This window comes from Sorex araneus, chromosome X, assembly GCF_027595985.1.
Source record: "Sorex araneus isolate mSorAra2 chromosome X, mSorAra2.pri, whole genome shotgun sequence".
In the NCBI taxonomy this organism is placed as follows: Eukaryota; Metazoa; Chordata; class Mammalia; order Eulipotyphla; family Soricidae; genus Sorex; species Sorex araneus.
Window position 1 is genome coordinate 121398217 of NC_073313.1, and position 72089 is coordinate 121470305.

Sequence of the window (72089 nt, forward strand, 5' to 3'; positions counted from 1 at the left end):
ATAAAAGTTTTTATAAAACTATTTCAAAAACTATCAAAATCAATTTCAATGTGTCCAAGTGAATCTATCCAGACAACTACACCCAATCCAGAAAACATTATTAACCTGAGAAGACATATGTATACATACTTTTTGTAGTGTTTAGTGTAGTGGCAAGGACATGGAAACTATCCTAATTCTTAATGACAGTTTATTTTAGAAAAAGTTGTGGTGAAAATAAACAATAAGACACTAGACAGCTATAAGAAAATGTGAAAATTTTTTACAGTTTGCTAAGACATGAATGAAAGTGAAAAATACCAGATCAAAGGAAGTAAGTCCAGGGAAAAAGATAAATTCAGACAATCTCATTCATCTGTGGTACACGGAGAACAGAGCGTCAGGATGGACAGGATCCAGTGACAATGGCCCCTGCATCCTAACCACACTCTGGGGATCCTGAGAGGAGTCGGGTGGGGACTCAGATCACTGGGAAGAAGAGGCCGAGCACAGGGGCCACAGCAGAGTGTGGGGGTCTGTGGGGATTTGGTGCTGGGAGAAGGGCAGGGATTTTGGGATCCACAAGCATCAGTTCTCAGACTATTTCCTCAGTAACAATAACAAAAACAAAAGGGGGTATTTTTTAAAGAATGAAAACAAACATACATTACATAAAAACACAAGCATCTACAGTATACTCTGAGACAAAGAATAAACAAATTTGAAATAGAAGAGAAAGTAATGAATAAAGCTTATATATTGGATAATCGAATTTTCTTTATATATTTCAACAAAAGAGGAAGAAGTGAGCCCTTATAGCCCCTGTCCCCCTGCCCAGAGTTCCTGTAGCAGACCGCCCCCTGGTGGTCACACGCACCCCTGCAGCTCCCTGACTCACTCAGCAGGTTTGTGTCTGGGCTCTCAGAGACGTGGTCTCACTGTGTCTTGCACAATAATACACGGCTGTGTCCTCAGTCACTGAGTTGCTCAGTTTTAGGCAAACTTGGTTCTTGGCGGTGTCCCTGGTGATGCTGACTTGGGACTGAAGACTTGGGTTATAGTATGTGTTTCCGTTAGACCACATAGCATCAATCCAATCCAGCCCGTTTCCAGGGAACTGGCGGACCCAGTTTACATCGTAGCTAGTTAGAGAGAATCCAGAGACCGAGTAAGTGAGAGACAGCGTCTGCGAGGGTTTCACCAGGCTTGGTCCTGACTCCTGCAGCTGTACCTGGGACAGGACACCTGGGGACAGAGACCCACAGTGAGTCACGGGCTCAGAGCCCCCATGCCCACCTTGGAGCCTCTGTCCAGGTGATACTCACATCCAGGAGCTGCCAGCAGAAGAAGGAGGAACCAGCGCTGATGCACGTTCCTGCCCACGAGGTCCATGATCTCAGAAACCGTGTCAGGGGGAGAGGGAGCCCGAGTTGGGGTGAGTGTGAATGTGGTTTTAACCCTGGGCCCTGAGTGCAGATTTGGATGGGGGGCCTCTGTAGAGAAAGGAGGTGACCCGGGGGAGGCTGGTGTATGGACTCCTGGGGAGGAGGTGCTGACTGTGGCTCAGAGAACTAAGGCCTGTCTCTGGGGCCTGTCACAGCCGGGCCTCTTCCTCCAGCACAGGAAATGTGCTGAGGAGCTCTCAGGAAACAGGAATTGCTGAAGGGGAAATAGCAGCTGGGGAGGAGAGTCCCAGTGTCTCAGGTCCCTGATGACCAATTCCAGCCCCCAATGGCCTCTACCCTCTAGACAGGCCCCTGCCCCTCCATATCCCTGTATGGTGGCTCCTGTGGTGGCATTTGAATACACATCCTGGGATCTAACACACAGTGTCATTGTCCCAGTGAAATTGGCACAGAACTGGAACAATCCAAGATTATTCAACTTTCTCAGTATTTTTTGAGTCACTTACCTTGTGAATTAAACTCTGAAATTTAAAGATAGTTATAAGTGTGGATCTGTTCATTGTCACTGATGGGGCTGAAGCAGTGTTGCAGCAAATATTGAAGGAACCCCCTGGTAATGAGTTCTAGGACATAACTCAAAAGCTCTTAAAAAACCCCTGAGGCCTTAGAAGACTTTGATAAGTGCCAGCAGAAACCCTACGGAGAGAAGTCCCAGAGTGAACACAAGCCAGGCAAGGAGTAACAAAGGACGACCAGGAAAGTCTCAGTCTCGCCTTCTTGACAATGACAAGCAACGGTATCATCCCTGGGTGAAAGTTCCATGTGGGGCAGGTAGGGAGGTATTGATATAGGCTAGATGGGACAGGGAAGAGAGCGGGCATGGAGCCAGCCCATTCTACCTGCACACAAGGCGCTCACGTCTCCCCTCTTGAGATGTGACCCTCAGCTCTCTCTGCCTCTCCAGAAGCCCGATTCACTCATGTGTGTGACTCTCTCTTTTTCTCTCTCCCTGTCTCTGACTGTTTGTCTACCTCTATCTCTATCTCTCTGTCTCTCTATCTCTGTCTCTGTCTCTGTCTCTCTCTGTCTTTGTCTCTCTCCTGTCTCTCCCTCCCCTTCCTCAGATTTACTAAATAAAAGTCAATTTGCTTCACTGCTTTTCTCCTATTGAAATTCTTCATTGTGAGAAAGACACAAACCCATAAAGCTCGGGGAAGGTCTAGGACTAGTTTTCCTTCCTGCGAAGAGCAATTATTTCCAGGTCACAGAGATGGACAGGAATGCAGTGGATCGTCCTCCCAGCTGCAGTGCTGTCTCGCTCTTGCTCCACTTCACAATAGTGACCTGGGGACCCCCTCCAGCAACTCATTATTGGGACAAGGTAGACGCTTCTGCCTCTGTGCGTGTTTCCTGCTGTGGGTGGCCTTGTCAAAGGCACATAATTCTGCTCAATTCTGGAGACAGTTCAGAGTCTAGCCGGTTGACTTGAGCCTCAGTACCCTCTTCATGGAGTGAACATGAGAGATCCCGACCCTGCAGAGACTCAGGGCAGAGCTAGTGGAGGGTCTTCAGCTCTCAGTCCATTAGCTTGGGTTCTGGACTCAATGCAGACTCACACTGTACAGGGCCTTTACCTGCTCTCCAGGCCACCAGCACTGATTTCTCACTTCAGTGAACAGGGTTTCCACAGCACCCTGGAGAGACCTGCACGGTTCCTGTCCTGTCCCTCAGAGAGACTGGATGCAGATGGGGGGAGTCAGCATGCAGAGGGGGTGTGTGAGTGACCAGCTGCCCATCCCTGGACACCATGTGGTGGCCCCCTCAACTCTCCCTGTACCATGAGGTGTGGGTTGTTGAGGGCTCCTGGCTCAGCATCCTTGGGTGGTCTCCCTGATCCTGAGTTCCTGTTGCAGGGCCTGTGGGTGAGCAGGGGTGAGGCCTCACAAGCCCACGTGAGAGTCACATGTCTGCGGGTCCATGGGGGAGACACCAGAGATCGACGTTAAAGACAAATTGAGACTCAGCAGGGAGAGTAAGCAGGAATCCAGCCCCTGGGCCTCTGGGTCAGCACAGAGTAGGGGAAAATTTAGAGGAGGGCAGAGTTTGTGTGGGGTGGATTCCACCTCACCTGAGGGACCGGTCACAGGATGGGACAGTGTGGTGGGAGACAACCCTGGGCAGCAGAATTTGGGGAGCTGACCGGCCCTTGTGTCCTCGAGTTCTGTTTGCAGCAGGCCCGGCGTGTGGACAGAAGGGCCAATTTGGGTTCTCTCACACGCACATGCAGCTTTGCACTGTCCAGCGGCCGAGGGTCCTGATGCCAAGAAGCCGTCATTAATACTGTCTTGGCTTCCCTGAGTAGGTAAGTTCTCACAGTCAGAGGTCAGAGGGTGTGTCACAAAAGTTACAAAGCTTTCAGGTTTAAGTCTCAGTCATACAATGACCAAAGACCCATCCCTTCACCAGAGCACATGTTCCACCACCAAGAACCCCAGTATACCTCCCATCCTTCCGCCCCACCTCCACCCCTGTATGGCTGATGATTTTCACTTTACTCTCTTTTTACTTTGATTACATTCAATATTTTGACAGACAACTCACGATTATTAATTGGAATTTCCCCACAACAATCAGACCTGCCAAAAAGACATCATTTGATATATGTTGCCCATTGCTGAGAATGAAGAGCATATGAGGTTGCGCGGCCACTATTGCGGTTGCGCAGTTTGGGAATTCTTGTGTTTAGTAATTAAGTCCAGAGAAATTTTTGCCAGAAGTTGCATGACTGCAAGCTCATACCTCTGTTTAGTGGGTTCTAAGAATGGCGGTCACCATGCCAACCCCGAAAAGAAGGTCGAGAGAGAAAAACCTTTCCCCTCCTGGGGCGGCATGGGACCATAGCTTAGTTCATAGGCTAGAGGCATTTCTGCAAGAAGCCGCTGGTGCCGAAAGTAGTTAGTGGGCCTCTGGGATTATAGTCGCTCAAAAACAGGAGCTGGTCGTGTGTGGCCACTCAGGGTCTCGTCTGGGCAGAAGGTCCCTCTGTGATTTCTAAGGGAAAATATTGCAGACAAAAGGAGACGGCAGAGAAAACTGTGGTGGATACATAGTGATGAAGTGATGAAGAGACGGAGGTGGATGAAGATGACCCGATGCTCTGACCATCAGAAACCTCATTTTTCAGCATGAAGAACAGGTGTCCTCAGCACCGCGGGGACGTCATGTCTTAATCCATCTGTAGTCCTGCGGATCCCAGGAGACTGACATTTGGCTCATTGGAGGGATAAGCATGGAAACTCAAGTGATATAGAAAGAACCCGTCCAATAAAACAAAGGGGGAAATCGATAATTAATGGGCACATTTATCTTGTGATCCCTAAGTTACAATCTTTCTTTGCTATCATCCTGTCAAGTAAACGTGCCTTATCAAATTCGGAGATATCAGTGGAAAGTGCAGTCAGGAACCTAGAAACGTTCCCTGGAGAGGCCTTCAATGAAAGGCAGGAAACCAGTCACTCATCAGCTCCTGCTCCTCTAAGATGTTTCCTCTAGGTTGGGGCTGTAGCTCCCCGTGCTGGCCGTGGCCTCCTGCAGTTCACACTCTCCCAGCAAGGAGGTTTGTGTCTGGGCTCACCCTGACTTCCCCTCACTGTGCCTCTCGCACAATAATACACGGCTGTGTCCTCGGGGATCACAGAGTTCAGCTGCAGGGAGAACTGGTTCTTGGAGGGGTCAGCTGTGATGGAGATGCGCCCCTGAAATGCTGGGTTGTAGAAGGTACCACCAGTCCATTACCCCATCCATTCTAACTCTTTCCCAGGGTGCTGGCGGATCCAATTCCAGTAGTTACTGCTGGTGACAGAGCCCCCAGAGACAGAGCAGGTGAGGGACAGGGTCTGGGAGGGCTTCACCAGGCCTGGGCCTGACTCCTGCTTGGTCAGTGCAGATACAGCACCTGGGGACAAGGGAGAATCAGTCACTGTCAGTCCCTGCAGTCACTTCCTCCCCTAGGCCCTGTCATATCTGGGACACTCACCCAGGAGTGCTGTCACCAGGCAGAACAGAAGACCCCACTGCATCATCTTCTTCTCAATCATAGCTCTGCCTTCCCCAGAGACTCAGCCCTGAGTGAGGAGACAGCTATGAGCACCACAGCCCAGAGAGCATTTGACCCCAGAGCCTGAGAGGGATTTGCATGAGGTGACCCAATCTGTTATTAGGGGAAACTTTCTGACCTTGGATCTCCTTGTCCTATTGGGGCGCTGAACTCACACAGCCTGTCTGATGGATTGAGTACTTGCCAATAAAGCACATGGAAACATGTCATAGACAACCCCTCACTTATTTTAATAATCTCTCTTAACAAGTTAAAATAATCACTATCATTTCAATTTCAAGTTGCTCATGAAAATTGTTTGCATTTTTATGTTCCATGTAAACTTTTTATATAACCACCATTTAGAATGCTTATAGTTATAATCATTCTTAAATTTATTTCATATCTGTGTTTCTATAAAATAATATCCAAATGAAAACTGCTCTACCCAATACTCATTTCTTTCCATAACAAAATTATGACATAGTTGTATCTGATAAATGTTTACAAAGTAATTCATTTGTATCACTTATCATCCCATTACTCACCGATTTGCTCAAGCGGGTACCAGTAACGTCTCCATTTGTCCCTGTGGCGTGCTAGTGCAGCCCAATGGCGTCTACTCACTCCAGGAAAACAAAGAGCCTCAAGACCGTCAGGGTCTTGATGAAGAAGTCTGACCATCTCATAGGTAGATGGCCACGCCTTCATTTGATATCTCGTGGAATCTAGTCGGTAATAACTCTAGTACAGCATTTGTCTCCAAATTTGGAGACAAAGTACATAGTTGATGGAAAATTACTGTTTGAGTTTTATTTTATTTTATTTTATTTTGTTTTATTTTATTTTTGTTTTAGAACCACACTCAGTGATACTTGGTTGTAGCAACTAGCTTTGCATTCAAGAATTACTCCTTGCAATGGCTATTTCATTTGGGGTGACTCAGAGTGGGGTGGGTGAGGCCCTCCCTGCCCCAACGGAGACAGCCCTGGCTGCCGAAAACCTCCAGAACTCAACTGCCACCATGCTCAAGGCCATTCTCCACATGCTTAGACTGGTCTCACCAAGGAGCCAATCTATTCCTGGATATCTGACTCTTTACATCACCAGTAAACCAAGAGTAGCACTCCACATTTGATGGGGTTTAAAGCATAAAATATCTACTTTCAATGATCTTAGTGGAAAATATATTTATACATACATATCTTTATGTGTGCATATATATATAACCACACAAGACTCAACCTTTAACAACATAATTACTAATCTCTTATAGAAGGGCTTAATGGCTCCATTGTTAAATACAACATTATTCACACACTTTCCTCTAAGAAACGGCTTTTTGTCTAATTTTTAGTGGATTATTCATAACAAGCAATATTTTATCTCTGTAGCACTGTAGCGTTGTAGTCCCACTGTTCATTGATTTGCTCAAGCAGGCACCAGTAACGTCTCCAGTGTGAGACTTGTTAGTGATTTTGGCAGATCGAATATGGTACGGGTAGCTTGCCAGGCTCTGCTGTGTGGGCAGAGTAATCTCGCTAGCTTGCTGAGCTCTCTTGAGAAAGACAGCGGAACCGAACCCGGATCAGCTGGTTGCAAGGCACTGTGTGTGCATCTTGTTTCTGCGCCTCATGCCATAGTGAGCACACACACAGTGCTTGAACCCCAACCCTCGATTCCATTTTCGCCTTCTTCCATTCCTCTTCAAGTCCGTTCTTCAGTGCCTTTATTTTAGTTGGAATGATGTTTTTCTTTGTTGATTATTTTTGTTTTGGGGACACACCCAGTTTAGTGTTTAATTCTGGTTCTGTACCCAGGGGAAGGCTTCTGATGGGCTTAGGGACCACATGGGATGACAGAATCAGACCCTGGTCGGCCAGGTGTAAGGGCCAGCACCCTGCCCAGTGTATCATCCCTCCAGGCCTCAAATGATATTTTCATTAACTCATTCATTTCTTCACTGAGAGTTTTGAGTCTTCCTGTTAATGTTTTCTGAGAGTCAGTGACCACTGAGAGAAGTGCTACTCTCAGGTCTCCACAGAGAGCATCAAATGTTCAGATGCTCCTGAGTGTTTACCTGATTCGGTCCCCACCCATTGAATCATAGTATTTCTCTGTTTTTCATTATTCCTGGTGCTTCGTGGGATCTAGTGTTGTAGGTGCTGAGTGATCTGGACATGGATTTTTGCGCTCTGCTCACAATATCTGACCAGTGCTGAGATTCTAGAACTTTGTGACTGTGATGTAATCCCAGTGTGGATTGTTGGGCCTGAGCTAGGTTGGAATGAGCAGGTTTGGGTTCTGGTGCTGATCAGGGCCTCAGTGGTAAACTACGTGTTTGTTATCGGAACATACATAAATGGTCAAACACTGGAATGACATCTGGAGCCCAGAGATAAATCCTTAGAATTTCCACAGTAATTGTTGGCAATCGGCTGCTTGAATGGTCAAGAGAGCAAGGAAAGCGCACAAATAAAGAATAAAATTCAACTGGATCTCTGATTCACATCATCTACAGAATTTTACTGAAGGTTCAATAATTGCTGGAGATTGGCCAAAGTCTTTATGAACATTGAGGAAAATGTAGGCAGAACTCTCCATACTGATCAGAGAGGTATAGTTAATAGTTTGACTCTATTTGGAAATCACATCTAAAAGTTAAATCAAACAAACAAACAACCAAAAGCCCAGTCAGTTTTAAAGAATTTACATGGCAAGGCAAACTACACTAGAAGATAAGAGATGAAAAGGGAGGAAATGTTTATCCATCACACATCATAGTTAAGACCCTAGTATCTAAGATACTGATGGCACTCACAAACATCCTTGGGGACATGGACAGGGACTGTCCTAGGGCGACATCCCCTGGGGCTCTAGGCATAGAAAGTGTTTATCAGCACTTGACTGTGCGGGAAAAGTCCATCAGAAGGACAGTGGTGGATCCTCTCAGCCCAGTGAGAATGGCCGATATCGAGACTGGAAACAACCAGTGTGCTTTGGGCAGTCCCCAACAAGGAATGTAGTTTCTTCTTTTGTTTTTTATTTTTTTTAATTTTATTGAATCGCCGTGAGATAGTTACAAGCTTTCATGTTTGGGTTACAATCTCACAATGATCAAACACTCATCCCTCCACCAGTGCACATTCCCCACCACCAATATCCCGGGTATACCCCCCTTCCCACCCACCCCCACCTCTATGGCAAACAATATTCCCCATACTCTCTCTCTAATTTTGGGCATTATATCTTGCAACACAGGAGGAACGTGATTTCAATGTTGGTTTGGAATGCCAATGTTGAGTTCTAATCATGAAAAATAGTAAGGTGATTTCTCAAAAAAAAAAGTGAACACAAAGTTTCCACAATATGAATAGTTTTGTAACTTTGTGATTAATGTTGATTAAATAAATATCTTAATTAAAACACTTTCTATATGACCAAGTGTTTCCCCCCAGATTACTACACCCAAACCTGAAAACATTAATTTGAGAAAAATATGTGACTATATGCTTGTTGTACTGCTTACATTAATGGCAGAGACATGAAAACTATCCAAATTATTCATAACAGGCTACCTGCTATGGTTCTAACTTGTGGATTGTTGTCTCATTTAATGTCTATGAAAAACCCTAGTACATTTCTATAAAAAAGTGAAAATAGAATTTCCATATAACCCAGTGATTCCACTTTTGGAAACACTGCCCAAATCTGAAAACATCAATTTGAGAAGATATAAGTAAATACAATTTCAGTGCAACATTTGATATATTGGCCAGGACATAAGAATAATCCTAATGCTTAATCACAGTTTCATGGATAAGTTATGATGTATATTCATAGTGTGTACTGTGCAGTTACAGGAAAATACAATGTCACAGATTGCTGCAACATGGATTGAATTGCAAAACACCAGATTAAATGAAGTAAATACAGGGATAAATGCGGATAATCTCATTCATCTGTGGTACACAGAGAACAGAGCGTCAGGATGGACAGGATCCAATGATAACGGCCCCTGCATCCTAACCACACTCTGGGGTTCCTGAGAGGAGTCGGATGGGGGCTCAGACCACTGGGAAGAAGAGGCCGAGCACAGGGGCCACAGCAGAGTGTGGGGGTCTTTGGGGATTTGGGCTGGGAGAAGCGCAGGACTTTGGGGCCCACAAGCATCAGTTCTCAGGCGATTTTCTCAGTTAAAATAACAAAAATGAAAGCAGAAAACTCTCATTTGTTTAAAAGTATTTTTTTAGAAGGAAAATCAGGACACACAAAGAAATCTCGAACCCAAGCAACTTGTGGCAGGGATGGCCCGGGACTTTGCAATAGGCCTTCTCCGCTGGGCCGCTCCAGACGGGGGCAGGTGCTGTCCCACTGCCTGTCCTCCAAGAGCCCCAGCGGTCCCCATTTTATAGAAACTGACAAGAAGCACCAGCTCCCACGTGGCCACAATCGAGAGACACACACAGGAATCTCGGACACGAGCAACCTGTGGCAGCAATTTATTCAGACCTAATTTATTAAAATCTTGGAATTCTTAAAGCAAGAGTGGCCGAGTGACATTGTATTATATCTATAACAAGCAATAAAAAACACATTGTCTAGCAATTGCATTTTCGGCAGGTAGAAGAGCAAGTAGGGCTGGTCTCAAAATATCGAAGGGAACTAAAGCAGAGAAAGGATACCTTGCAAATTGTCTGCCACACAAGCACGTGGACGTATGGAAAGGAGGGGTGGGGAATAAACAGAATTTGGTGGTGGGAAATGTGCACTGGTGAAGGGATGGGTGTTGAATAACCGTATGATCGAAGTGCAAACATGAAATTTTTGTTACTGTATATAAGGGTGAATTAATAAAAAAAAATACAATAAAATAAAAAACCGTTCTTTCAAAAAATAAGAAAAATCAAACATCTTACATAACAACACATGGGTCTCCAGTAGACAATGAGACAGAGAATAAACAATTTTGACCTAGAAGAGAGTGTAATGACTAAAACTTATATATGTGGATATGTAATATTCATTATATATTTAAACAAAAGAGGAAAAAGTGAGCCCTTAAAGCAGCTCTCCTCCTGCAGCCAGTACCGGTAGCAGAGCGGCCCCTGGTGGTCACATGTACCCCTGCGGCTCCCCTGACTCCCTCAGCAGGTTTGTGTCTGGGCTCACAGGGACTTGCCCTCACTGTGTGTCTTGCACAATAATACACGGCTGTGTCCGCAGTTACTGAGTTGCTCAGTTTTAGATAAACTTGGTTTTGGAAGTGTCCCTGGAGATGCTGACTCGGGACTGAAGACTTGGGTTATAGTCTGTGCTTCCACCACTCTATATAATTCCAATCCATTCCAGCCCCTTTCCTATGGCGGACCCAGTGCATATAGTTGTTGGTTAGAGAGAATCCAAAGACCGAGCAGGTGAGGGACGGCGTCTGCGAGGGCCTCACCAGGCTTGATCCCGTCTCCTGCAGCTGTACCTGGGACAGGACACCTGGGGACAGAGACCCACAGTGAGTCACGGGCTCAGAGGCCCCATGCCCAGCTTGGAGCCTCTCCAGGGAATACTCACATCCGGGAGCTGCCACCAGAAAGAGGAGGAACCAGCGCTGATGCACGTTCCTGCCCACGAGGTCCATGATCTCAGAAACCGTGTCAGGGGGAGAGGGAGCCCGAGTTGGGGTGAGTGTGAATGTGGTTTTAACCCTGGGCCCTGAGTGCAGATTTGCATGGCGGAGCCTCTGTAGAGAAAGGAGGGACCTGGGGAGGCTGGTGTGTGGGCTCCCTTGGAGGAGGTGCTGACTGTGTTCAGAGCACTCAGGCCTGTCCCTGGGGCCCTGCCAGACCCTGGCCTCTTCCTCTAGCACAGGAAACTTGCTGAGTAGCTCTCAGGAAACAGGAGTTGCTGAGGGGAAACAGCAGCTGGGGAGGAGAGTCCTGTGTCTCAGGTCCCTGATGACCAAACCCACCCCCCAGGCCTTTATCCTGTAGACAGGCCCCTGTCCCTCTCCTTGTGTGGTGACTCCTGTTCTCCCACTGTGAATGCAAATCCTGGGGCCCAACAGACACTGTGATTGTCCGTGTTAATTCTGAATTGGCTGAATCCAATCCATGTCAATCAGATTTCACAGTGTTTTTTCAGTCATTTTCCTTGAATTAAAATCCCTTTTCCTCCTGCAGCTTCACTCTGAGAGATTCAAGGCAGTTCTTTGGATGGATTTATTCTTTCTCACTGGTGCTGAATCTATTTAGGGACAAGGAAGATGCCTCACCTAGTGACCTTCCTTGTGTGGTTGGATGGCCAGGACCTCCCCAAATCACTCCATCCTTTATGTAAATCAGCACCCAGAAGATGACCATGAACCTCATGATCATCCTATTGGGGTCATCATTTAGGAATCCAAGATCCATCAGGTTCCTAAATAGAGCTCGTGGAAAGTCCTCAACCCACAAACTGTTGTGCCTGAACCTTGTCTTAGTCTCAAACTCACACATTTTACAGAGGCACAAGTGTGTTGGCCCTGAATAGTGGCAGGCACGGCTCTCCACCCCCTCCCAAATGTGTGGAACCTAGACACAGACTGTGACACATATGTGTACCTCCTAATTCCATGGAGCACCTGAGGTTGAGTTAAATCTAAGTGGTCTGAAAATATGCTCTAAATTTGATGTTTAAAAAGTCAAAATTAGACGAGCGCGCACCCACCGCGCCACCGCCTCGTCCCGGATTGTTGGCCGCCCCGTCCGTGCGGCGCGCGCGGCCCGAGACGCCGTGGCCGCGCCGGAGCTCGGGCCGGGGGCCGCCATCGAGGCGGGGGCCGCGCGCGGGCCGGAGCGGAGCGGCAGCGCCGCCACCGCCGCACGCGCAAACTTGGGCTCGCGCTTGCCGGCCCGGCGCGGAGCCCGGGGCGCCCGGAGTCCCGCCATGTCGCGGTCCAACCGGCAGAAGGAGTACAAATGCGGGGACCTGGTGTTCGCCAAGATGAAGGGCTACCCGCACTGGCCGGCCCGGATTGATGAGATGCCGGAGGCCGCAGTGAAGTCAACGGCTAACAAGTACCAAGTCTTCTTCTTTGGGACCCACGAAACGGCGTTCCTGGGCCCCAAAGACCTCTTCCCGTACGAGGAGTCCAAGGAGAAGTTCGGCAAGCCCAACAAGAGGAAAGGGTTCAGCGAGGGGCTGTGGGAGATCGAGAACAACCCGACGGTCAAGGCTTCTGGCTACCAGTCCTCCCAGAAAAAGCGCCTGGTGGCGGAGCCCGAGCCCGAGCCCGAGGCCCTGGAGGGGGATGGCGACAAGAAGGGCAACGCGGAGGGCAGCAGTGACGAGGAGGGAAAGCTGGTCATCGATGAGCCCACCAAGGAGAAGAATGAGAAGGGGGCACTGAAGCGGAGAGCAGGGGACCTGCTGGAGGACTCCCCCAAACGTCCCAAGGAAGCAGCAGAGCCAGAAGGGGAGAAGGAGGTGGGCGCGGTGGAGGTGGAGAGGCCAGTCCCCTCCGAGCCAGAGAAGAACAGCACAGCTGCCACGGAGCCTGGCTCTGGCCGGGGCCCCTCTCAGGAGGATGAGGACGACGAGGAGGACGACGAGGAGGAGTGGGGGGCAACGACCAAGGAAGAGGCCGAGGCCCCTGGCATGAGAGATCATGAGAGCCTGTAGCCACCAATGTTTCAAGAGGAGCCCCCGCCCCGTTCCTGCTGCTGTCTGGGTGCTACTGGGGAAACTGGCCATGGCCTGCAAACTGGGAATCCCTTCCGCCCACCCCAACTCGCTTCCCTCCTCCACTCACTCTCCCTGCTCCAAGCCCAGCCCCTGGAGATTGTTTTCAGGAAGGGGCAGGCCACCTGGGCCCCACCTCTGTGTCCCCACACCTCTGTGCTCTGTCTGGGTCCAAGCCATGTCTTCTGCTCCAGGGTGTGACAGGAGGCCTTTTGTCCCTTCCCTCCAGAGCCACCTACCAGGGTTTTCCTCGTACCAGTGGTTCTGCCTCTGGGCTGGGGCACCCCTTGCCCTTTCCCCCAAGTATTCAGAACCTCTCAGTTGGCGGGAGTCCCAAGTTGAGAGGGAGGGGTAATGGGAGAGGGGTATTTCTCACACTGGGCAGGGTGATGTCTGGAGTCCTGTCCAGTCCCCCTGTACCACTTGGCCCTGCTGTCTGGATTCAGGGGAAATGGGACGGCTTGAGGGGGGCTGGGTGGCTCCCTGCTGATTGATGATTGGCAATATCCATTCTCCTTTTTGTGGGCCCCAGAACTTCTGGGAGTTGTAATTGATTATCAAAAGGTTCCGGGGGCTTCCAAATTGCTTGAGCTTTGGACCCTGGTCAGGACACTTGGCTGCACCCACCTTGGGTGGGGAGTGTGGAGAAAGCATCTGCCCTCCTCTAAATCTCAGGCCAGAGGGGGGCACCTTGCTTGGGGAGACCCCTGGCCCCCCCTGTTTCCCCTCCCTCACAGTACTCAAGGCCAGCCTACAGTCCCACATCACCCAGACATAACGGAAAAAAACACATTTTTTAGGAAATGTTTTTTTTTTTTTTTTTTTGCTTTTTGGGTCACACCCGGCGATGCACAGGGGTCACTCCTGGCTCATGCACTCAGGAATCACCCCTGGCGGTGCTCAGGGGACCATATGGGATGCTGGGATTCGAACCCGGGTCGGCCGCGTGCAAGGCAAACGCCCTACCCGCTGTGCTATCACTCCAGCCCCTAGGAAATGTTTTTAATAAAAGAAAACTACAAAAGAAAAAAAAAGAATTCCCCCCCCCCCACTCCTGGTGTCCTCCCATGACGTTCTTTTTCCCTCACTCTCGCCCCATTCCTGGGGTGCACTTGGAGGCTCCCCTTCTCCTTGGGGCTTGATGGCTTTTCCTTTTGTAGTGGGGGCTTTTGTGTTGCTCTCAGTGACATTTCCCGTTCACACACCCCACCTGATCCCCTCAGCTTTGTCATCAATGTGGTTGTCACGCACTGAGAGGACAGGGGAAATAACGCAAACCCTCCCCCACTTTTGGCGGTTCCCACGCCCTTCATCTCGTCTCACCCCTGTTCCCTCCCCTTGGGCTCTGATGAAAAATTGCTGACTGTAGCTTTGGAAGTGTAGCTCTGAAAACTGTAGACGATTTCAGTTCTAGGGAAATAAAAACCTGTTGATTACTAAAAAAAAAAATAAAAAAATAAAAAGTCAAAATTAAGTGTCACACGTAGTCTACACACTCAGCAGGGTCTACAAAATTCTGCTAGGTTAGACACAGAGACACACAAACACCAACTCAGACAAGGTGAGGAATAAGATTGATGACATCACACCTCAGGTACCAGGTGGCTATAGGATTCATAAGCGCTCTCGTGTATAAGCACGTGACTCACTGTGTCTGTCCCAGAGCTCCTGCAGGCCGGGACAGTGAATCCTCACAGACCGGACCCACCTGCGCTGTCTCTGTACTCTCCACAGTCAGCAGTTTCCAAGGGAGCTGGGCCCCCAGACCTCAGGAAGGATAATGGAGTGCCTGGGGAATGTTGGGAATATTTCCTAAAGCTGCTTCACCAAGACCAACTGGACACTTAATTAAATTTATCCAAAATTTTTGCACACCAATATTATGAATATATCACACACCAAACTTATGAAAGTTTTACACACCAATATTGACTCTAGATTAACAATTTTTGTTTTATTTTCACGTAATTAAATTAAACATGTTTTTTTCCCCCTAACGTTCTTGACGCATTTTCTGGCTATTTCACTCCTTCAGATGTAGAACAATTAGAATATTATGATTTTCAGGGTTTAAGTGATAGTGCAGTGGGTAGGGTGTTTGCCTTGCACGCGACCAACCCAGGTTCAGTTCCCAGCATCCCATATTGTCCCCTGAGCTCTGCCAGGAGTAACTCCTCAGTGCAGAACCAGGAGTAACCCCTGTGCATTTCTTGGTGTGACCAAAAAAAGAGCAAAAAATTATGGTTTATAATTAACTTATAATTATGATTTATAAGGAACTTCGACTTCCCTAAGTAAAGAATTAATGGTGCACTTGTGATTTTAAAGAGGTGACTTTGGAAGGTCGCAGACCAGGAGAACTGCTTCAGGGGGGTCAGCACGTGAGGGGAAAGAGGAACATGGATTCTAAGCCCCAAGTTTCTGTCCTGGGAGGGCAGACCAGAAACTGAGTGGAACCACAATGAGAAAATCATTCAGAGTCACATCTGCAATGGTCTCCATATGGAGCCTCAGTGTAAGGAGGGTCTCTGGGCTCTGAGGTATGGCATATCTGGGGGTGCTGGGAGAGTGGGGGGCTCAGCGAGAGTATCAATGCTCTGGGTCCTGCCTCTTGTCTCACTGTGGAGGGGTCAGTGCTGCCCGTGTCACAGGACCTGGTCTCTCCTCTACAAGGGCTGAGGGGTGGACAGGGGATGGGAAAACCTGAATGTCCACTTAGTGAGTGGATGGGGATGAGAGGTCAGCCCATCTCAGAGCAAGACTCCCAGGTGTAGGGTGACCAGGTAGAGGCTACCTGGGTGCAGGTCAGAAGGTAGAGGTGAGTGGGCACAGAGTGTGTCTGAGAACAGTAGGAAGGAGACATTACACAGCTGAGTTGATGTCAGCATTCCTCTTTCTGACCAAGTGGCTCCTACCAGTAGACCATGATAATGTGTACAGGGCATGTTAATTTCTACAAGGAATAATGTACCCTTCAGGCCCCAGGGGAGTCAAGGATCATGGAAACGTTTCATCAGGAAAAAGAGAGTATGACAAAGTTGTTACTTCGCAGAGTGGGGATGGAGGACTCAGCCACGACCCAAAAGAAGGGTTGGTGTCATCTGAGAGCTGAGGGGTAGGTCAGTCTTGATCTACTCAGAAAGATGATTCATCTGGTCATGAGCAACGTTTCCTCGGGGGCGAGTCCTCAGAGCCTCCTGGGGGCCTGCACCCCTGAAGCTCACCATGCTTCCTCCTGCAGGTGAGAGAGATCCTGACCTTTTCCCTCAAATGAAGCCTGACCTCTGAGCCCCATTCTTTGATTCAGACCCCTGACTCTCTGAGGAGGAAGTCAGGAGGATCAGTGTCCCTGTCGTCTCCTCTCCTGGCACAGCTGCCTCTCCCTCAGTTTTCTGACACACTCAGGATGTGGTTGTCACACTGTGCCTCTTGCACAGTAATACACGGCCGTGTCCTCAGTGCTCAGCCTGCTCAGTTCCATGTAGGCTGTGTCCTTGGACTTGTCTGCAGTGAGTGTGAGTCTGCCCTGGAACTCCTGTGCGTAGCCTGTAGCACCAGTTTTAGGGTATATATATCCCATCCACTCGAGCCCTTGCCCGGGAGCCTGCGGCACCCAGTGCATATCATAGTTGGTGAAGGTGTATCCGGAAGCCTTGCAGGAGATCTTCACTGATGTCCCAGGTTTTCCCACCTCAGCCCCTGACTGCACCAGCTGTACTTGGGAGTTCACACCTGTGGACAGCAGACAGGAGTGGGTGGACTCCACTTGACTGGCCCCGTTCCCTCAGCCCAAGGAATGGGGACGCTTACCTGCAGCCACTGCCACCAGGAAGAGAATTCTCCAGGTCCAGTCCATGGTGAGGTCCATCACTCAGGGCCTCTGAAGGTGTGGGTGTGCCTGCTGTGTGAGGTTGTCAGGACACAGACACATCTGTAATTAACTCAATGTCCTTCGTGTAATTTGCATATTCATGGGAAGGTAGAATTCATAGCTGAAGGCCTGGTCCAACCTGAGAAGAGTCAGGTGGAAGCCACCGGGTCAGTCCTCAAGGGGAGGGAAGAGGTCCATGTTCTGATCCTTGTTTGAGGAGATGAGACCCTGCATGTCCCAGGACTCTGTGCACACAGTGCTCCCCCTCCGGAGGGCCAAGCCCTTTCAGGACCTTCCTCTCAGGCCCCCACATCTGTATGGTCTGAAGACATCTGGATACACCTGGGCTCTGAGGTTATTTCTGGGATCCTGGAACTCCCCTAGGGATACTACAGGGAGACTGCCAAACCATCCTAATGCTCCAGTGGTTTCTGTTAGAGATATTAAGAAGCCCAGAAACACCACCTGCATACAGGTTTTACTGCTTGTCAATATGATAAATGTTCCTCCACAAAATGGTAAGTAGCACTATAACACTGCTATCCCTTGTTCATTGTTTTGCTCGAGTGGGCACCTGTAACGTCTCCATTGTGAGATGGAGAGATGACAGGATACTCTCAGGAGTTGCCGGACTCTCCAAGAAGGATGGAGAAATCAAACGCGGATTGGCTGAGTGCAAGGCAAACACCCTATCGACTGTGCTATAGCTCCAGTGTCTTATACTTATTTTAATTTTGGTTTCATTTCTTTCTTTCTTTCTTTCTTTCTTTCTTTCTTTCTTTCTTTCTTTCTTTCTTTCTTTCTTTCTTTCTTTCTTTCTTTCTTTCTTTCTTTCTTTCTTTCTCTCTCTCTCTCTCTCTCTCTTTCTTTCTTTCTTTCTTTCTTTCTTTCTTTCTTTCTTTCTTTCTTTCTTTCTTTCTTTCTTTCTTTCTTTCTTTCTTTCTCTGTCTCTCTCTTTCTTTCTTTCTTTCTAGAAAAAGCAAAATTTAGTTATATTGAAGAAATCGCATTTCTGTGGAGAATTCTGCATCTCTGCACCTGTATCTACCATCCCTTTTAACCTACACCATCTGACCTACAACTCGGTGCACTTGGTGCTTGGCGCCCCTTGCAGCTAGGTCCCCACTCTGCAGGGAGAGCCTATAGGCTCTCAGGGGCATTGCCCTCTTGGCATCTCTAACACAGGGTTAAATCCTGGGACTTCACTTCAGAAACCTTGTTCACGAGTCATATTCTTTTTTCTTTTTTTGCTTTTTTTGGGTCACACCTGGCTATGCACAGGGGTTACTCCTGGCTCTGCACTCAGGAATCACTCCTGGTGGTACTCAGGGGACCATATGGGATGCCGGGAATTGAACCCGGGTCGGCCGCGTGCAAGGCAAACGCCCTACCCGCTGTGCTATTGCTCCAGCCCCACGAGTCATATTCTTTTATGGCCTTTTATTTTGGTTTTGAGACACACCTGGCAGTTGTGAGGACTTACTCCTGGCTCTGTGCTTGGAATGCTTCTGGTAGATGTATCACAGGAAAATGTTAGCAAATAAAATACTTATATATATATATATAATTAAAAGCTGACACTGAGTGTTTTTTGTTGAGATTATTTAAAAGTGATACAATAAATACATATTCACTCAAATAAAATTAGTAAAAGCTATTAAACTAAAGGAGGATTCTAGTTGTTAAGTAAAGGCTTTAATATAAATGGATACATTTGTTAAATTATTAAAGACTTTTTAAAAAACCAAGTATGAGTCTAACACTGCTTCCAACAAATTTATTACATAACAGTATTTCTAGGACAAATATAAGTAAGTTAGAAATGAAGAAAATACAATTAATAAAGTTTTATGGCACATGTTTTGAACTCTGACTTTTTCAGTGATACACAATAGTATAAAGAAATATACTTAGAGAAATACAAGGGAGAGAAAGAGAGAGCTGTGTTCAGGAGAGCACATGGGCTTCTCCAAGTGGGAAAATCCTTGAGTTCTGATTTCTGGTCAGACATGTTAGAAGTCTGGAAACATTTCCACCTGGCACACGTGAGAACATGAGCAAGTGAAACTCAGAGATTCATTTTCTGTCTCTCTGTGAATACTAGGAAAAGGGAGAAGGAGAGAGAAGCAAAATAGTATTATCTAAAGAAATTTACTTAAAGATGCAAAAAAAGAGAGAGAGAGACAGGGAGAGACAGGGAGAGAGAGCAGCAGAGAGGGAGAAAGAGAAAGAGAGGGAAAATGGTTGTGACAGGAAGGACAGTCCAAACCCAGAAACTGGTCATCATCAAGTGAGTCATCCTTCTCTTTTGTTGATCCCTAGGATCCTGTATGGGGTCTCTCTCTCTCTCCCTCCCTTTCTTCCGTTATCTCTCTTTCTCTCTCTCCCTCCCTCTTTCTGTCTCTTTTTCTCCCTCTCTCTCTCTCCCCCTCACTCTCTCCCTCTCTCTGTCTCTCTCTCCTTCTCCCCACCCCAAGGGGCTGGGCCGACGCCCCTCGGAGACCCCTCAGGGTCGTATCCGGCCTGTGGGCAGCTGCTTCTGGCCGCCACTGCTGGGTCAAGGGTCTCGGGAGGGACCGGGAGGGCTTGAGGTTCTCTGGGAACAGGCCGGACCCTCGGAGGTCGCCGACCTGGGCCTCCGTGCGGGTCACCCAAGGCCAGACCGTCCCTCCAAGGGCAGGTGGTCCCTGGTCAGCACGTCCCTGTTCGCCGTGTCCGCCTCTGACAGACCTGGCTGCTCTCCAGGCGCCCACGGCCAAGCGACGTGTCTCTCCCCCGAGTGTCCCTCAGGGACCCCGGCTGAGATCAGGTCTGGGTGTGACTCAGTTTCCCTCCCCAGTTCTCCTGAGACCGCACGGCCTGTCTACACAGAATTCTGACTTTCCTGGACTCCTCTTAGTTCGGGGTCACCTTGCAGGGCTTGGGGTCACTCCAGGCTCTGCCCTGAGGACCCTCCTGGGGGCTCAGGGGCCACCCTGGGTGCTAGGTGTCAATCCGGGTGGGCTGCATGCAGGGCGAGGCCCGACCGATGCCCCCTTTCCCACTAGATGGCTCTGACAGGGGTAATATATTTCCTTATATTGAGCCTCTCACTTGCCTTGACCCCTGTCCCCGGGGTCTTACATATGGCCTACCGGGGATCGATTCCCAACATTTCATATGGTACCCGTTAGATTGTCAGGAATAATTCCTGAGTGCATGAGCCACCAGTAACCCCTGTGCATCGCCAGGTGTAACCAAAAAGCAAAAAAATAAACGGATGCCAACCAGAAGAAGCACAGACATATGGTGATATTACATATAAGGCATTTATAGCAACTGGATAAGGAAATGCAATGGTGTAAATGGTGGACACCCTAGATCACCCTTGACACAGTGTTTAGGAAGGAGAAGGAAAGGAACAGAGTCAAGGGAGAGGGGAGAGGAGACACATGAGAAGCAACAGAGGCAGGGGCCAAGGGGACTCGGGGACACAGATGGTGTCAAGGAACGATGAGCTGATATCCCAGCCACAGAGTCACAACACAAACCCAGACCTGGGCGTGTCATCCCTCCCCTGCTCTGCCCCTGAGCAAAGAATCTTGTTCCTGTCCTTCAGGGTACACAGAACTGTGTGGAGGGACAGTGGGGTCAGGTCACAGGACAGGAGAGGGTCCCGTGGAAGGTCCGAGAGAAGCACCGGGCTGGGGGCTCACAGGCTCGTGGACTGAGAGTCCTGACTCGCCCCTTCTCACTGCTCTACACCAACGGTCATCAGAAGCGCAGGGGCGGCTACTACAGACATTCACCTGCTAACCTGCCCAGGGAAGCTGTTCCCTGTCAAAGGGTCTCTGTACTGCAGCACTGAGGGGCAAGGTCTCTGAAGTGGGTTTATCTCAGGGGAGTTTCCTCTGGGAAAGAGGAGAGATAAAGCCTCTACAGGACCCTCACCCTCCTCAGCAGCTTTCTGCATTGGCGCTGGCTCACCTCCTAGAAAGTGCAGATCAGCCACATCTTGCCCTTGTCCTTAGTCCTCCTGACTTAAACCTTTGTTCCTCACACAGACCCACATCTCCCTGGGGTGTCTAAGAACACTGGGAAACCATGTCTCCAAGACTGTGACAGGTGGCTACAAGCTATGCTGGGCCCTGTGAGTCCATGCCTTGGGGCTCTGCACCCTGGCGTGGTGGGGGAGGCTTGTATGCAGCCCAGTGTGGGGACACTGAGCCCAGGTCTGATGGAAGCTGCTATCAGATGCCTCTTGTCAAGGTGGCCTCTGAGTCGACCTGGCTTCTCTCAAGCCTTAGGTTGAGGCTCTTTGGGGTGGCAAGGAGGAAGTGTTGGGGTGCCATGTGCTGAGGTGGTTCCCCTAGCTTTCCCAGGTGATGGGGCAGTGATCTGGCAGGGGAGCAAGGGCTGGATAAGGCTCCAGTGGGGGTCTGCAGTCAATTCCACCCTGGTACTGCTGTGGGCAGGAAGTGTGGGGACAGATGCTGCTGGTGGACTGTGTGAGCCTTTGCCAGTCTCTGGGGACACTGTGTACCCTGGTGTGAGTGGATGCAGCAGCCGGGATGTCGGCTCTGCAGGGAGCAGCTGTGGACGGCAGCTGTGGATGGAAAGTGTGGGCTACACGGGACTGACAGGGCCTTGTTGCTGGGAATCTCCTGGGAACACATTCTGTTCTAGTCCAGCAGAGAAATGTATTCATCTACCAATTTTTGTAACTGTTCTACCAATTTTCCCAACTGTTCCGTTGCCCTATTTCCCTTCCCAGCTACGTATGGGTTCTTTGTGACCTTCTGGTCTTTCTGGTCAGCTCTATGATTTATTACCTACACATCCCTGCCCAGATATTAGACAGGCCTCTCAGAGCTCTCACCTGGGGCTGACTCCCAAGTTAAATGGTGTAGGCTACCTGCTTACGTTTCTAACTTTTTGGAATTTTCCAGATTTAATATCTACGCAAAACACTAGATTTCTATAAAAACATTAAAATAAAATAGAGATTCTGCATAAATCATGATCCCAGTTTTGCCAGATCACCCAAATGCAAAAATATCAATTTGAAGAGACATATGTGAACATAATTTCATTGCAACATTTGATATACTGCTAAGGACATAAAATTAATCCAAACACTTAATGAAAGTTTCATGGAGAGGAAGTTGGTGTGTATTGACACAATGGGTACTGTGCAGCTAGAATAACAGAATATCACTGTTTTCTGCAGCATGGATGGAATTGAAAAATACCAGATTAAATGAAGTAATTCCAGGGCGAAGGATAAATTCAGACAAACACGTTCATCTTGTTACACAGAGAACAGAGCATTAGGATGGACAGGATCCAATGATAACGGCCCCTGCATCCTAACCGCACTCTGGGGTTCCCAGGAGGAGTCGGGTGGGGGCTCAGATCACTGTGAAGAAGAGGCCGAGCACAGGGGCAACAGCAGAATGTGGGGGTCTGTGGGGATTTTCTGCTGGAGAAGCTCAGAGAGTTTGTGATCCACCAGAATCAATTCTCAGATTATTTCCTCAGTTAAAATAACAAAGATAGGTTTCCAAGAGGCGACCCTCAATCCAGGCGCCTTGTATACAGGGTCCGCACGCTAGCGAAGGGGCCACGATGAGCGCAGTGACGCAGAACCTGCTGGAGGTGGTCAAGGCCCTGAAGGGGGCCCGCGGCTTTGACCGCCTTTTGGAAAAGGTGACTCTTGATTCTGCTGCTCCTGGGAGGTGGTTTGTGAATGGAAATTAGAAGAGGAGCATGCCAATAAAATGGGGACTCTCCATGGTGGTTTGACAGCCACCTTAGTGGACAACATATCAACTCTGGTCTGCTCTGCACAGACCGGGGATTGCCTGGAGTGTGTGGATATGAACATAACGCACATGTCTCCTGCTAAAATTGGAGAAGGTGTAGTGATTACAGCACATGATCTGAAGCAAGGACGAACACTTGCATTTGCCTCTGTGGATCTGACCAACAAGGCCAATGGGAAATGGGTCACACAAGGAAGACACACAAAGCACCTGGGAAACTGAGACAAACACCTCCAGCACCCAGTGGCCTACAGAAATCCACTGATGAGTGCCAAATTATGCACTTGACTCGAACAGATGTCATTTTTCAAAATAAATCAGGGGAACCAGAAAAAAAATAACAAAGATAACAGGGGGAAACCCTCGTTTGTTTAAAGGTATTTTTTTGAGAACGAAAATCAAACATACTTTACATAAAAACACGAGTTTCCAGTAGACTGAGAGAATAAACAATTTTGAACTAGAAGAGAAAGTAATAAATAAAATTTATATATGTGTATAATGAAATTTTCTTTATATATTTCAAGAAAAGAGGAGTAAGAGAGCCTTCCAGCCCCTCTCCGCCTGCCCTGGAGTGCCAGGAGCAGAGCTTCCCCTGGTGGTCACTCGCACCCCTGCGACTCCCTGTCTCCCTCAGCAGGTTTGTGTCTGGGCTCACAGGGACTTACCCTCACGTGGCTCTTGCACAGTAATACACGGCTGTGTCCGCAGTTACTGAGTTGCTCAGTTTTAGGTAAACTTGGTTCTTGGAGGTGTCCCTGGAGATGCTGAGTCGGACTGAAGACTTGGGTTATAGTATGTGTTTCCATTATATACTATACGACCAATCCAATCCAGCCCCTTTCCAGGGGCCTGGCGGACACAGTGCACAGTATAGTTGGTCAGAGAGAATCCAGAGACTGAGCAGGTGAGGAACAGTGTCTGCAAGGGTGTCACCAGACTTGATCCCGACTCCTGCAGCTGTATCTGGGACAGGATACCTGGGGACAGAGACCCACAGTGAGTCACAGGCTCAGAGGCCTCATGCCTAACTTGGAGGCTCTGTCCAGGGGATACTCACATCCGGGAGCTGCCACCAGAAAGAGAAGGAACCAGCGCTGATGCACGTTCCTGCCCATGAGGTCCATGATCTCAGATGCCGTGTCAGGGGGAGAGGGAGCCCGAGTTGGGGTGAGTGTGAATGTGGTTTTAACCCTTGGTCCCGAGTGCATATTTGCATGGGGGAGCCTCTGTAGAGAAAGGAGGGGACCCGGGGAGGCTGGTGTGTGGGCTCCTGGGAGGAGGTGCTGACTGTGGCTCAGAGCACTCAGGCTTGTCCCTGGGGCCTGTCAGAGCCAGGCCTCTACCTCCAGCACAGGAAACATGCTGAGGAGCTCTCAGGAAACAGGAATTGCTGAGGGGGAAACAGCAGCTAGGGAGGAGAGTCCCCGTGTCTCAAGTACCTGATGACCAAACCCTGTACCCCAGGGCCTCTACCCTGTAGGCAGGCCCCTGCCCCTCTATGTCCCTGTGTGGTGGCTCCTGTTCTCCCACTGTGTGTGAAAAATCCTGGGCACAAGCACATGTGCCATTGTCCCAGTGAATTCTCAGTTGACTGGATCCAATACACGTCAATCACATATGGTCGGGCTTGCAGGGCGGTGTGCAGTAACTCTGTACACTGATCCCATAAACTTTGTCACTTTTTAAACTCTATCACCTGTGTTATATCTAACTTAAAATTTTGTTAGAAATGCCATAAAGTCTGCACATAGATCCTGTTCACAGCACTGGCACTGTACAACCACTGCCACAGAACAGTGTACTGATCACTCACTCCAGGTGCTTTCTGGTGTCCCTGTAATTCCTCTTTCCCACCCAATCCAGCCTCCCACACGCTGTCAGATCATGCATGTAGGTTGATTCACCAGAGAGACCCTGATTCATTGCTGAGGAGGGATCCACTGTACCAACATAGTGAGCTTGTTTCTCCACACACTGACGTGTATCTGGAATTGGCTCAGTGCCTTCCTAGTCATAAAGAAACTTAGCTCACTCTGTAGATTTGAGAAGAGAATACATGTGGATACAGTACGAAAAAAACAGAACAGAAGAGAGTTAGGAAGCAGAGAAGGAAGCAGTATCTCTCACTTCTCAGAGAACTGAAATCATGGTGCCAAAGTCAAAGTAGACATGTGAAAGCTCAGATGCTGTTTTAATGTACCACCATAAAGCCAAAGACTTTGGTGTCTTTGTCCTCTGTCCCTCAGGGTCAGTCTCAAAAGCTGAAACAGACTGTGGCATGTCCTGGTTGCAAGCTAGCCTCAACAGCCTTGACCAAGGAAATAGCCTGGAATGTTTTTTAATTGATTTTTTAAAAATATGGACCATATATGGGGCTGGAGCGATAGCACAGCGGGTAGGGTGTTTGCCTTGCACACGGCCGACCCGTGTTCTATTCCCAGCATCCCATATGGTCCCCTGAGCACCGCCAGGGGTAATTCTTGAGTGCAGAGCCAGGAGTGACCCCTGTGCATCGCCAGGTGTGACCCAAAAAGCAAAAAAAACAGAAAACAAAAAACAAAAAAATATATGGACCATATTGATGATGCTCAGGGCTTATTCCTGATGTTGTGCTCAGAGAATCATTCTTGTGGGGCTCAGGTTTGTGGGGGGGGAGAGGGTGTGTGTGACAGAAGTCATCTCTAGCTTGATCAGGGCAAATGCAAAGCAAGGCCCTGCCCACTGTACTGTCTATGTGGCCCCAGTTTGGATTATAAGGTGAGGGCTGCTGCTGTGTGCCTGTGCATTTGGTGGCCTGGCCCAGAGCCACCTCCCCACCTCCCCAGGCCTCCCCACAAGGGGGCGGGGGGCACAGCCTGATGGTGAAAATGGCCCCTTTAATGCAGAGCTGCTAGCGTAGTTATAGAACATCTGAAGGAGGGTTGAGGTAACGACAAGTGTGATTGATCATTTACATAGATAAACATTTGACAGAGGAAATTCTCTTGGGGAGATTAACTCAAGGAGACACTCTGTCTCCCTGGGACATCTACATTGCTTTTTTAAAATTTATTTTATTTTGTTTATTTATTATTTTATTGAATCACCATGTGTAAAGTTACAAAGCTTTAAGGCTTAAGTCTCAATTACACAATGCTCGAACACCCATCCCTTCACCAGTGGACATATTCCACCACCTTATCTTTCTCTCTAGTTGTATAAGTTATCAATCCTTGCAGTTGTTTGGATAAACACAGTAAGAGACACATTCCAACACTTATTTCTCTAGGCCCTGACAGTAAGCAAGTCTTTTACATAAATCCCAGACTAATTCCTCAGGCCAGTTTAGCTTGTCCTTCCCAGTGGAGGTCCTGTCTCTTAAGCTGTATCAGCTTACATCAAGACCATGCATTTATGCTTTCTAGAATGTTCTGTTTTGATGCCATGGTAGTTTTCCACTTGTCCTGGGTCCATCCCAGTCTCAAGGTGGGTGTTAGTAAATATAGCAACTAAAGCCTGAGTCAAGTAATTATGCCCAGAAGTAGATATATTTCAGATTCAGTCAACTCCAAAATATTAGGAGCATACCATTAATGGTCTTTCTGTGTTTAACCAAAGAACACTGCTCTATAGAAAAATATAAAAAGGCTATAGGGGAAATAGGAAAGCAGGTCCGAATACACAGCAGTTCAACTAGAAAGCAGTACAAACACAGTGTCAGAATTACCAGAAAGCTTTGCCTCATAAGTAATCAAAGGTAACTTAGGGAACTGAGACAATGAGAGGTAAAATACAAAGGAAAGTTTAAAGATAAACTTTAACTAAATTAGAAATACTAGCAAGCTTCTCAAGGAGGAGGAAAGGGGCAATTCACAGATGAAGCCTAAAACACTTTGGATTAATATCCAACAAACACTGAGGAGAGTTCCATCCCTTAAGAGCAGGACTGGGATATTCACACAGCTGTAGCCTTAGGGTGATCACAAAACCAGCAATCACATTTAAAACATGACAGAGGGATGGTAATTTCCTACTCTATTCTTGCCTAGAGCACAGCCCTGAGGGTTTTCAAATCTTGCCTGCTGTAGTCCCTTAGGTAGTCCTAGGATACTCAGGGGACCACACCTTTAGGCTTATTATTAAGGAGACAGTGTCCCACTGGATGCCTGGAGGTGTTGGAGTTCTCCCCTGGCACAGTCTCTTTGCCTCTAGAAGACATTGGACCTGTAGAGAGTTCCCTAGGCCCCAACTTGTGTTATTTCTAAGAATAATGTAGATTAACTGGCCTTGATTTGCTGGTGTCCAATGGCTCAAGACTTCAGAAACAGACAACTTTGACGTCAGCAAAACTTCAACCTTGCCTCTGCCTTAGAGCATCAAGGCCAGTGCTCCAGCGGCTTCTTCATTCTCTCTGCCACCTGCTCCTTAGTGCACACAGGCATTCTCCTCAGCCTCTATGGACCATTGCCCTCGTAATAAACTCTGTCACATGACTAAGGGTCTAGGGCACATCTGAGTGACTATGGCTTGGTCACACTGCACTCATAAATCTTTGATTATCTACTACCCAAGACAGAGGGACCATCTCCTTGTTCCCAGAGTCCTTGTGGTTACGAGATCACTACATGCAGGGAGATGGGGGTCCAACCATTTGATCAATGGTCTCTTCAAGGGGGATGTTTCCCCAGTTCCACAGAGATGCTCCTCACTTCATGCTGAAACCTCATCAGGGACGACAGGGCATGGATCAATTTTTAGCTCAACAACTTTGGGAGGAGAGGATTTTCTTGAGAACTAGAAAGGGCAGAAAACATGGCCCCGGGGTCAGCCAAAACATTTCCTCTCTTCCTGTCATTTCAAAGGTAAGATGAGGGTTCAATTTTGGAGTTCAGAGAATAGGATGCTGTGAAGATTCAGAGATTAAAGTCAGGGTTAAAGCCACTTGCCCCAGAACACTCAACTGTGCAGATCAGTTCTCCTATTGCGCTGCTCTTAGCCCTTGTTGGTACCACACTGTGTATCCTTTAAGTCCCATATTATGAGACAGATCATCTGTATCTCTCCCTTTCCTGCTCACTGATTCACTCAGCATGATATCCTCTATTTTTTTCTGTATTGCAGGAAGTTGAGTAATTTTCAACTTAGTTAACATGGTAAGGCCCACAGAAGGTAAACAGGATTAGGACTCTTTCCAGTGTTCCTCATGTATGTGAAATTTATGAGTAAAATATCTTCAGGGCAATGCCCCAGACTTTCTGGATTCAGTTGGAAGTGTGTAGCACTATGAGGGCGGTTGGTGATTTGAGAACATGGCATTCCCGTGTCACTTGGAGTTGTAACTACACACAGAGGACAGTGAGGAGACTGAGAACAGTCTGACACTCTAGAACTGTAGGTAGCATTTCAGTCACCAAGTAGCCCCATCTAGGTGCCTACTCTGTGCAGAGGCAGGAAGGGAGCATTGATAACCATCCTCGAGGTTTGATTTCTGGACTGCCCAGTCCCAGGAATCTGTCTTCGCCTTTCTGCTGTACCACATTGACAATCCAGGCTGGCCTTCAGGTCGGGCCCCTGCTTCTGTGCTCGGCATTGACCTCGATTGGAACTTTTGCCTACAAGTTCCTATTGTGACTTCGAGAATTAAAGGTCATTTTGATTTATATATGTTAAATTTTCATCTAGGGGAGGGAATAAAATTACTCTCATCCCAGATATGAGCATTTTTCCTGTCATTGGGAAGGGTTTTGCTCACTTTTTGTAAATTGAAAATTTTGATAAATTTGGTAACAGTTTTCAAAGTGTTAGTATAAATCTTGGTTTCAGCCTAAGAATTAAAACTCATAGTCCAACTACAGAAGCACAAATATTCCCAGTAATACTGTGATATGCATGACTGTTAGCCCATCATTTAGTCATGCTGTCTGTGGCTTTCCAGTGGACATGAATATGAGACATATATTTATATGTATAGATACACATATACATATAAGTATATATTTTTTCCACTCATCTAGTCTATACATTTGTGCATGGACATATGTCTTTGATACCAATTGAGATAAAATCATAAATTGTGATCATTCATTCCCAGGCATGCAGAAAACTTACATACTGAATGCCATACATTTCCCAGGAATATTGTCAATTGGTCAAATCAGACCGAGGTAAACTCAGCTGGGATGCATGACCCTGGAGTGGAGAGAGCAGCACCTGAGGCCTCGCTCTAGATCTTGTCTGCTGGTCCATGCTACTGCCAGTCCTTCTGGGCACACCCCAGACCATGCCTCTATGCTTCCCCTGAGCTGGGCTGAGATGCCCCAACACCAGGACTTCACAGCCCCTGACCCTGACCATTTCTTACCACCTCGTTAGAGGAAAAGGTGACAACAGTCCCTTTCATAGAGGGTCATCTCCTCAATGTCCCTTATCTAGTGGCAGGATTCTACCTAAGCAATATAGAGATACAAAGATGTACAAAGGGGCAGGGCTCCACAGAAACTCCAGAAGGGGGTCTGGCCAACACCAGGATTTCATCTTAGAGAAAAGGATTTCTTGCAGAGACAGAATTTCAAATAAAATGTGGAACATTCGAGTCTGCCATGGGTAGACCTAGAGTTCAGGAAGCAGCAATTATACCAGCCCAAACTTCCATGTGGTTCTGGGGCTCTCCACACAAAATCCTAGAAGGAAATACGAATAATACCAGGTGTTCTCGAGAGAAGCCATCTTACTCTTGGTGGTTTCCTAAAGACAAAGAGACATCCTGAGCCTTTCTCTCAATTCTAGAGCCTGACCCTGAGAGCCCCATTCTTTGTCTCAGACCCTGACTCTCTGTGGAGGAAGTCAGGAGGATCAGCGTCCCTGTGATCTCCTCACCCAGCTCAGCTGCCTCCCTCTCTGTTTTCTGACACACTCAGGATGTGGTTGTCACACTGTGTTTCTCGCACAGTAATACATGGCCGTGTCCTCAGTGCTCAGCCTGCTCAGTTCCATGTAGGCTGTGTCCTTGGACTTGTCTGCAGTGAGTGTGAGTCTGCCCTGGAACTTCTGTGCGTAGTTTGTATCACTACTATCAGGGTATATCCTTCCCATCCACTCGAGCCCGTGTCCTGGGACCTGCCGCACCCAGTATATATAATAGCTGGTGAAGGTGTATCCGGACGCCTTGCAGGAGATCTTCACTGATGTCCCAGATTTTCCAAACTCAGCCCCTGAGTGCACCAGCTGTACCTGGGAGTTCACACCTGTGGACAGCAGACAGGAGTGGGTAGACTCCACTTGACTGCCCCGTTCCTCATCCCAAGGCATCGGGACACTTACCTGCAGCCAATGCCTCCAGGAAGAGAATTCTCCAGGTCCAGTCCATGGTGGGGACTGTGCACTGAGGGGCTTCTGAAGGTGTGGGTGTGCTTGCTGTGTGATGTTTTCAGGACACAGACACATGTGTATTTAACTCAGTGTCCCTCATATAGTTTGCATATTTATGAGGATGTAGAATTCATAACTGAAGGCCCGCTCCAACCTGAGAAGGGGCTGGTGGAAGCCACCTGGTCTCCCCCCAAGGGTAGTGAAGAGTTCCGCATTATGATCCTTGTTTGAGGAGATGAGACCCTGCCCTGTCCCACGACGCTCTGTGCACGCAGAGCTCCCCCTCCGGAGGGCCAAGCCCTTTCAGGATCTTCACTTCAGGGCCCCCCACATCTGTCTGGCCTGGACATATCTGGACACACCTGTCCTCTGAGGTTATTTCTGGGATCCTGTAACTCCCCAAGGGATACTACAATGAGACTCAAAACCATCCTAGTGCCCCAGTGGTTTCCATTGGAGATTTTAAGAAGTCCAGAAACACCACCTGCATACAGGTTTTACTGCCTTATCAATATGATAAATGTTCTTTCCAAATGATAAGTATGCACAAATTAACCTTCTGTGTTATACTGCTTTTAATTTTGGTTTTCTTGAGCAAGAAACATTTAGTTTTATTGGAGAAGAAAATCCATTCTGAGGAGATTTCTGCATCTCTGCACCCATTTCTCCCATCTCTGCACCCTTTTAGCCTGCAACTTGATGCTCTTGGGATTTGGCGCCCCCTGCAGCCATGTCCCCATCCTGCAGGGAGAGCCTCTGGGCTCTCAGGGGCTTTAACCTCTTGGTGTCTCTAGCAAAGGATTAAATCCGGGCACTTCACTTCAGAAGCCTTGTTCAGGAGTCATATTCATTTATGAGACTTTTGATTTGCTTTTGAGCCACACCTGGCAGTTTTTAGGGCTTATTCTTGGCTCTGTATTCAGGAATAATTCAGGTCTATGTATCCTAGAAAAATATTGGCAAATCAAGTAGTTATATATATATAAAAATTAAAAGGTGACACTGAGTATTCTTTTTGAGTTTATGTAAAAACAAAACAGTAAATAAGTCACTCAAATAAAAATAGTAAAAAGCATCAAACTAAAGGAGTATTTAAGTCTTTAAATAGACTTTAATATAAACAAAAATACATTAAATGTGTTAAATTAATAAAGACTTCTTCATAAAACAGGCATGAGTCTAACACAGATGCTAACAGTTTGTTATATAACTCTTGCAGTAGGATTAATATAAATAAATAAGAAATTAGTAGGATAAAATTAATAAAGTTTTATGCCACATATGACTTGAACACTGACTTTTTCAGTCATACACAATAGAATTACTTAAAGAAATTTACTTAGAGAAATGCAAGGGATGAGAAAGAGAGAGCCATGTTCATGACACACATGGGCTTCTCCAAATGGGAAAAATCCTTGAGCTTTGATTTCCCGTCAGATATGTTAGAAGTCTGGAAACGTCTTCCCACCCAGCACATGTGAACACCTGGACAGTTGAAAGTCAGAGATACATTTTCTGCCTGTCTGTAAATATTAGGAAAAGGTAGATGGAGAGAGAAGTGAAATAGTATTATCTAAAGAAATTTACTTACAAAAATGTAAGAAGAGGGAGAGAGGGGGGAGGGGAAGAGGGAGAGGGAGAGAGAGATGGCACAGGATTGACAGACAAAGACAACCCACATACAGAATGTTGTCCTCATCATGTGAGCCATCCTCCTCATTATTTATCCCTAGGACACTATATGGGTTCTCTCTCTCTCTCTTTTCTCACTCCTTCTCTCTCACCTCTGGGGCCTATGGATTGCAATACAGACACTGAAAGGTTATTATGTATATCCGTTTTCCTAGTTTCAACACTCAGTTCTTGTCCAGAGTGATCATATCTAACTACTCCTGTCATACTGGTCCTTCGCTATCCTTTGCCCCACAAATGCTTGAAGCAAGCTTCCAACCATTGACCAGTTCTACTGGCCCTGTGTTTCCTGGCACAGAATATTAATCTCATACAAAAGTTTAAATCCTACTGTAGAGTGCAATTATTCTATATCTGTCCCTTTCCTTCTGACTCATTTTCTTCAGCCTGATACTCTCCATATTCCTCCATTTATAAGCAAATTTCACAATTTGCTTTTCCTGGTAGCGGCATAGTATACATTGTGTAGATGTACTCTATTTCATTGAGTTAACTATTCTAAGTTATCCGTGTTGGTTCAGATTTGGCTATTATTCATACAACATTGTGATGCATAAAGATAGGCCTGAAAATATATTTCCAAATTAATGTTTTGGGTTCTTTGGGGTAAATACCAAGAAGGAATTTCTGGGGCATATGGAAACTCAATTCCTAGTATAATAGGCAGTATCCGATTTATTTTCAAGGATCAATCCTGTTGCTATTCCCAGCATCAGTGAATGAGGATTGCATTTCCTGCACATCTATGCTGACATAGAATGTCTTGATTCTTTGAGACTTGTGCCCTTCTCGCTGTTATGAGGTGATAACTCATAATTGTTTTAATTTGCATTTTTCTAATAAATGACAGGGATAATTTATTTATACAGTTCTCTGCATTTACATATAATTTAAGGATGTACTTGTTTAAAATCCTCATCTTAAATGTGGGTTTTTTTTCTTGTTAAGCTCTACAAGCACTTTAATAAGTTTCATTAATCCCACATCAGATGAGGTGGGCAGATATTTTCCTCAGTTTTTTTGGTTGCGTTTTGATGCTGGTCATTATTTTATTTACATTGACTGAGCCGTTTAAAACAGATATACTGAAAGCTAAAAGCATGAAATGGGTGAAAACTTTGGCTTCACATTGTTCCTAAAATAATTAATTAGGTTACAGGAGGGAAATGAAATGAGATGACAGAGACCCATGTGTTTGAACTCAGCCAAGTGAAACTGCTTCATGGCAACACAAAACGTTTGTCACGGGTTGACCACAATCACAAACACAAATTCACATTCAATGTTGGGTGCACAAATAGCCAAGAGAGTCGCTGAGTCCTCAGGTGTAATTGTGATGAATGTGGGTGGGTCATTGCAGGTTCAGAGTCGGGACACACCTCATGTGTCTTCACAGCGCAGGGCCTCACTCAGCCTCTGTGCACCTAGCAAGGTCCTAGGATGTGGTTCCTCCTTCCACAAGCACAAAGTGAAACAAAATCAACCCTGGACTCAGTCCTCACTGCCTTCTCAGAGAGTCACCAGGGCTCAGCACTTCCCCTTCAGACTAAGATGAGCCTCAGGTACTTTCTGTGTCTCCTGGAAACCCCAAAGCATCAATAGTGAAGATGATCATAAGGCGTGTTCAGGGCAGCACCAAGTACTGCACTACCGTAATGCACTAAGTATAGTAGGCAAGATGCACGCACAACACACAACCGCAGCGTTTAGTTCTGTCTGTGTTTCCTCATTCAGCCATAGAGTCCATTTTTTTCTCTCCTTCAGTTCTGTTTGAAGGACAGTGATCATTGTTTTCTTCTTTCTCTCACTGAGATTCCAGATTCTCCCTGTCAGTGTTTTCTTCAGGTCAGAGAGCACTGAGAGGATTGTTGCTGTCCGAACACGCACAGAACATTGGATGTTCTGATGTTCTGACCCAGATTCAGTCCATATTCATTAAAATAATAGAATTAAGTTGTCATTGTTCCTGGGCTCTGTGGGAGCTGAGCGTGTAAGTGCCCGGTGGTCTGGCATGGATTCAATCAAGTTCCTCACTCTGTTCAGCTAGGGCTGAGACTCTAGTAACTTCCGGCAGCCGCAAAGCCTGTGGTGTTTTCTCAGTGGGACCTGAAGTGTCAGAGATTGGTTGGCAGGAATAACTCTAGGTTGTGGTGCAGACGAGGCCTCACTGAGACCTGTTACATCTCCTGGAAAACAGGTTCTAAATCATATTATTAATAAAGCTAAAAAAAATAACCCGTGAGTTTCAGGAATAGAAAGACTCAGTCCAACGGTATCGAGTTGAGAGCCCAGAATAAATCTTTAGACCTTTATCAGTGAGTCTTTCAGAAAGGATCCCATCCTATGGAATGAAGCAAGAAAAATCTCTTCAACAAATGGTGTTGCAAAAACAGCACCATAACAAAACAACTATAAAAAATACATTTGAATCAATATCTCACACCAGATACAGATTTTAATGAGAAGTGGACTTATGATTCAACTTTGACAGCAGAATCCTTAAAATACACAGAGAAAAATCTTGGCCAGTATCTCCATGATACTGATCTTAAAGGCCTCATCTATAGTTTCATTCCATTGTCAAATGAGATAAACTATAACAAATAAATTGAATTAAATCAATTAAAAGATTTTAATGGCAATATAAACATTGTAGCACTGTAGCACTGTCGTCCTGTTGTTCACCGATTTGCTCGAGCAGCACTGGTAACATCTCCATTGTGAGACTTGTTGTAACTGTTTTTGGCATATGGGACATGACATGGGTAGGTTGCCACGCTCTGCCGTGCGGGCGGGATACTCTTGGTAGCTTGCTGGGCTCTCCGAGAGGGATGGAGGAAAAAACCTCGGGATGGTCACGTGCGAGCAAAGGCCCTACCCACTGTGCTATCACTCCATGATGTGAAGTCATTTACATCATGACAATGCAAATGACATTAAAATTAGGGTACTGTACTGACTGGGAGAAATCTAATATCTATCTTAAACCTAATATCTAAGATATACATAGCACTCACCAAGATCAACATCAGAACAAATCTCCCATGATAATGTGTTTTTTTGGGAAAAAACAGATATTATTCTAAAGCAACATTCCTAGGGCTATAGGCATATGAAAAGTTGTTTGTTCAACATTACTATAAATGAAATGTCAATATAAAGCAAAATGAAGATCATCTCTCCCCAGTGAGAGTGGCTTACATCAAAAATACTGGAAACAACCAGTGTTGGGACATTGTGTCAAATGAAAAAATTTCTGTTTGTGTGAACCTATCTATGGGAAGCACTATGAGATTTCTATTTTAAAAATGAAATTTCCAAGTTACTTGTATCACTTGTATCACTTGTCATCCCTTTGATTCTCGGTTTGATCAAATGGCCGCCAGTAATGTCTCCATCTGTCCCTGTCTCGTGCTAGCGTAGCCCAATGATATCTGCTCGCTCCAGGAACAGGAAGAACCTCAAATCGTTCATTCAGGGTTTTGACGAAGTTTGACCATCTCATTGGTGGGGGGCCACGCGGTGTTTTGATGTCCTGTGGAATCCAGTCAGTAACAGCTCTAGTCCAGCGGGCATCTCTGAATCAAATTACATGTCCGGCCCATCTGATTTTTGATGCCTTGGCAAACAAGGCAGCATCCCTGATTCTTGACCATCGACAAAGGTCAGAACTCCAGATTCTTTCTCTCACTTGAGTGAAACATGATACTCCTAGCATAGCTCTTTGGATTCCTCTTTGGGATACCTGAATAGCGTTCTCATCCTGTTTGCATAGGACTAAGGTCTCTGAGGCATATGTAAGTGCAGGAAGAACGGTGGAATCTAAAAGATGTGCCCAGAACCAGAAAATCTTCGTCCTCTTAACACTTCTTCGACGCTCTTGAAGGCGTTCCACGCTGCTCTCTTCTTCCTGCGCAGTTCTGGCGCCAAGTCGTTCCTCATGTTGAGTTCTCTACCCAGGTACATATAGCAGCTGCATTCGGAGATGTTTGTTCCATTGAGAGCAACTGGAATGTCAAGGACTAGTTTGTTTTTCATGGGCATCGTTTTCCTGAGATTCAGCTGCAGGCAGTCCAACTTTTCCACACTCGCAGTCGAAGTCGGCCAGCATTTTCTACTTGGCTAATGTTTGGTGTTATGACAACGATGTCATCAGTGAAGAGGAGGTAATGTAGTTGAAGACCATCTATCTTCACTCCCATTCCTTCCCATTCCTGTCATCGCATGATGTTCTCGAAGGTGGACTGAAGAGTTTCCGTGAAATGGTATCTCCCTGCCTAACCCCTCTCTTTATGTCAATAATCTCTTCCTTGTACAATGGTGAGATCCTTTTGATGAATCTGTAATACAGCTTGTGGAGGATCCAAGTTACTAGTGATTTTATTTTTGGTACCTTCATCTAACCATGAAACCAGTCATTTGAGAAAATATATGTCAACATATGTTCATTGCAGCATTTACTATAGTTGTAAGGGCATGGGAGCAAAACTAATGCTTAATGAGAGTTTCATGGAGAAGTGGCGGTGTATATACACAATGGGATACTGTGCAGTTATATGAAAAGACAAAACAAAATATTAACATTTTCTGGACCATGAATGTAACCAGAGAATATCAGATTAAGAGAAGTTTGTCAGAGGGAAAAGGACAAATACAGACAATCTCATTCATCTGTGGTACACAGAGAACAGAGCGTCAGGATGGACAGGATCCAATGATAATGGCCCCTGCATCCTAGCCATACTCTGGGGTTCCCGAGAGGAGTCAGGTGGGGGCTCAGAAACCTGGGATGAAGAGGCCGAGCACAGGGGCCACAGCAGAGTGTGGGGGTCTGTGGGGATTTGGTACTGGGAGAAGCGCAGGGAGTTTGTGACTCACAAGCTCCAACACTCAGACTATTGTCATTGTATTTCTTCAGTACAATAATGAATGCAACAGGGGAAACCACTCCTTTTTGTGAAAAATCAACCACAACTTAACTAAAGGAATAGAATAGTCTCTAGTGCACTATGGGACTAGAAGAGGAATAAATAAATTTGTACTAGAAGAGGAAATAACAAAAAGTTTGTACTTGTTTTTCAAAATCTGGCTTACATATTAAAAGAAAAAGTTCATAAGTTTTAACTGTACATCACAGTGATTCTCGAATAAAAAATTAAAGAAAAAAGAAAACGATTCCCCCAAAGGAGGGAAAAAGCATAGTGAACATAACGAAGAATAAAGAAAAGAAAGCGACCCGTATACAGGCCCTCACACGCTGCACCTAGGCACAGCCTGTGGGCTGGGAGCAGATTGCCCCCTGGTGCTCACAAGCAACCCTGCAGCTCCCCTGTCTCCCTCAGCAGGTTTGTATCTGGGCTCACAGGGACTTTCCCTCACTGTGTCTCTTGCACAGTAATACACGGCTGTGTCCGCAGTTACTGAGTTGCTCAGTTTTAGGTAAAGTTAACTCTTGGAGGTGTCCCTGGAGATGCTGAATCGGGACTGAAAACTTGGGTTGTAAAATGAATTTCCATTATATACTATACGACCAATCCAATCCAGCCCCTTTCCAGGGGCCTGGCGGACCCAGTGCACAGCATATCTCCTGTTCGTTAGAGAGCATCCAGAGATCAAGCAGGTGAGGGACACCGTCTGCGATGGCATCACCTGGCTTGGTCCTGACTCCTGCTGTACCTGGAATAGGACACCTGGGGACAGAGATCCACAGTGAGTCACGGGCTCAGAGGCCCCATGCCCACCATGGAGCCTCTGTCCAGGGGATACTCACATCTGGGAGCTGCCACCAGAAAGAGGAGGAACCAGCGCTAATGCACGTTCCTGCCCACGAGGTCCATGATCTCAGACACCGTGTCAGTGGGAGAGGGAGCCCGAGTTGGGGTGAGTGTGAACGTGGTTTTAACCCTGGATCCTGAGCACAGGTTTGCATGGGGGAGCCTCTGTAGAGAAAGGAGGGACCCGGGGGAGGCTGGTGTGTGGGCTCCTGGGAGGAGGTGCTGATTGTGGCTCAGAGCACTCAGACCTGTCCCTGGGGCCCTGTCAGTGCTGGGCCTCTTCCTCCAGCACTAAAAACATGCTGAGGAGCTCTCAGGAAACAGGAATTGCTGAGGGGAAACGGCAGCTGGGGAGGAGAGTTCCTGTGTCTCAGGTCCCTGATGACCAAACCCAGCCCCCCAGGGCTTCTATCCTGTAGACAAGCCCCTGCCCCTCCCTGTCCCTGTGTGGTGGCTCCTGTTCTCCCACTGTGAATGCAAATCCTGGGATCTAACACACAGGGTCATTGTCCCAGTGAAATTCCCACAGGGCAGGACCAATCCAATATTATTCAAATTTCTCAGTATTTGTTCACTCACTTACATTGTGAGTGAAAATCTGACATTTAAAGATAGTTTTAAGGGTGGATCTTTTCATTGTCACTCTTGGTGCTGAAGCAGACATTCAGGCAAGTATTGAAGGAACCCCCCTGGCAATGAATTCTTGGGGCATTATCTAAAAGCACTTAAAACCCACCAGAGACCTGAAAAGACCTTGATAAGCGCCAGCAGAAACCCTATAGAGAGAAGTCCCAGAGTGAACACAAGCCAGGCAACGGGTATCAAAGGATGGCCAGGAAAATCTCAGCCTCACCTTCTTTTCAATGACAAGCAACGGTCTCATCCCTGGGTGAAAGTTCCACGTGGGGCAGGTAGGGAGATGTGGATATAGACTCCATGGGACAGGGAAGAGAGCGGGCATGGAGCCAGCCCCTGCTGCCCACACACAAGCCGCCCACATCTCCCCTTCTGCTACGTGACCCTCAGTTCTCTCTGTCTCTCCAGAAGCCTAATTCTCTCATGCCTATGATGCTCTCTTTCTCTCTGTGTCTCTGACTCTGTCTCTCTGTATCTCTCTCTTTAATCTCTCTGTCTGTCTCTCTGTCTCTCCTGTCTCTCCCTCTCCTTATTCAGGTTTGCTAAATTAAAGACATTATTTCATTGCCTTACTCCTACTGAAATTCTTCATTGTGAGAAAGAGACGCACCCAGAGCTCGGGGAAGGTCTAGGAGTGTTTTTCCTTCCAGCGAAGAATAATTCTCTCCCAGGTCACAGAGGTGCACAGGAATGCGGTGGATCTTCCTCCTGGCTTCGATGTTGTTGTCTCACTCCTCCTCCATTTCACAGTTGTGACCTGGGGATCCCTCCAGCAACTCATTATTAAGACAAGGACGACACTTCTGCCTCTGTGCCGTGGATCCTGCTGTGGGTGGCCTGGTCAAAGGCATCTAATTCTACTCAATTGCGCAGACAGCTCAGAGTCCAGCAAATAGCCTTGAGCCTCAGGACCCTCTTCATGGGGTGATCGCTGAGGGATCCCGACTCTGCAGGAACTCAGGGCAGAGCTAGTGGAGGGTCCTCAGCTCTCAGCCTATTAGCTCGGGATCTGGCCTCAGTGCACAGACTCACACTGTACAGGGTCCTTTACCTGCTCTCCGGGTCACCAGCACTGATTTCTCACTTCAGAGAACAGGGATTCCACAGCACCCAGGAGAGACCTGCACGGTTCCTGTCCTATCCCTCAGAGAGACTGGATACAGATGGGGGGCGTCAGCATGCATAGAGGGGGGGTTGTGAGTGACCGACCAGTCCCCCGTCCCTGACTGTCTCTCCATGGACACCATGGAGCGCCCCCTCAATTCTCCCTGTACCACGAGGTGTAGGTTGTTGAGGGCTCCTGGCTGAGCAGCTGTGCGTGGCCTCCCTGACCCTGAGTCCCTGTGTGCAGGGCATGTGGGTGAACAGGGTGAGACCTCACCAGCCCACATGAGAGTCACATGTCTGCAGGTCCATGGGGGTAGACACCAGGGATGGACGCTAGAGACGAATTGAGATTCAGCAGGGAGAGTGAGCAGGAGTCCAGCCCCTGGGCCTCAGGGTCAGCACAGAGTAGGGGAGAATTTAGAGGAGGGCAGAGTCGTGTGGTGTGGGTTCCAACTCACCTGAGGACAGGCCACAGGAGGAGTCAGTGTGGTGCGAGACAGCCCTGGGCAGCAGACATCTCGGAGGGGGGTGGGGCTGACCGCCCTGTGTGTCCTTGAGTCCTGTCTGCAGCAGGGCCGGGGTGTGGAGAGAAGGGTTAATTTGGGTCCACTCACATGCACATGCAGCTGTCCACTGTCAGCGGGTGAGGGTCCTGACGACCAGAAACCGTCATTAATATTGTTCTGTCTGCCCTGAGTAGGTCAGTTCTCACAGGGCATTAGAAAGAAACCCGCGCTGGGGCACACAATCCTGCTGACCTGTCATCAGAGCGTTTCTGCTGCTGCTATTCCCACAGGAAATTGGGATCCTGGGGCTGGAGCGATAGTACAGCGGGTAGGGCATTTGCCTTGTATGCGGCCGACTCGGCTTCGATTCCCAGCATCCCATATGGTCTCCTGATCACCGCCCAGGGTAATTCCTGAGTGCAGACCCAGGAATAACCCCTTTGCATTGCCGGGTGTGACCCAAAAAGCAAAACAAACAAACAAGCAAAAAACAGGAAATCTGGACCCTGGTTAAGAAACCCTCGCAGCCCTGTGCTCCTGCTCCTGGGCTGCAGCTCTGCTGAGTGGGTGTGAGCGCCCCCTGCAGGCAGCCCTGGAGCCACCACTGTCACAGTCTGTCACAGTTTCCCCAATTTTATCCTCATGTAATAACTATCCATGGATGAGAGTGAGATTCACAGTAAGATACACAGTTTCAGTCTTTGTCACTGACATTGAAGCATTATATCTCTGCTGATTTGGAAAGACTTAATGGTGCATTTTGAATGTCTCACAGGCACTGTGGAAGGTCACCAGAATAGGAGAGCTGCTCAGTGGGGTCACCATGTGAGCAGAGGTGGAATTTAGATTCTAATCCTTAAATTTCATGTTCTGGATAAAGTTGAGTGGAGAGAGAGGTCAGTCGACAATGACAAACGCATTAAGAATCGTTTCTGCAATGGTCTCCATCAAACTCAGTATAAGGAGTTTAAGCAGATCATGGATTGGTGAAGTTCAGGAGAGCGGGGTGCCAGAGACAGACTGACTCTGCGGCCTCTCTCTCACCTACCCTGTGCAACTCCTCCTTCTACTCATCTTCAATTTAATATTAGGGAAATAAATTAGCATTTCTCAAACGAAAATCATCTTCTAAATTCTGTGACCAAGTCGATCACCCAGCACGGCAGAGCCTGGCAAGCTACCTGTGTGTATTGGATATGCCAAAAACAGTAACAATAAGTCTCTCAATGAGAGACGTTACTGGTGCCCGCTTGAACAAATCGATGAGCAATAGGATGACAGTGACAGTGACGGTGACAAGTCGATCACAGTCATCTCACTAAGGATGAAGTCATGAGGCCCCCCAGTGGGTGTTGGTTAGAAGGCCAAGAGAAGCCTGTGGGATTTTCCTTCACTGAGATGGAACCTGTGGGTGTGATGCTGCATCCAGGGAAAGTCGCAGAATCAAGGAGAATTTTTACAGCACCAGGTTAGTCTGAGGATTGCTTGGTGGTTTGTGGAAAATTCTGCAGAGGAATAGGTGCCCATAATGGTTATAAACTGGTACATGGCTTGCAGAGTTTAAAGTGTGATGGGGAAGAACTAGGAAGTTAGAGGGTCACTTAGTTGCGAGGGGCATGATCCCTGAAGTGTATCTCTGCTCTCAAGGTCTTCTAGGTCTTCAATCATGAAAGGCACTGCATCATGACTATTAAAAATAATTGTGTTTGGGGCCGGAGCTATAGCACAGCAGGTAGGGCGTTTGCCTTGCACGCAGCCGACCCGGGTTCGATCCCCAGCATCCCATATGGTCCTCCAAGCACCGCCAGGAGTAATTCCTGAGTGCAAAGCCAGGAGTAACCCCTGAGCATCGCTGGGTGTGGCCCAAAAAGCAAAAAAAAAAAAAAAGAAAAGAAAATAATTGTGTTAAAGCTCTGATCTCGTGACTCCACCTTCTCCTACAAAAGTTCTCGTATCACAGTCCTCACACTGATGGATTGTGATTTCCAAACTCACAGTATTTTATAGATGAGGTCCACGTGGTAGGGTGAGGTCAGGCCAAGACCAAGGATAATACCCACCCAATATTATTCTTGGAGGAGAACACAAGGATGGGACCCTTTCTTAGAGCTACACCAACAGACAAATGGGATGTTTCTTAACGCTGTGAAAACGTGGTTTCAAGCACCAACTCTTTTTTTAAATTTATTATTTTATTGAATCACCATGTGGAAAGTTACAAAGCTTTCAGGTTTAAGTCTCAGTTATACAATGCTCGAACACCCATCCCTTCACCAGTGCACATATTCCACCACCAAGAATCACAGTATACCTCCCACCTTCCCCCCACTTCCCCAGCCCCCCACCCCTCATGTGTAACTGGTAAATTTCACTTTACTTTCACTTTACTTTGATTACATTCAATATTTCAACAAAAAACTCACTATTATTGATTTGGAGTTTCTCCTCCCTAAAGTCGATTTGCTGAAAAGAAAGCATTTGATAATTTGTTTTCCATTGCCAAGAATGAAGAGATATGAGGTCGAGAGGCCGCACTAGCAGCCGCACAGTTTTGGATTTCTGTATTTTAGTATTTTAGTAACTAAATCCAGAGAAATATCTGTCAGAAATTGCAACATTGCTGGTGAAGGGATGGGTGTTTGAGCATTGTATAACTGAGACTTAAACCTGAAACTTTTGTAACTTTCCACAAAAAATAAAAATAAATAAATAAATAAAAGAAAGTTCGTAAGTCTGTAACTGTACCTCACAGTGATTCATTAAAAAACTTAAAAAATAAAATAAAAAATGAAAAAAAAAGAAATTGCAACATTGTAAGCTTGTACCTCTCAGCTACTTTATATTCCATATATGAGTGCAATCTTTCTATGTCTGTCTCTTTTTTTCTGACTCATTTCACTCAGCATGATACTTTCCATGTTGATCCACTTATATGCAAATTTCATGACTTCATGTTTTCTGACAGCTACGTAGTATTCCATTGTGTAGATATACCAGAGTTTCTTTAGCCAGTCATCTGTTTTTGGGCACTCTGTTTTTTCCACATTGTGGCTATTGTAAACAGTGTGGCAATGAACATAGAAATACAGATGTCATCTCTACTATACCTTTTTGCCTCTCCAGGATATATTCCCAGGTGTGGTATTGCTGGGTCAAATGGAAGCTCAATTTCTAACTTTTTGAGAATTGTCCATATTGTTTTCCAAAAGGGCTGAACCAGTCGGCATTCCCACCAGCAGTGTAGGAGAGTCCCTTTCTCCCCACATCCACGCCAACACCGGTTGCTTTTGTTTTTTGGGATGTGGGCCAGTCTCTGTGGTGTGAGATGATATCTCATTGTTGTTTTGATCTGCATCTCCCTGATGATTAGTGATGTTGAACATTTTCTCATGTATCTCTCAACCATTCGGATTTCTTCTTTGGGAAAGTTTCTGTTCATTTCGTCACCCCATTTTTTGATTGGGTTGGCAGTTTTCTTCTTGTGAAGTTCAACCAGTGCATTGTATATCCTTGTTATCCCTTTATCGGATGGGTATTGCATAAATATCCTTTCCCATTCTGTAGATTGTCTTTGGATTTTGGTCACTGTTTCTTTTGAGGTGCAGAAGCTTCTTAGTTTGAGATAGTCCCATTTATTTATCCCTGTTTTCACTTCCAAGCACCAACTTTATTTATTTATTTATTGCTTTTTATTTATTTTATTTTTTAAAATTTTCTTTTAAAATTTATTTTATTGAATCACCATGTGGAAAGTTACAAAGTTCTCAGGCTTATGTCTCAGTTATACAATGCTCAAACACCCGTCCCTTCACCAGTGCCCATATTCCACCACCAATAAAAACAAAAACAAAACAAACAAAACAAAAACCCAGTATACATCCCACCCCTCACCCCCCACCCCCCCCGCGTGACTGATAATTTCACTTCCTTTTCTCTTTACCTTGATTACATTCCATATTTCAACACAAAACTCACTATTGTTGTTGGAGTTTCAACACAGACTCACTATTTTTGTTGGAATTTATCCCCCAAGAATACAGCTCTATTGACAAGGAAATATTTGATAATTAGTTTTTCACTGATGAGAATGAAGAGATAAAAATTTCAATTTTTATCTCTTCAATTTCTGTATTACAATTTCTGTATTATAGTAATTAAGTCCAGGGAGATTTAAGTTGGAAATTGAATCACTTCCCTTCCTGGAGCAGCATGGAGCAAAAGCTTAGTTCACAGTCTGCATACATGGTTGCAAGCACTCACTGGAACCCCACGTCATAAAGCTGGCTCTGGCTCCTGCTCGTTCCGCATCCACGCAGCTGTGCAAAGGCATGGCCACCCGGGTCGAATCTCGGCCAGAGCCCGAGCTCCGGCCCCAGCCCGAGACTGCCCAGGCAAGCACCAACTTTAACTTAAGATTTTATTAACCTCTTTGCTTTATTATCATGTCATTACATGACATAGATATTTTTTCTCATTCTTGATTCATTTCATTGGTGTTCTATGCCTTCAGACATAAACTATATAAAATATTTTCTTTATAATATTTTATTGTAAATAAAGTATTCTAGATTTTAATTAGTAATATATTACAGATACTGAAAGAAACATTAGAAATGAAAGTCCAGATTATTCACTTTGGTTTTTCTCATTATTAGACACGGTCACAAAACAGACTTTAAAATTATTTGAAGGTATAAAGAAATTATGCAGTTTGCTGCAACATGGGTGGAACCGTAAGATATCATGTTAAAAGAAGTAAGCCAGGAGAACTATGAACATATGGGGACATTTTTATATGTGGTGTTTCTGTCAACTGGATGAGGAAATGCAATGATTTAAAGGGTGGATTTAAAGGACTAGTCCCAGAGTTTGAGGGGAGGGGAGATAGACCAGGTGCAGGCACTAGGGGGGCTCAGGGACACGGGTGGTGTCAAGGAAAGATGAGCTGATATCCCAGCCACAGAGTCACAACACGGACCTCAGACCTGGGCGTGTCGTCCCTCCCCTGCTCTGCCCCTGAGTAATGAATCTTGTTCCTGTCCTTCAGGGCACACAGACCGTGTGGAGGGACAGTGGGGTGAGGTCCCAGGTCAGGAGAGGGTCCCGTGAAGGTCTGGAGCAGGACAGACAACTGCAGTGAGGAACTGAGCTACATCTCAATGGCAAGTGGAGAATTGGACGCGGTCAGCAGGCCCTGCAGAGGGTCAGCACACACCTGCCGGGAACCGGCCCCAGGGGAACGGAGCTGAAGCAGGGTCACGCCAGGACTAAGGAAACAAGACAGACACATAAGAGAGAAGCATGGGGCTGGGGCTCACAGGCTCGTGGACTGAGAGTCCTGACTCGCCCCTTCTCACTGCTCTACACCAACGGTCAGAGGATGCACAGGGGCGGCTACTACAGACATTCACCTGCTAACCTGCCCAGGGAAGCTGTTCCCTATCCAAGCGTCTCTACACTGCAGGACTGAGGGGCAACGTCTCTAAAGTGGGTTTATCTCAGAGGTGTTTCCTCTGGGAGAAGGAGCATAAAGCATTTATGGGACCCTGACCACAGACCTCACCCCCTCCTCAGCCACATTCTATATTTTCCATCTTACCTCCTAGAAAGTGCCCATAGGATTTAACTCTTTGTTCCCAGTGTTGTCAGAAATCTCCCTGGGGTGACTAACAACACTGGGAAACCGTGTCTCCAAGACTGTGGCAGGTGGGTACAAGCTGTGCTGGGCCGTGTGACTCCATGAGTTGAGGCTCTGCACCCCTGGAGTGGTGGTGGGGGCTTGTGTGCAGCCCAGTATAGGGGCTCTGAGCCCCAGGTCTGATGGAAGCTGGTACCAGATGCCTCTTTTCAAGGTAGCCTCGGGGTAAGCACAGCTTCTCTCAAGCCCTAGATTGAGGAAGTTTGGGGTGGCAAGGAGGGAAGTGTTGGGGTGCCATGTGCTGAGGTGTTCCTCTGGCTTTCCCATGTGATGGGACAGTGATCGGCAGGGGAGCAAGGGCTGGAAAAGGCTCCAATAGGGATCTGAGACCAATTCTACCCTGGTACTGTGGGTGGGCAGGGAGTGTGGGGACAGATGTTACTGGTGGGCTATGTGAGACATGCACTTGTGCATGGATATATGTCTTCGATATCAACTGAGATCAAGTTTTATTTATTTATTGTGATTATTTATTCCCATATTACAAAGCATGCACAAAATTATTGTCTCACTCAGTACATTTCCCAGGAATATTGGTCAGATGGTTCGATCAGACCTCAGGTAAACCCAGCTTGGATGCATTATCCTGGGGTGGAGGGAGCAGCACCTGAGACCTCACTCTAGATCCTGTCTGCTGGTCCATGCTACTGCCAGCCCTCCTGGGCACACCCCAGACCGTGTGTCTGAGCTTAGTTAACGACCTTGCCCTGAGCTGGGCTGAGATGCCCCAACATCAGGACTTCCCAGACCCTGACCCTGATCATTTCCTTACCACGTCGTGATAGGAGAAATGTGACCATGGTCCCTTTCATAGAGGGTCCTCTCCTCCACTGTCCCTTGAACAATGGCAGGATTCCAGCTCAGGACTATGAAGATACAAACATGCAGGGAGAGCCTCTGGGCTCCCAGGGGCTTTAACCGCTTGGCATCTCTAAGACAGGATTGAATCCTGGGACTTCACTTCTGAAGCCTTTTTCAGGAGTCATATTCTTTTATGGGACTTTTGATTTTGTTGTGAGCCACACCCAGCAGTTCTGAAGGCTTATTCCTGACTCTTTGTTTAGGAAACGCTCAGGTAGATGCATCCTAGGAAAATATTGGCAAATCAAGTAGTTTTATATATATATATAAAAATTAAAAGTGACAGAGTGTTCTTTGCTGTGATTATGAAAAAGTAATACAATATATAATTAATTTTCTCAAAAATAGTAAAATCTATCAAATTAAAAGAGCATTTAGGCCTTTAAAACTACAATATAAAATATATTAAATTTGTTAAGTTAATAAAGTGATTTCTTTAAAATTAAATTAAAAATTATAAAATTGTTCACAATAAAAACATATCAGTGTTTATTATTATTAGTGGAATTAAAACCCATTGGTGCAAACCATGGATTAATTCACTCACTGTGCAAACATTAATTGAACTTTACATACTGTGTGTTAGGAAGTTTCTACATATAGGAAATAAAGGATAAATAAAATAATTTCTATCCCGCAAAAATTACAAACTACTGATTTAAGCATTTATGTGTCTATCTAGACATGTAAACTGTCCATGAATAATAATTGAGAGCAGTAGATAGAAGAGAAAATGGTGTGGATTGACTTATTAAAAGTCAATTCAAAAACCTAGAGTGCCTATCTCATAAAATTTTGAGACAACGACTTTGTTGCAGAGAGTAATTTGGAAGGTGCACCTGAAAGAAGAGTGAAGGTGTGATGTGAGTGAGCTGGAGAGTAAGACTACGCAACAACAACAATGTCAAAGAGGCCATCAGTGTAGCAAACAGGATCTCTGAAATTCGCATGTAATGCTTCCAGAGATACTTATTTAAAAGAAATGGAGGCTGGGGCATCTTTTTTTCTAAGTCCAGTTTGCTTTTGATTGAAAGGTGCCTCTGAGCTTTATTCTGGACCCCCTTCTTCCTCAAACCAATGTAGATTTATTAAGCTGTCCTAGCACTGAAATAGACCTGGGAAGATACAGTACAGGAGCTTAGGCACTTGTCTTTCATCACACAAACTACAGTTTGAATCCCTGGCACCACAAATGGCCTCAGGATCATTACTAAGGCTCACTCCTGACCATAGGGCTAGGAACAGACCCTGCGTACCAACAAGTGTGACCAAACTAAAGCAAAATAAAATGAATTGGAAGATTACTCACTGGAGTTGCCCATATTCCAGCTGGAAATAATTTAATTTTTCTCTTTCATATTTCCTCAAACAAAACTATTTACCTAAAATAAATAAAAGATTGTAGGTGCTGTACGATGTGGGTAGGGCGTTTGCCTTGCAGGCGGCCGACCCGGGTTCGATTCCCAGCATATATATTGATTGTTTTTCTTTTCCTTATTACCTCTGTATCCCCTGTGTCACTGATAAGAATGTATGTAGATTGTAGCCCACCTTTAGAGGAAAAAAGAGAGACCCTCTCAGCAAACATGGCTCCAAGTCTCTTTCTCTTCTGACTTGGGGTCCTCAGAGCTTCTAATAAACTCACTCTCTTTTTCTTTTCTTTTTATTTATTTATTTATTTATTTATTTTTAATTAGAGAATCACCGTGAGGGTACAGTTACAGATTTATACACTTTTGTGCTTATACTTCCCTCATACAAAGTTTGGGAACCCATCCCTTCACCAGTGCCCATTCTCCACCACCCATAAACCCAGTGTCCCTCCCACCCTCCCCAATCCCATCTCCCCCCCACCCCACCCTGCCACTGTGGCAAGGCATTCCCTTCTGTTTTCTCTCTCTAATTAGCTGTTGTGGTTTGCAATAAAGGTGTTGAGTGGCCGCTGTGCTCAGTCTCTAGCCCTCATTCAGCCCGCAACTCCCTTCCCCCACATGGCCTTCGACTACAATGTAGTTGGTGATCGCTTCTCTGAGTTGACCTTTCCCCAGAACGTGAGGCCAGCCTCGAAGCCATGGAGTCAACCTCCTGGTACTTATTTCTACAGTTCTTGGGTGTTAGTCTCCCACTCTGTTATTCTATATACCATAGATGAACTCACTCTTTTTCTGAGCTGTCTCTCTGTCTCTGTCTTGCTATCTCTGTCTCTATCTCTTTCTCTCTATTCATTTGCCCCAGCGTTATTTGGAGGTCCCACCAAGACCTGAGTGCACTGTCATAGCCTCTATTCCTTTCACCTTTGATATGAATTCTGAACGTGACTGAATAAGGCCTCAAGGCTACAGGTTTTGAGTGGGCTCCAACCCACAGCTCCGTGGCCCCTAACAGCTGAAGGAGACCTGCTCTTCAAGGGAGAAACCTGGCAGAAGGGTCATACCTTTGATTCAATTGCCAAGGGGTTCGTAAGATCTCACGAGGGTCCAGATGAGCAATCACCAGATAGTTGCCCATCCCCTCTCCCTCTGTCTGACCTGTTCTGTTCAGTCTGTAAAAAAGCTAATTCTTTCTTCTCCTTGGGCTCCACTGAACGTCAGACACCCCAGCGCTGGATTAGGATTACTCAAGTAGTGCTATGGATTGAAAATTCTGGGAGATCTCATCTGTTATTTTGGGACCTAAAAACAGGAACGCTGAATGCAGCAGACGTTCCAGGGGGTTGGATTACCTGGAGATGTCTGTGGAATCCTCTGGATATTTTGGGCTTTTGGCCCCCAAAAGCCAATGCCCTCTATTTCTCTGTTCCTTGTATTTTCCTTGGCTGCCTAACTCTTATTCTCTTGTACAGTGTGAGGTCTTCTTCCAGCAGGTCAACTATGGGCAACTGGATCCTTGAAATTCTCTCCTAAACCTATACTGTTTAGGAAGATCTGGGAGCTAGAACCAAAAGCAGAAATGAGTTAAGAACTTTGTGGAATAGTGCAGAGAAACTTGGATGAGAAATTAGGCTGTTTAAAAACAGCAGTACAGAACCCATCAAAATTAAATTGAAGAGTTTTGTCATGTTTTCATAAACACTGGCAGTTCAAGTATTTTCTTATGCTGATACCGAAAACTTTGGTAAGAACCAAGGGTCTCTTTCTGTGTCTGAAAGCATGTTTGTATTTGTTCTGTCTGGAATTATTATAGTGTCTGGTGAAAAAGCTCATGATTTGAAATAACTAAAGTACAAAAACTATTGAAAATAAGCCAAAAAGGTTTTCGTATGCTGGTATGTCGAAATGTGTTTATTTGTTTGTATCTGCATTGGATTATTAGAATATCTGACTAGAGAACCTTGTGAGTTTGAAATAATTGTGGTATATACAAACAGGTTCAAAGAGTAATGGTTTAGGTTTTTTTTTTTAGTTTCTAGAGTTATAAAATTGGTTGAAAAACTTTCATCCTACCACTGTTTTACCTGATCGCTGAGGCTTTTGGTTACTTAAATCGCTAGTGGTACTTAGCCTGACAGTCTGAAGCCACAGTATTGTGCATTGATAAAAGTTTTAAGGATATCAGACTTTCCTATAGGAATTCTAATACACCAGCCTTCGGACTTTATACTGAAGAAAAGAGAGAGGAAAAGAAGTAAGCCACTAGAGAGCCCTTTGACTTTAGTGGCTTCTGAATATGGAGAATTGAGTGACAATGTGAGAAATTACAGCAGTTTTTTTTCAGTACATGGAAAATGCCCAGTACATGAAAATATGTATTATTGTTAGGATACCTATTTTATGTAAGTTTTTTCACCATGCATCAACCTAGTCTTTACCTTAAGAAAGCTTTATCTACAAGTGTGAGATCCTTACTCTTTCATGGTAATCTGTGAGTGTTTTAATTTTCTGTTTTCCTAGAAATCAGAATTCTTTTTTTTTATTAGTTTATTTTTAATTAGAGAGTCATCGTGAGGGTACAGTTACAGATCCATACATCTTTGTGCTCATGTTTCCCCCATACAAAGTTCGATAACCCATCCCTTCACCAGTGCCCATTCTCCACCACCAGTAAACCCAACATCCCTCCCCCCCTCCCCAGTCCCGTCTCCCCCCACCCCACCCTGTCACTATGGCAGGGAATTCCCTTTTGTTCTCTCTCTCTGATTAGGTGTTGTGGTTTGCAATAAAGGTGTTGAGTGGCCATTGTGTTCAGTCTCTAGTCTATATTCGGCCCGCATCACCCTTCCCCCACATGACCTCCAACCACATTTTACTTGGTGGTCCCTTCCCTGAGTTACCCAGAATGAGAGACCAGCCTCCAAGCCATGGAAACAATCTCCTGGTACTTATAGAAGTCAGAATTCTAAAGATAAAACTTTTAGTATGTTCTGATTCATTCCTAATGTGAAACAAACTTTTGACAAGAGATCTTTAATTGTGAGTATTGTAAACCTTTTGAATGTCTATAGAACTCTTATAATGCTTTTGAAAGAATACTGCAGAGTACGGTTCTGTCATGCTAAATGAGATAATCATTAGCAACTTGTTTCCAAATTTCTTGGAAGATAAAACTGTATTGAGTTCAGTAAAATAAGGAGGTTAAACCTGTGAGATGTGACTATAAGGAAAGAATATAGATGTGTATTTTAAGTAAAAAAGATAATGGAGATATTATCAGTAGAAAAAAGGAAGGGGATCCTTTTAAAGTGGAGATGGTTTTGAAATGAAATGAAGAAAAGTTACAGGGCAGAAAGAATGTAAAAAAATGTTCAGAAAGTTTTAGATTGTAGAGAAATGTGTAGAAATTTGGAGGCTGTGTGCTTCAAGGAAAGGAACTGGTCAAACTGGATTGTTATTTAAATATCTCCTTTCATCTGCAGAATTGTTCTACTATCTTTTTGGTAAGATCTATGGAAAAGTTATTAGACAATTGTCTGGACTCCTGTTACAGAGCTCTTAGATAATTGGAAGTTAAGGTTTTCAACATAGAACTAAATGAATCAAACATGATATTGTTAAACTGTAGGCTCTAGCTCAAAAGATCTTGATGCTTCTTTTGACTAGAATTCACAAGTATTGTACCTCATTGGGAGTAAAGTGAAATATTTGCGGGGGCTGGAGCCATATCACAGTGGGTGGGGTTTCCCAGCATCCCATATGGTCCCTGGAGCACCGCCAGGAGTAATTCCTGAGTGCAGAGCCAGGAGTAACATCTGTGCATCGCTGGGTGTGACCCAAAAAGCAAAAAAGAGTGAAATATTTGCTTTTCTCTCCTTTGTGCCTTGAGTATATTTTTGATGCTTCATGGCACTATGTTGGGTTTGCATAAATCCAGATATGAAGTGTTTTATTGCTGCAATAGGTCTACCCCCATGCAGACAGGAAACCAGCTATGGGACCCCAAAATCCTTTTCCAGGGAAATGAAGTCAAGGGATTGATCTAAATGACCAGAGCAGATATTTAACAAGTACTACTTCAAGTATCCTATAAATCTCAGGGATATCTTAGGGGCAGACCAGCTCAAGAAAGCACTGGAAATCATCTCTGTTATGAAAAAAATGTGAAATCTGCAGATCTGCAATGAATGACTAGGCCAGGGCCCTGTTATTAGATTCAGGAAAAACCTAGAAACCAGGATCTTTCTCCCAGCCCTGAGGAAGGGATGTGATGGATTCCTTTCTGTCAGGACACTTATATAGAAAGTGAGAAGCCCAAAGCCATCTCCAGCTCAACCTGCAGGCCTGAGGCTACCACCAGCCTTTTGTGGAACCTGATATTCACATCTTTACAACACCCAAGCCTGAGGTAGCCCTGAAGTTACAATTAAAGTATAAGTGCCTTTATTGGTGTCTCATGCTCTGTCTTAACCAATACCCAGGGATTCTTGGTAAATAAATGGGGTAACCCAAATGGAGAGCTCTCCAATCCTGCCGTGTTTGTGCAAAAGAACAAGTCTGATTTATTAAGTCATCTGGCAAATTTAATTGTCAGGGTGGAGAGGAAGCCATGATTCATTTCAGGGACATGGGTTTTGTTTAAAAGCCATATTTTTGGCCCGTGGATGGAAATAAAACTTACAGTTATGGGGCTGGAGTGATAGTACAGCGGGTAGGGCATTTGCCTTGCACGTGGCCGACCCGGGTTCGATTCCCAGCATCCCATATGGTCCCCTGAGCACCGCCAAGAGTCATTCCTGAGAGCAGAGCCAGGAGAAACCCCTGAGCATCGCCAGGTGTGACCCCCCTTCAAAAAAAACCTTACAGTTAGAATCCAGAGGAAAATCAGCCACACCCTTTAAGGTACGTAATAGGTTTGGCTCTAGGAACTTAGGATCTGTTCGAAGTTTTATTTGGGGCCTTGCTAATGTCTCATTGCTTTACCAGAAAGAACTGCCTCAAGAAGACAAGAATAATCTCTACTAACCTTCAGTCATGATGATCATCAATATGATTATCAGCATGAAATGTCACATGGGTGGCCTAGGTCATGCACAATAACCTAGTGATGACCTAGGCTCAGCCAGAAAATCTATATGACTGGACACCAGAAGATAATCATCTCAGCATCCCTTCCCATATGTTAATGTCTGTGTTTCAGCTCCAGTCCCTAAAAAGGCCCTCTACACTGAAGATAAAGTTAGCCTTTGACCTCCAAATATTACACTTATCCCTGAGACATGAGGTCATTTCAGTCTATCCTATGTATGAATTCTGCTTGGAATGCTCTTCTAGGTCCCATGGCAGACCGAGCTTGTCATAGCTGACAGCATCTGGCCTTATAACCTTATTGTCAGGTTTATTTTCTCTAGGCTTAAGTCCATCACGCTACAGATGGTGATTAATTTGGAACCACGGATGCATGCAACTGAGACATGGTATTGCGGTCCTCTGGGCATCCCTCTTCCTAAGAATTCCTGACTGCACGGGGCCCCTATGTGAGCTACGCCCAAACTCAACACGAAGAAGCTAGAGAGACTCGACATCCAATTTCCTAACTGCAGTCAGGGCTTCATCTCTGAGAGGGGGAATGAAAGAGGAGGCCTCAGTTTTCCCTTGCCAGCTGCTGTGAGCAGTCCTGCTTTTGGCTGGCCCATCCTACATTTTTGACTCCCCGAAAATTCCTGGGCTTCTAAATGATACCAGTCCTGGGCTAGCTGGAGACTGTTGATTGTCCCTAAAAGAAGGCCCTTTAAGCTACTCAGCCTCTCCTGTTGATTGCAAGTGGGAAGCAGGATTTACACTTCCCAGGGGATGCTACCCTCTGGCATGACTGAGTGAGTGGAAATCCTGGGCTCTCCTCTAAAAGTCACTTGCATCACCTGAGAGGGCACGGTGGGAATGGGAGAAATTGGGTCAGATTTGCAGAGAGTGTGTCCTTATACCAGGAATACCATCAGGAGAATCTCATATTTGCCCGCTGTGCATGACACTACCTTACTGTGCGGAGACGCTACTTATTTCTCTGTGCCCACAAACAACAGTGGCACCTGAGCCTTAATTATGCTGTTCCCATAGATAGGTGTCATTCCAGTGAATGAGATCCTTCCAATTCCAGTGACAGAGACTGCCACTGACTCGAGCCTGAGGAAGAGAGCCATTATAATGCCACTACTCAGGGGCCTTGGAATTTCGATGGGCTCCTGAGTGTGGGAATGGCAGGACTTCAAACATCCATCCATTTCTACTGGGAGCTGTTGGCCCAATCCCAGGCAAACATGCAGCAGCTGGCCCACACCATCTTGGACTTACAAGCCCAAGTGGACTCTCTGGTGGGCATGGTCTTATAAAATAGGAGGGGACTAGATTTTCTCACTGCTGAAGATGGGTAGATATGTGTTTTTCTTTAGAAGGGATGCTGTTTATGCTAACAGGTCTGGAATAGTTAAAAATAAGATCTTGCAGTTACAGGAGGGCCTGGAACAGAGACAGAGGCAGCTGGAGAATAGACATGATTTTTCTGGGTGGGGCTAGGTGGCTTGATGCCCTATTTACTGCCTTTGTTGGGCCCCCTAGCAAGCATCTTCCTCCTCCTGCTTATAGAGCCATGTGTTTTTAACTGGCTGGTTCCTTTTGTATCTGAAAGAATGGACACCATAACATTGATGGTGGTAAGGCAGTATCACGAAATTCTAGATAGAATTAATGACCTAGATGAGGAGACCAGATCACCTAAGTAACAAGGAGAGGGAGAAATGAAATGACGAATATGAAGCTGTATGTAATGAGAATTGTGAAACTGTAATGAGAACTAAGGAAATGAAACGGGGACTGGGAAACTGAAACTCATCCCTAAGTTATACAAGAGAAGGGAGGAAGAAGCATTCCTTTTATGAATCCAATCAACCGAGTTAAGGGCCCACCAGCCCATCAGATTTATGGGAGAGCACTGGGCCCGACAGATTTATGGGAGTGCATGGGAGGCAGCACAGGAAGGCCGCACCAAATGGGCAAGATATGCTGACACTGACTGTTTTTCTTTTAAGCACTTGAAGGCCGTACCATGTGGGAATAATGCATTGATTGTTTTTCTTTTCCTTATTACCTCTGTATCCCCTGTGTCACTGATAAGAATGTCCGTAGATTGTAGCCCACTTTTAGAGGATAAAAGAGAGACGCTCTGAGCGAACGTGGCTCCAAGTCTCTTTCCCTTCTGATTTAGGGTCCTCAGAACTTCTAATAAACTCACTATCCTTTCCTGAGCTCACACTCTCTCTGTTCATTTGTGGCTTGTGCCAGCACAACAAACTCCATAGCAGCAGACTCTTACCTAGGTAGAAAGGTCTACGTAGGGACAGTTTGCGAGAAGTGTACATAAACTAATTTGGACAAAAGAAGAGCGTTGTCAGCTCATGCTGCTCATGCCCATGCTGCTGGGCACACGTTGCCTATGCACAACTTGATGTGTACCTTCATCTCTCTCCAACTCTAGAGAAGTCCACAGCATCTCTCGCTCTTCCTCTCTCTTTCTTTATCTCTTCCTCCCCTTTCTCAAGCGTTCAAAATAAAAGCTATTGTTACTTCACTAGCTCATCTCCTGAAAGCCTTTACTGTGATATTACGGACCCAAAAACCCTAGGTAAGGTCGAGGACTGACTTCCTTTCCTTGTAAACAGCAATTCCTTGCTCCAGATGAGTCCACAGCTCCCTGATAAAATAGGTAGCAGCTATTATCTTCCATGCCACACAGAACAGGTGGACATCAGGCACAGTTTGACAGCTGCTTAGGGCTGGTGGGGTGTTATGTCTATACCATGCAGGGGCTCACAGCAAACATGGTTAGTGTAACTACATGAGGCCATGGCTCGTATAGAGTTAACAGAAAACTGCTTAGAAGATTGTTTATTTAAGAGTAGAGAGATTAGGGGCCAGAGAAATAGTTCAAGAATAGGGCACTTGTCTTGCACATCCAGGAGTGAGTCCTGAGATCAGAGCCAGGAATAACTCCAGAGGACTATAGGGTGTAGCCCAAAAAACAAACAATAGTACAAAGGGACAAGGGGACAACCTAAGCATTCAGTAAATTTTTCTTTCTACTTACTGTGATTAACCTACTAGCACCTTTCTCCTTCTTTCTGGCTATTTTACAAGTATTTTACTGCCAGGGGAGACATAACTATTCTTCAGTCTATTTTAGATTATCTGTTGGATATGAATCTTAAATCTATTATATCTGTTTTAACTTAGTAATACATACTTTAAAAAAATTACACCCAGTGTGTTCAGGACTTACTCTTGGCTCTGTGCTCAAGGATCACTCCTGGCAGCGCTCAGGGGACCAGATGTGGTGCTAGGGATAAACCTGGGCCAGCTGCTTGCAAGGCAAGCACCCTGCCCATTATGCTATCTCTCTGGTCCCTGTACTTTTTAATTTAATTTGGAAAAGATAATTTAGACTAAAGCCAAGTATTCATTTTAGATAGGAGAAATACGCTTTCTAGTATACCTATTTTTTTTGCTAAAAATTATGATGAATTATAAAACTGGAGTGGTGGGGGTTGTCACCCATAATTCTTTTATCTAAAAACAGACAGTACAAACCCAATTTGATCATATGCAGTGCCAAGAGTGATTACTGAGCACATCTTGGTGTGGCCCCAAATTATCCTCTCTGTCCCCTCCCCCCCACAAAAAATAATAATAATAGATGGGTGCAAGTGATATGGATCAGTATCACTGTATCACTGTATCACTGTCATCCCATTGATCGGCAATTTGCTTGAGTGGGTGCCAGTAATGTCTCCATTAGTCCTAGCCCTGAGACTTTAGCAGCCTCTCTTGACTCGTTCTTCCCAGCAGTGCTGCATTGGAGTCTCTTTCAGGGTCTGGGGAATGAGACCCATCATTGTTACTGTATAACATTTACTTGCCTTGCATGTGTGTCACCTGGACTTGATTCCCAGAAATCTCCACCTCCTTTAAAAAAAGTCATATTTGATACTTATTATTCAAATTTTATAAGTTGGAATTATTCTATTTGGTTTAAATTGTGTTTTTGTACTTTTGGGACTAATGTTTCTTTAATGATATTTTATTTTTATTATTTTTTAAATAACACTTTTAGCTATATTTAAATCTACTAAGAAATATCCCATACTTTATTTTGATTGGTCCAATTTGAGATTTAAATTTGCAGTACTTTAATGTTATACATAAGAGTGATTAATGTCTTTTGCACTAGTCTTTGATTCTGTACGAACATGTTATTCCACAGTCCAGAGATTGTCTTAAATCCAGGATCCTCAGTTTGGGGCCCCTGTAAAGGAGAAAAGCAAACAAAACACGTGATGTTCTCGAAGGTTTCATTATAACCCAGCAAATTCAATGATGTGCAGTGAGACAGAATCGTTTGTCCCTGGTTTTCAATCCACATGTCACTCACATACAAGTTCTTTCCATATAAATGTCAGCATATTTGACTCTTTTCCCCATACTTTCCTCACTTCTGGTTCTTTCAGCCTTGATGCCTTTGCAGTTCTCAACAATCACACTCAGGAAGTAAATCCATCATAGTATGCTCAATCAACTCTATTCTATAGTTGACTCTGTAAGACTTTGGAGTACTTAAGATAACTCCACATGTTAGACAGTAGGCAAACAGAGAGCCTAAACATTGCTGGTTACTTTGGGGAGACTCCAGCACTCCCTGCCCTAGGATTCAGCAAACATGCCTGCTAACTCACTATATCTCTTATTAAATTTGTTTTACCCTGAGGAAGAGTTTTGGGTGGGGAGGAACTGCAGACCATCCACCATTGCTTCCAAAATATCATAGAGTGATTCAGGGCCCTGATGTGCAGTGAAAGGGCCAAACTCTCATCCTTGCCTTTAGCACTTTCTTGGTTTTGCCTAAGAAGGCCATAATGAACAATGGAACGAAGAGATGTTTAGGGAATACTTCCAGGGCGTGGATACATTCAGACTCAGCCATCTCTCTGTAGCAAGATCCTGTAGGGTGGGTATGATCTTTTGGTCCATCTTCATGAACCTGCTTCAGAGTGAGGAAAATTTAGAAATACTGAGAAGATTTTTAGTTTCTTGTTTGAGTACATAGAAACAAAAAATTCTTTGGAACAGTTTTTTTAAAAGACAGTCACCACAAGAGGTTTCTATTAGAGGTATATAATGAAAATATCCAGGTGTCTAAGTAGGTATACATTTTAACATGTATATGTAAATATGCACAGAAATAAATATTTAAGCATAGTCTGCATAAATAAAATATCATTAGAATAAAATATGTTAACAAAAGACAGGGTTGACCATCTAGCTGCCTTCTTCCAAAATAATTGTGATATAAACAGGAAAATCATAAAATCACAGCACACAATTTCATCACAAAGGCTAATTCGTCAGTACAGGGAAGCTGTAAGAGATGCAGTGGAAGGAAGAGAGTGATGATCTTAAAGTTGGTATAAAAATACAACCAGAATGACTAAGCATAGAGTAGCACTGTCGTCCCATTGTTCATCGATTTGCTTGAATGGGCACCAGTAACGTCTCCATTGTGAGACTTGTTACTGTTTTTGGCATATCAAATACGCCCTGGGTAGCTTGTCAGGCTCTGCTGTGCGGGCAGGATACTCTTGGTGGCTTGCCGGGCTCTCCAAGAGGGATGAGGAATTGAACCCGGGTCGACCGCATGCAAGGCAAACACCGTACCCGCTGTGCTATTGCTCCAGTCCTTCATTTTATATGTATGTATATATATATATACATATATATGTATGAAACTAAACAGTAAAAACCAACCCACTGACCAACAAGCTACTATGAATTCTAAATATGATCTATCAATCTAATCCATCTTTGTTTGGGAGGGCACTTAGCACACCCGGGAAGCCACCAGGGCCACACCACAGCAATGCTGGAGTTGAGAGGTGATAGAGGGTGTGTCCACTCTGGCAGCCCATATGGTGCCCTGAGCACTGCCCACCGTGATCCCGGAGTGCAAAGCCAGGACTGTGCTCTGAGCACTGGTGGGTGTGGCCAAAAAAGCCAGGGAAAAAAACCCAAAAAGTGTAGAGTACTTCCCAACTGAGGATTCAGCAAAGAAAGTACCTAATACATAACAGTGAAGCACAGATGGAAAAGCTCAAGCCGACAGATTCCTAATCCCCCACACAGAGGCTATCCAGGCAGACTCAAAATCATGGTTGGCCCTGAGCCACACCCATGTACATGATACAGACCGAGCTGGGTACCAAGGGGTGATGTGAGACCCATCAAGGAACTGAACTATACACACAGGCACTGTGGTGAGCACTCTACGGCTGAATGACCTCACCGGTCTGAACGCCTCCTGAGACTAGCCAAGCAACACCCCTTGGAGAGGATGGAAGGAATTACTTGATGACATAGTTGCCCATCTCCCAGCTCTCTTCTGTTTTCACTGCTGTCTTCTGTTTTCACAGCTGGGCCCAGGCGTTTCTGGTTCTGTCTTCACTTTGGCAACGGTTGGCAACTGCTGCCAAAGCATAGAGTAAATCTGAACATACTAAAAAGATACAATGCAAAAGGAACACAACGAATTCAGCACAGGGGGGCTGGAGTGATAGCTCAGCGGGTAGGGTGTTTGCCTTGCAAGCAGCCAACCAAGGTTCGATTCCCAGCATCCCATATGGTCCCCTGAGCTCCGCCAGAGGTAATTCCTGAGTGCAGAACCAGGAGTGACCCCTGTGCATTGCCGGGTGTGACCCAAAAAGCAAAAAAAAAAAATAAGAATTCAACACAGGGACTCCAAAATATAAGAATTTATAGAGTGATAAGGAAAACATAAAGCTATCATCTTTAAAACATATAGATTCTGGTGAAATGAAGGCAAAAATGAAAGGGCAAGCTACTTCTGACACCTAGGTAATAATGAGAAAAGAAACAAAAGGAAAAATTAGGATTCTGTAAAGAAGACATCAGAGAAACAGAAAATTACAATTACTCACCACTTCTTATTCCCCCACCACCAAAAAAGGCTAAAGGGTCTGGATATTGTTACACTAACACAGAAAAAAATCTTTACACTAGATATCGCTATAATAAACCAATATTATAGAAATAAACAACGGGAATTTCACACGAAAACAGTGAGAAAGCAACAAGGGAAAAAATTCCACACATGTCAAAAATCATGAAGCAGGAGACTGCATTTCAGCACTGTGAACAGAAATCATTAAATGTGCATAAGACAATGATTTGAGAATAAGAAATCAGAGAGATAGTACAGAGGGCAAGTTGCTGGCCTTGGTTGTGGCTGAGCCAGGTTGCATCACTAGCACCACATATGGTCCCCTGAGCATTGCCAAGAGTGAATCCTGAACATACAGCAAGGATGTTCTGAGCATCTCTGAATGTAGTCCAAAATGGCACAAAGACTTCAAGGATATAACATATTTGAATCAGAATATTTATACAGATATAAACATAATATTTGCTTATATTATATAAACAGAGAGTCTCTTGCCCTTGCTCCTGGCTGTCTTCCCCGGGTCCTCCTCGGAGGGGATAGGCTCCAGCTTCCCTCCCCACCCCAAGCAGAGCTCCAAGTGGCCGAAGATCTCCAGAGCCTAGCCAGAGCCATGCTCAAGGCCCCTCTCCACACGTTCGGACGAGCCTCACGCATGAAGGAACCGGCAGAGGAACCCAGGTGTGTGGGACCCGGGGATGAAACTTCCAAGTCTGCTCAGATCAAGACTGGGCCTGCTCCGCCCAGATTTCCCATTTACCAGTAGCTAGGTGGTCACACCCAGGGACTGCCCCCGGCGTCGTGCAATCCCATCAACAGCCAGCATCCAGAAACTTAAAAGCAAGCTCCCGGACCTGGAATTTTACAGCCTACTTCTCCCTCTGAGAGAACCTGGCAAACTGCTGTGAGTTTCCTGCCCACATGGGAGAGCCTCGCAAGGTCCCCATGGTGTATTAATATGCCAAAACCAGTAACAAGCTGGGTCTCATTCCCCTGACCCTGTAAGAGCCTTCAGTACGGTATCATTGGAAGGACGAATAGAGAGAGGCTTCTAAAATCTCAGGACTTGGAGGAATGGAGACGTTACTGAGACCACTCAAGAAATTCGGCGATCAACGAGATGATGATGATGATGATGAATACAATGTCTGAAATATGTGTTTCTGTTGCTGTTTATTCTGGGTAGATCATCCTTCAAATATTCTAGCATGTTGGAAACTGTTGCTGACATAAAAGAAATAAAGGATATTTTATTTTCTGAGTCCTTCCCAAATAACATACTAAAACAGGAATCTGAAAACTGATCTATAGGACCAAATGCAGTGTACAGCTTGGTTTTGTAAATGAAATTTTACTGCAACAGAATCATGACAACGATTAACCCATTCTCAAAGATTGCTTTTGCATTACAGTGGCAAGGCTGAATGGTTCTGAAAAATACTGTGGCCATATACATGAAATATTTACTGTATAGCAAGCAAGAACTTTGTCTCATAAAATAAAGTCAATATTGCTGAAGTCTTGACATCTATAACCCAAACACAAAACCACTAATTCAAAAGGATTATGTTCCTTTTGAATTATAACACGCCTATGTTCATCACTGCACTTAGTACAAGAGCCAAAATATGGAAACAACCCAAATGCCCAACTACAGATGAATAGATCAAGAAATTGTGGCAAATATATGTACATAACAGAATACAGCCCTTAGAAAAAAATCATAAAATTTGCAGCAACATGGATGGAACTAGAAAATATCATGCTGAGTGAAGTCAGGAGGAAAAGGATAGATACAGAATTATCATATATGGGACTTAAAGAAACACAGTGAAGTAGCAACAAAAATTCAAAGGCAACATAATGGGGCATGATAAAACATTACTATAATTGTAAACCATGGAATCTTATTAAAAATTAAAACATTTAATTAGAAGATTAAACATAAAATAAAACTTAAAATGTTTAAGAATTGAAAAGTAAATGAGTATTTAAAGTAAAAAAAGTTAATGGGAAAACACAGTTGAGTTGGTGGGGGTGAGAGGGAGGGTTGTTGGGGTACTTGTTGGAGGATGATGTATACAATTGTCATAGGATTACGTGCATGAGAAACCATTATTAATAGCATTGTAAATCATAGAATCTCAATTAAAAATAAACCAATGTTATTAGAACTATTATAGACATTTGGAGAAATATTAATGAAGACCTATGCCACACACATTCAAAAATATACTGAAATGTGCTAAGTATCTAAAGACTAACAAAAAAATGGTAAGTTCTTGGAGGAAATATGACAACTTTTATTTAAACTTCAGTGCAAGGAAAGGCATTGTGAATCAGATTACAGATGCAAAAGGGAAAAGATAAATCATCTGGACTGTACAAAACATTAATACTTATAGTGAAAGCATCATAAATGAACAATGAGGTCATAAAAAACCAAGGTCAAATATTTGCTATGTATACCAAATGCATATAGGATTCAAATATTGAAGGAAAAAGAGGTAAAATTCCATATCAATCATAAAAGTGGTATAAATGAATGATTCATAAAATATATAAGACAGTCCTCAAGCATAAAATGTGTCAAAACTTAGCAATCCATATTTGTATATATATATATACTGCCATATTTGTAAATAACACTAAAATCTACCATATCAAAAAATATTTGAAAGGGAGGGACAATATGTTTTTTTAGTAAGACCGTGAAGAAACAGTCACTCACATACATTGTGACTGGGAAGACAAACCAGTTATAATCTCAAGAAATTTAGAAATACCAAAAAAACTGCATATGCACTTAGTATTTTCCCAGTAATCGAACTGCTAGGAATAAAATATCAATAGATAGGGACTCTCCTTCACTGTTGGTGGGAATGCCGACTGGTTCTAGCCTTTTTGGGAAAAAAATATGGATGTTTTTTCAAAAACTAGAAATTGAGCTCCCACTTGACCCAGCAATATCACTTCTGGGAATATACCCTGAGGGTTCAAAAACACACGGCAGAAACACCATTTGTACCCCTCTGTTTATTGCAGCACTACTCACCATAGCCAGAAGCTGGAAACAACCTTAGTGACCAAGTATAGTTTTATGGATAAAGAAACTATGGCATATCTATACAATGGAATACTATGCAGCTGTCAGGAAAATGAAGTAATGAAGCTTGCCTATAAATGAACGGACATGGAGAGTATCATGCTGAGTGAAATGTAAGGAAAAGGACAGATATAGAATGACTGCATTCATTCGTGGTATATAAAAATATATATTAGAAGAATGATATCAATGGCCAGGGAAAACAGAGCTTAGGAGCACTGGTCACTAGTTGGAAATAACCGCAAGTGTGTGTGGAGCTGAGGGTAGGTAAGATAGAAAAGAGACCAATATGATAATAGTAGCTGAGAATGATCACGCTAGAGAACATCTGAGGGTTAAAAGTAGGCAAGCGATATTCTTGATAACCTTTCACTGTCGCTACTGCAATCCACAAATGCCTGAAAGGAGAGATGCTGAGATATAGAGACAGAGAGAGAAGAAAACAGCCTCTAAAAGAGGCTGGCAGGGGTTAGGGGGTGGGAGATGATGGGAAGGAACCTGAAGACACTAGTTCTGGAAAATGTGCGTTGGTGGAGGGATGGGTGTTGAAATACTGTATGACTGAATCCAATCATGAACAGCTTTGTAATGGTATATCTCACAGTGATTCAATAAGAAAAGTTTTTAAACAATTTAAATAAATAATTTGAATCCATAATGAAATAAAATTCATTTAGAATGTTACAAAAATTTTGAAAAAGTGCAGAAGAGAAAGCCCTCAGGAGAATTCCAGTAAATAAATAAAATTGGAGAGAGAAAAATCCAATGTTACTGTTACATAAAAATATTGGAAGCAAGCTTCTAGATGGATTCTAAAAACTAGTGTCTCTGAGAGGAAAGAGGTGGTCATGGTTTTCAGTAATTCTCTTATAGTACTTTACCTTAACAAATGAAAAATAGTAGCATAAAAATGGAGCTATGCAATGATAACCACCTTATGCAGTGATCAAAAAACATAATTAGTAATGCAACAAACAAGGATGTCAGGTAGCTCCTGATAGGTTGCTTGGAGATAGAAACCTAAAGTTAAGGCCCAATAATATGATATCTTGCCATCTAGAGAAAACCAGGAGGATTCAACTGGCACAGGTTCCTTCCCTCTTGTGCACTCATGAGTAAGATCCATTATCCAAAGAACCTTTCTTTTAATGGGATTTGGTACAGTTTTTGTCTATTCATAAACATCAGGATTCAGTTTCCTACCGACCCACAGAATTACTTGAATAAGTAAATTACATGTATCACTTCATCTTTTTTCTATAAAGACTGCTGCCCCAGCACCAGCCCCTGCTTGTTCACCCTCTTCTAGATTGCAATGCATATGAGGTTGTACCTGACATCACTACCCCAGGCTATGTGCAAATATTACTAATAAACTGCTATGGAGTTCTGTCCAAGGTCAAATGTCAAGTGTTCAAACACCTCCAGACCAGTAGAGGAAAATCTCTCCTTCACCAATGAGGTGAAGTGTTGTATGGAGGAGAGGGAAAAATAACTATTCTTACAAAATTCTATATAAATTTAATCATAAGGACAACAACAGATAAACCCAAATTGACATTCTATAAAGACACCTGACTGGTGTCTTCAAACGTGCTAGTCAGCGTTGTGAAGACACTGAGGGGTTGAGGATCTCTCAGTCTCTTGGAGACTGCAGAGAAATATGGGCCAAAATCAATGCAGTATCCTGAATGAAATGCTGAAATAGACAAAAGGATGCAGCTTGACAGCTGTTGAAAATTAAAATGCTTTAAAATCTGTAAATTTCTTACTAGTATTCTGTCTACTTCATTTAATACTTTTGATTATTCTTCTGTGGTTACATATGATACAGTTGTTATATATGATGCAAACATTAACTAATATTGAGTGAAGACTTTTAGTACTATTTTGTCTAACTTTTATGTAACTATGGGGAGGGGCTCAATCATCTTCATTCAGAGATTACTCCTGATTCTGTGCTCAGGAGAAGACAACTGGTGGTACTAGAAGGGAACTATAGAAGATGTTAGGGGATTTAACTGGAATAAGTGTTCACAAGGCCAGTGCCTTACCTCCTATACTAGCTCTCTGTCTCCCTGCTCCCAAGTTTAAAAAGAATTTTAGAAGACAAAACCCGGGGCCAGAGAGAATGCAGATGTTATGGTACTTGCTAACATGCTGCAGACCTGGTTTAAACCCCAGCACCACCTAGTCCCCTTCAAAACTACGAGTGTTGTCCCCAAACCCTCAAAAGAAAAATATGAAAAAATATATAGAGGAAAAAATGTTTTTATCATTTTAAAAATAAACCACAAAATCAGTTACATTCGTACAATGATCAAACACATTCCTCCACCAGTGCACATTCCCCACCACCAATCTGTATTGTCTCTTCATCCCATTTTTTCATTTTTAAAAATTAAACTATCTCCCATGTTGGGAACATAAGTTCAAAGAATGGAATGCCTTTTATTTATGAACAATTTTTAATGGTCCACGCAATATTTTATGCGAATAAGCATGTCATCTGCAAATACAGATAATTTGATTTCTTTGGCTCCAAACTGTGTGTTTTCATTTGGAAAAATTTCGACCTTTATTATTTAAAATAATTTTCATCACTCTTTCTTACTGTCCTAAATAAGAATCTAGTAATTTCAGTGCTATGTTTCCCAGTTCCCTGATTTCACAATTCTTTCATTATGATTATTGAAATTTCATTCAGTTTTGTTGTTTACATTGGGTGAGTTCCATTTTTCAGGTCCAAATTCATTAATTCTTCCTTCTGCCTTTTCTATACCATAATTTATCTCATCTTGCTATTCTTAGTTATGAGTTGTATAATTTCTGTTTTCTTATAACATTATTTTTTGCCTAAATTTTACTTTTATTTGTTTTGAGTAAATTTGTGATTGCTTGTGAAAGAGGACGCCTCAGTTTCCCCCTTGCCGGTGAGAGAAAGCCAGTTTTCTCTCTCCAGATGTTTCATATCTCCCCTATCAACCTGACACACATTCCACCACAAAGGTTCTGTCTCAGCATTCCTGAGTTTTCCCAGGAACATAAAACTCTGCTTTGGAGCCTAAGCTGACAGGAAAACTAAGATAATGGGCAATTATGCCTGAAAAGATTTAGACCAGCTGACATCCCTGCAATTTTCTGGCAACTTTTATAAATCCTTGTCAACCCATGAGGAATGCAAGGAGGCTTTACAAGGACACACAAAATTCTTTCTCTTAAAAAATTATTTTTATTGACTCACCATGAGATACAGTTGCAAAGCTTTCATGATTGAATTTTAGTCGTATAACGATTGAACACCCATCCCTCCACCAGTCTAGCTTCCCCACCACAATGTCCCCAATATCCCTCATGCCATTCAGACTCCATCCCACTCCCTGCCTCTATGGCAGGCAGTTTCCTTCTTACTCTTTTTCCTACTTTGGGGCATTATGGTTTACAGTATAGATATGGAGAGGCCATTATGTTTGGTCCTCTCTTTTACTTTGTCCTATACTAAGTTCCTCCCCACTTGAAGAGTTCCATTTCTTTTCTCTTCTACTTTCCCATAAACTTCTCTGCTTTCCAACGTGGAGTCTGAGCGTCTTTATCACTCAATATTTTCAGTCTTGAAAATATTGAAGAACCTGAGAATCGCGAAGGAACAGAGACCTGCCGCTACAGATGCTGCTTTTGCCACATCTGCATCATTTAGGGGCTCTTCCAGGATAACACTCACAGCAGAAGAGCAGGAAGTGTTGCCAGGCTCGAGGTCTCTGTTACCTGTTTGTTTTTCAATGCCTAGTCCTATAACCCTATTGGAAAAAACAGGCATCCACCCACCAGTTAGAAGGTGACTAGCATCGCGTGGTCATTCTTCTATTTCTAATTATTTAAATTTAAAATTAGATGCTTTTATTTATTTATTTAATTGAATCACCGTGAGATACAGTTACAAGCTTTCATGTTTAGGTTACATTCATACAATGATCAAACACATCCCTCCACCAGTGCACATTCCCCACACCAGTCTCCCCAGTATACCCCCCCTTTCCTACCCTCCCCCTGCCTCCATGGCAGAGAATTTCCCCCATATGCTCTCTCTACTTTGGGGCATTATGGTTTCCAATATACATACTGAGAGGTTAACGTGTTTGGTCCTTTATCTACTTTCAGCACACGTCTCCCATCCAGACCAATCCCTCCAACTATCATTTTCTTAGTGATCCCTTTTCTATTCCAGGGGGCATGGCCATTCTTAAGGTGGATGAAAGGTCTGTCTGGCTTCCCTTCTCTGTGATCTTCACTTGCCCCTGGAGAGTGGGACATCACAGATTAGGGATTCAGGTTATTTTCTTGGCAACCCCAAAGAGCTTCGTCTGCTCTTCCTTCTCTCTCAGCAGCCATGATGGGCACAAGCCCTAACCGCAGCATAAGCAGCCTGTGAAGGCCTCACTTCGTTTCTTTGTTTTTTGTTTTTGTTTATTTTTTGGCTTTTTGGGTCACCTTGGCTATGCTCAGAGGTTACTCCTGACTCTGCACTCAGGAATTACTCCTGGCGGTGCTCAGCAGACCATATGTGATGCTGGGAATCGAACCCGGGTTGGCCGTGTGCAAGGCAAACGCCCTACCCGCTGTACTATTGCTCCAGCCCCAGGCCTCACTTCGGCTTGGAGGTTCTCATCCAGCCCTCCAGTGTGCACCCTGAGATATTTTTTCTTCTCTTGCTTTTGTCTAGTGGCTGGAGAGGAACATGAGACCTGACTGCAGCATCAGTGGCCTCCAACAGCCTCCCCTCGGCTTAGACTCTAGACTTGATCCTCCTCTCTGGGGATCCTACAGCATTTTCCTCAGAACTGACCTTGAAAAAGCTTGTTTCCCTGGGCGATGGCCCTGGGGCAGCACAGCCTAAGCTGGCCTTTGTGGCGTCTTGTGCCAGAGGCACTGCAAGCATGTAGAGTGAAGACAGCAGAGGGCGCAGAGTCACCAGCTGCTAGTGGGGTTAGTGAGCTAGAAATGCAACTTCCCTCTCACACCTCTGTCATTCTTATTCAGCTGCCTTAATCTTCTTCCTCCCAGGGTCAATTCACGGATCTTTTGTTCCAACTTTAGGCACGGGGGTGGGGGGAGTTGACTCAAACTTTCAGGCATCTACATACCCCCTCCTCTGCTTTGGGGCTAGTGCCTTTATATATCGGCTCAGGGCTAGCCCAGAGCTGAAATGTCGGCATCCAGAGCTCATTTGCCCAACCAGAATGGATTATTGCAGGCCCCTGGGCGGGGTCTGACACCTATGGCTAAGTGCAGTGGACTCTCTCTCCTGGCTAAGATCTCCATATGAGGGAAGCACGATGACGCTTTTAGTGCTGGGCGTCCAGGTCTCAGTTTGGCCTTGCTGTGATGCAGAACACTAACGGAAGGGGCAGTTAAGTCCAACAAGCCTGTTTAAATCCGTGCTGCCGGGCTTGAACCTGTGCGCTGAAGGGGGTTTGGTCAGGACTATCCTTTCTACAGATGGGGATGGACTCCTCCAGAATCACTCCCAGGGAATGCATTCAGAATCACTCTCTTACAGAGTATTTGTGAAATTTGCAATCAGTCGATCCTGAGACTCAAAAGAAACACTCTTTTCCAGGCCTTAGTATCTCCTTGATGGTGATACGTGGCAGGAACAGGGAAGTATTAATTTTGCTGCCTATTTTGCCATCCTATGAGAAAATGGTGAGAAACACCCCAGGGAAAGTTCCTTTGGGATCTGTGCCTGGCAGTCCTAGACTTACAGACATACTGGTGCTGCCTCCCTTTGAGGAGGCTCAGTTGATGCAGGCAAGTAGGCAAGGAAGGGCCCATGGAAATGAAATTCCTAGGATGTAGTAAAACCAATAGCCCAACCCTGCAAAGACCCCATGTTGTGAGCTCAGGTTTGATAAAACTTTCACCTGGCTCCAGAAACAGACCTAGAGAAGGCTGGATCCCCCTCTGATGGAAGCTCCAGCAGGAAGAAAAGGCGAGAAAAAGAAGTTCAAAGACCATCTCCAACTCCCAACTCTACCCCCTTCAGCAAACACCCTAGCAATGGATTCTTGCCTGGGTAGAAACCCCACGTGGAGGCAGGTTGGGGAAACCCAAAAGTCACCTTGAACAAAGGAAGAGCACACATATGCTGCCTGAGACCCTGTGCTGCTTGTGCCTGCCTATGTGGCCGAGCACATGTGTACACATCTCCTCTCTTGAGATGTGTATATTCATGCTTTCATAAATAATGCTGGGATGTGTGTAGAGGTGCTCTCTTCACCTTTGGAGAAGCCCGTTTTCTCTCTTGAGTATGTTACTCTCTCTCACTTTCTCGCCCTCCTTCCCCTTCCTGAAAACCTCCAAAATAAAATCAGTTTTTACTTCACTGCTCTTCTACGCCTGAAATTCCTGTCTACGAGAAAGACAAAGAGCCTGTAAACCTGTAAACCCTAAAGGCCTAGGACCGATTTCTCAGCTGGTCCTGGATGGCAGAAGTGGATCAAGAGATAGTGACTGTCTCTCTCCTCCCCAATTCACATAATCCACCCATGGGGGTGTCCACCAACTTCACAGGGAGCTAAGAAAGGCAGCACTTTTTTCCAAATAGCAAGATTTCTTGAAACCCACAGCACACAAGGTCCGGCTCTACATGCAAGCTGTGGTTGTGGTGGACTCCCGGGAAGGCCCCAGAGATGCCTGGGGTAGACTCAGAGGCCATTGATAGAGACATCCAAAAGTCAATGACCCTTTGCTTAGAGGCCAATATACAAGGAGTAAGAGGTCCTTAGGGAGAGCCCAAAGTGAGAGGCCAATATATGAATAGTTAGAGGCCCCTTGGGAGAGGCCAAGAAGTTAGAGACCTGGAAAAAAGTTTTGTCAAGGAACCATACTGTTTTAGGTTTTTTTCATAAGTTGTTGATGGGTAATGCTGGCAACTCTACTTCTATACCCAAAGATTCCCCTTTGGGTTGCTTATTAAAACATTGGAAGTACTTCCAATTAGGTAGTCAAAAAAGAAGTGTGTTATCAACCTTTGTAATACCATGTGACCTAAGTATAAACCTAGAGCATGGGGAAAGATGGAGGGTAAACGGCAGCTTGCATTTCCAGGCCATTTTGCAGTTAGATTTTTTTTTTGCAGGAAGCAAAAGGAATGGAATTATTAAAGCAGAGGAAGCAGGAAAATGTGAGATCATATGATTCACTGTTTAATATCAGGGATGAAGAAGTGTGCCATTAAGGCACCCTATCCCCATGTCTGATAAGAAAAAGCTAATTCTACCTCAGAACTAGGAGAGCAAAAATTGGTAACATCTTACCACTTTAGGCTAACAGCAACTTAGTCATAATTGATTTTGCTGACTTTACATTAATGAAAGCTCTGTCTTGAACCATTTTTAAAAAGCAGGAAACAGGATGGTCAGGCTGAAAAAACAGGAACAAGGTTCTCAAACAGCCGACAGGGCTAATTTTGCCCTGGGGACTGTCCCTTCCTTTCTCAGTCCATCAGTTTTCTCTCTGCCACTCTTGAAAAGTCCGATCTAGCAATCAATCGATCAGCAGTTTACATGTGTGCATGTACATGTGGTGTTTGTAGTCAACTCACCTGCCTGTTTGTGTGGAATAATTGAATGTTAGAGCCAGGTTGAAATCAGAAGTAGAAATCCTTAGACCCAGGCAAGTTGCATCATTACCAAAACTCAGAGTGATATGCAACTCAACAATTTAAAAGGTCAGATGCTTTTGGATCTTGTTAGGCAAGGATTAAACTGAAAGGCCTCTAAACTGAGTGTTGAACATGAGGAGAAATTGAAATTCTCAATCTAGAGCTTATTGTAAAAGATTAAAGAGTTCCTGATCCCTGAAATTCTCTCAGCTCCAGAACCTGTACTATTTAGAAACTAGGAGCTAGAGGCAAAAGCAGAAAAGAGGTAAGAGCTTTGTGAGACAGTTCACAGATAATTACGATGAGAAATTAGGCTGTTTTACAAATAACAGAAATGCAGAAGCCATCAAAATTAAATCAAAGTAAGCTTTCTCATGTTTCCATAAACATTGGCAGTTCAAGTGTTTTCTTATGCTGATATTTAAAAAGGGCCTTTCTCTGTCTGAAAGCATTTGTTGTGTGGAATTGTTGAAACATCTAGTGTAGAAAGCTCATGATTTGAAATAGCTAAGGTAAAGAACTATTAATATTAAGTCAAAGAAGGTTTTCTTGTGTTTTATAAAATTGATGGTTCAAAGGTTTTCTTATGCTGATATGTCTAAAGTACTTATTTGTTTGGTACCTGAATTGGATTATTAGAATAACTGATCTAGAAAATATTGTGAGTTGAAATAATTGTGATATATAAAAACATGTTCAAAGAGTAATGGTTTTGTTGAAAACATAAGTTTCTAGAGTTATAAAATTGGTTGCAAAACTTTTATCTTAACAGTGTTTTATTTGGTCTCTGAGACTTTTGACAACTTAAATTTCTAGAGCATATTAGCAAAGAGATAATAATGGCATAATCTCAGATGTCAGTCTGATAATCTGAAGCCACAGTGGTGTGCCTCGGTTAAAGTTTTAAAGATATCAGGCTTCCTTGCTGGTATTTCAGGTTTTAGGACTTTGTAATGAAGAAAATAACAGACTGAGAAATAACAGACTGTACCAATAGGTTGCCCATGTCAGCATAACCGCATGTCCTGCGGTACCACACTTTGCTTGCTCTGATTTAGGTAAGGAATCTGCATCCTGTTTTGTGAAAAATTACATGTTCTATGGGTACAAAAGTTTCACATTGAGCTCTAATCAGAGTTTCAAGCCCATGGACTGGGTTTGTGAACTCTCAGGGCTGAACTATTTTGCCTCATTAAATTCTCTGATACATTCTTTTGAGCCAGTCTCTGATTGTGGGTGGGAAATGGCCCCATTACCCCCTTTGCCTTGTGTATTTTTTCCCACTGGGAATGGGGACCACCAACAGTAGCTTCTCTTTCTCAGGTGGCTCTTGTTAGTCCCCATCCTGGTGGGTGGGCACCTTCACTCCAGTCACCATCACTACCTGGGGAATCAT

At 44.9% G+C, this 72089-nt stretch overlaps 1 protein-coding gene, 2 pseudogenes and 3 gene segments (V, D, J or C); 2 read left to right on the forward strand and 4 right to left on the reverse strand.

Moving 5' to 3' along the window:
* Window positions 1-877: 877 nt before the first annotated feature.
* On the reverse strand, window positions 878-1371 carry LOC129399770 (immunoglobulin heavy variable 4-38-2-like). The segment is given in 2 exon segments: window positions 878-1224; window positions 1305-1371. Coding segments are annotated over 2 exon segments (414 nt in total).
* A 10851-nt stretch (window positions 1372-12222) lies between these two features.
* LOC129399944 (hepatoma-derived growth factor-like) lies at window positions 12223-14002 on the forward strand. The gene has a single exon (XM_055121571.1). It carries the CDS (start codon window positions 12403-12405, stop codon window positions 13135-13137), a length of 735 nt encoding a protein of 244 aa, XP_054977546.1. The 5' UTR covers window positions 12223-12402; the 3' UTR covers window positions 13138-14002.
* Window positions 14003-16612: 2610 nt separating this feature from the next.
* On the reverse strand, window positions 16613-17053 carry LOC129399771 (immunoglobulin heavy variable 1-2-like). The segment is given in 2 exon segments: window positions 16613-16929; window positions 17008-17053. Coding segments are annotated over 2 exon segments (363 nt in total).
* A 5622-nt stretch (window positions 17054-22675) lies between these two features.
* On the forward strand, window positions 22676-23094 carry LOC101550298 (acyl-coenzyme A thioesterase 13-like; annotated as a pseudogene).
* A 448-nt stretch (window positions 23095-23542) lies between these two features.
* Window positions 23543-23999, reverse strand: LOC129399772 (immunoglobulin heavy variable 4-59-like; annotated as a pseudogene).
* A 5782-nt stretch (window positions 24000-29781) lies between these two features.
* LOC101546864 (immunoglobulin heavy variable 1-69-like) lies at window positions 29782-30220 on the reverse strand. The segment is given in 2 exon segments: window positions 29782-30098; window positions 30175-30220. Coding segments are annotated over 2 exon segments (363 nt in total).
* Between the last annotated feature and the right edge of the window lie 41869 nt (window positions 30221-72089).

Coding starts and splice junctions, on each gene's coding strand:
- LOC129399944 (XM_055121571.1), top strand. CDS start 12,403: ATGTCGCGGTCCAACCGGCAGAAGGAGTACAAATGCGGGGACCTGGTG.